Raw genomic sequence first — 72,089 nt, forward strand, 5'->3', positions numbered from 1 at the left:
GAAACATGGGTGGATGCGTTGTGATCAAACTGGGCCCTTCCCTTTCAAACCGAGAGTAACTGAAACCATAACCATAAAAACCATGAGCACAAATCTTAGTGAGTTCCCCAAAATTCCACATACCATACATACCATTGGGCCTATCCCTCACATTGGGCCTAGCCCATATATTAGGCCCATCCCACCAAATACACTCGCGCCATTAGATTTTGATGGAAATTCCATAAAGTTTCCAGCTTTATGGATCCTAGAGGTCCATTTGAAGTTATATGTTCCTGATCTTATGTTCCTTGGTGTTTTTGGCCTCATGCATAAGTTTGAGTTCACTTCATTCATGGCTTTGACCTATTTTAGGGGAGACATGGATGTCCATAAAACATTGACCATTATGATTCTTGTGAAGTATAAAAGTCTTCTGGAAAGTTTGATTGGGTAGCTTTAGGAATTAAGAGCTTAAAGGATGAACTCATATCTTAAGATGTCATTAACGACTTTCGGTTAGAAGTTTTGGCTTATTGGGATGAATTAAAGGATAAATTTGGAAAATTTATCCATTAAGACCTTAAGGTGAACTAGACCTGAGCTTTGGAGCTCTTGGAATAGTTAGAAAACAACTTAATGCGTTAAGTTGATCAAACTAAATTCCCACGACATGGCATCTTAGCCGCCACGATTTGGCGACTGGGAAAGAACTCGACTGTTTTGTCTTTGCACTACCATGACGTGGCCAATGGAAGGCCACGATGTGGCGATTTGCTGAGGTGATTTTTGGGTTGTTGGCTTTGAGGGTTGATGTTTGACCGTTGACTTGTTGACATGGGTTGACTTTTTGGTCAAGATTACTAGATTTAGTGTGTAGGCTAAGCTTAGACCTTGTATGTTTTGATAGGAGTGATGTAGTATATGTTGTGGAGCATTAAACAGTGGTTTAGCTGATCTCGTGAGTCAGGTGAGTATTCTCACTAAACTATAGAATGCTAGTTGTCTTTGTGACTCTTGCATGTATATGTTGGGCTAAGCATACTTATTGTATGTTGGTATAGGCCCATTTATTGTATTTGTGTTGGGCCCATTTATTTCATGTTGGGTTGGGTCTATTTATTATTTTTTTGGGCCCATTTATTATTAGCTTGGGCCTATTTGTTATATGTGGGGTCGAGACCATTTGCATGTTTGGGTTGGGATCATTTATTGCTTAGTGGTATTTTGGGGCACTCACAAAGCTTTGTGCTTATGGTTTGTCGTTCAAACATTTTTTCAAGTGTTTCCAAAGGGACGAGCCCAGTGTGACCACATTGCATCCCCCAGAGTTTATTCTAAATTGGATATTTTTTATTTTTACTCTGATGTTTTGAGAATACTATTACTTATATTATCCTTTGGAATAAATGAATGAATGATTTGATTGATTCAAAATGAAATTTTTACTTGGTATTTTTGGGACGTTACAAGTTGGTATCAGAGCCTCGGTTTGAGGGATTCGAGCACACTCTTGAGTGTGTATGAAATCAAACTGAGGGGTTGGTAATCTTTTTGAAAGAAAAACAAATCTAAATTTTTTTTTTACAAATAAGGAGGTGTGATGCGTGCAATCAGCCGAGCTCATGTAAGTTATTCCCAGAATACCCACACATGTTGATATGTTATATGTTATGGAATGTTTGCATGCTAGGATAAGGATAAGGATACATTCATGAATTGCATGATAAAATGGTCTGATTCATGATGCCTTCTAGCCTAGAAGGAATTGGAGGCTATGTCTTATTTGGAATCTACATTAGTGAAATTGATTGTTAAGTGTATGTTTAAAAATTGTATACGGTTAGGATCATATAGCCATAGAATGATTGATTTACCCTTATTTCTTATTCCTTGTCTGATTGTGAAATTAAGATAGAATCATTTATTCGAAAATCTATTTGTTCATGTATTTTATATAATTTGCATGCATAAGGCAACTGACAATGTTAGTGGAAGTTCCTAGCAATGTATCTGCAAGTGAGTTAAGGATATCCTTTGATTGTTTTGTGTCCTATAGAGTGTTACTACTTGAATGTTGCTTGTTTTGTGCTTTTTAGGATTCATGTTGTTGTGAATTAACTATTAAATGAATATGTTAAGTTACATGTTGTGAAGGTTAAATAACTCTATAATGATTGACTAGGCCCTATTGCACATCTCTCGTTTGAGTCTAACCGTTGTACGGTTGGGTATTTTATTCGAAAGGTTATTTAAGTGTTGTTTCATATAATGGTATTCATGAAGTAGTTAACATATATTAGTTGGATTTCTTCAACAGCTGATGGCATAGTGAGGCAGGGATCCTATGAGAGTCTAGAAAGTGATTTAGTGGGAATGGGGAGTTGTTTAGCGGGTTTTGGAAATACCAGGTTGAGAAGGTGACTTAAAGGATCCACGATGATTCTTAAGGAAAGTATGGATAGGTGTGGAAGGTAGTATTGGGCCTGTGCTATTGAAAGAACAAGATTCGTACTCAAATCAAGGAAAGTCACGTAGATTCTAGGAAGCCTGTAGGATGAGGAATTCTTGGGTATGTTATGATCTTTTGTGTGGTTGCTTTTCAGTATGGTGATGAGCACTCATGGAGGAGGTTTTGGTCCAGGTTCAAGCTCTAGTGCTAAGTCAATTCATAAGGGGATACATGAGTTTGTTATGTCTGAGAACACTCGTAGTATTTTGGATGTGACTCCTGTGATGTTTGGTACCCGCAACGAGGGAATCATGGATTTTCTAGATGAGCGGCTTGGGGCTTTCCATTCAGAGATTGCGACTAGTCATATCGGGGATTGAACGCTCTCTTTTTGGGAGTTCAAGGCTTGCAGAGCCCCATAATTCTTTGGGGAGAAGGACCCTATTTATAGTAGGCGATGGATTCTTGACATGGTGAGTGCCTAGCAGACTAGTTCCTACTATGAGGGATCAAAGGTGGGATGTGCATGCTACCTTCAGAGGGATCAAGCTAGTGATTAGATTTCTACTCAGGTTTCACAAACCTTACAAGAGGAATTGCCTAGAATTATTGGGCATATCACTGACAGGTAGGTCGCCAAGTTCGTGGAACAGATTTCAGTCGTTCAGGAAACTGATAGGATTGTCGAGGTAACTCAGGAACCGAAGCTTGGTTTGGAGACACAACTAAGATAGAGGAAGCAAATTGATGAACTAACTCTACTAACAACATCTAAGAAGCTTAATGTTTCCATGCCTAGTATTGGAGGCCAGGGGGACAACAACATTTCTGCTAAGGGTAGAGGAACCCACGAGCTTGTACGCTGCAAGTTCAAATGTGGCAGGTGTGGATGGAAGGGGCATGTTCACCAATATTTCACGCTCGAGGTAGAATTATGCCATCTTTGTCATCAGCCTGGTCACAGTAGGGAAAATTGCCCATGTTTGTCGATTGGGGTGGCTTATACCCTATTATTCACGATTTTTCAGGAGGTAGAGTCAAGACCTCAAGACCTCATGGGTATGTATTCCTTCATGTTTTTATTATTTTTTCCTATATTATTGTGCATGTATGACGCTATGTTTATTTTAGTTAATTCTCCACCTAATAATCAAACTTTCTTTATGATTTTCTAGTTGTCTTTATTGGGGGGTTTTCATATGCCATTTTGCATACCGAGAATCAGGATGAAGGGTATCTCGTTGAGCCAGTTGTAGGTGTTGACATGGCATGCAACAGTCATTGTTAGTATGACCCCTAGGTGGGAGTGAACTGAGTGTTCTACTTGAGATGATTAGTAGCCAGATTGGGTTGGATGGTTTCAGCACAATGTAAAAGGAAATTATAGTGTAAGTTCATTGGATTCTTGGAATTTGTGATGGTTTATATCTTTCATAGTTGAGACCTATAAGGGATTGGTCAGAACGCGATTGCAAGGTGAGTTGCTACTAGATTTATGCTTTCAAGGATGTGTGTGTAGTCCTCACATCAAAAGCTTCTAGGTAAAGATCTTGTTATATTCTATTTTCCATTCTAGGGCAACAAAAAGAGAGTTTAGAGTCGCTTGTTCTGCTCTAGTTGGATGTTACTTTAAGGGTTGGTTAGCTCGTTGAACTTATTACCATCGTCAATAGGGTAAGACTTGTTGTTGATTTATTAACTCAGGGCGTGGTTGATGCATGTTTGCATGAGTGTTGCCACGTAGCAAGTGGTTCGTTGCATTGGTGGTAAATACCCAGTCGGTGTTGGAATGGTGTCAAGATCAAGGTGTTTTGTAATCTTAACATTCAAGCGGATTAAATGGTCTCATGATATGTCATGAATCAGGAAGTGTATGACTCATAAGGGTGGGACCCAATTCATTCTGACATGGTTGGGGAGTTAGATTAAGTTTGGAGTAGGGAAGCTCAGTGATCAGCGACTTGGATCCATGTGGCAGATAGGCTAGGGTAGCCTTTATCAGTTAGACTCTTGGGTAAAGTCTTATTGTGTGACAGTGCTTGAGATTTTCAGCCTCAACAAATAGGTAAGGATTCTGCTTCCCAGTTTATTAGAAGGTCAATGTGGAATCAGGGGATATCATATAGGTCAAATATGCGAATTTTTAATTATCAAGATGTGATTTATGTATTTGTTTGGCACCAATGGTTAAGACTTGTGGTGTGAGTCGCCTTTGTGTTAAGGATCAAGGTTATTGGCATCAGTAAATGGTCAAGGTATTTGTTGTCTAGTTATCAATGTGATAATTCAGGTTTAGAGGGATTTTTTCGGTTGGGGTTATTATGGATGTGGTATAGCATGGTCGAACTTAGACATAGTATAGGCTTTTTAGTTTTCATACAGGGAAGTCCGACCTTCATTTGTTGGTCAAGGGTGGAGCATTAAGGTTCGTTCTTCATCAGGTTATGTAATATATGCTAATATTTGGGCTTTGATAGCAGTGTCGAAACGAGTTCGTTAATATGAGAGGACTTCTCAATCTTAATCGGAATTCAGGAAGTTCTAGCAGGGTTGTCTGGTGTGACACAGTAAGTTGTAAGGAATGATTTCGAGCAAAAAATCTAATTTAAGTGGCGGAGAGTTGTAATAACCATGTTCCAAATTAGTTTAGCTTACAATTTATCAGTTATCAAATATAGGGTTTTAGGAAAAATTCCATGCCACGACGTGGTGCAAGGATGCCTACGACGTGGCATGGATTAAACGAAAACACGTATTTTTGATGAGTTCCACTATGTGGCAGTAGGTTAGGCACGATGTGGCAACTGTGCTGGCCCAAGCCTGTAATTTTAGGGTTTCCTCCCATATTTAAGCAACATTTCCAGAGGATTAGGGCATTATCTTCATCCTCCAACCCTCTACCTCAAACCCTATCCTCCCTTAGAGATATTTGGTTCATTTTCCTATTCTTGGTGCCTTGAAGAAGAAAAAAGAAGAAGGTGTTTTGGTGCATTAACGTGGCAAGAAAACTTCATCATCACTATCTGAGCATGTTTTTGACCCTTGTGAGTATTCAAGTCTCAAGCTTTCTAGTTTGTGCTTTTAGATCTAGGGTTCTTGTACCTTTTCTTTATATTGTGAGAGTTTAAAGGAATGGATTCCCTAAAGTTGGCAACTTTATGGATCCTAGAGGTCCATTTGAAGTTATATGTTCCATATCATAAAATAGTAACAATGTCAGAGTACAATCCCAAGAATCTCATAATGCAGAAATCATATGTATGTGTGATGCACTGCTACCGTGTCGGCTCCTTCCCCTTCGATGAAGATGTACCTGAAAACAAAAATGAAAATTGTAAACACAAAACTTATGGCCCTTCTGATTATAATGGAAGCAAATCAGGTCTGATGTCTGAAAGGTGGGGGTAAGGGTAGTACAATCCTTGCCAAAGTGCCTTGTCTTGTCGTACTTATAGCAGCCCGATGACCCTAGTCTACAAACCCCCTCGTGTGTCTTGTTGCACTTCCCACAGCGGCTCTGGCCCTGATGGCCCTTCGACCTAAAGTCGAATCCCTTGGGTTTCTTCCCCGAAACCCGAGTCACTTGTCCAACCTCCAACTTCCTCTTCCAAATATGCTCTATATCAATCCCCTTCTCTCTTTTCTTGGCAATCATATCATCCAATGTTGTATAGGCCAAGTAGCTGACATATTTCCGAATGTCAGCTCTCAACATCTCGTGGTAGCGGGTCTTCCGCATCTCCTCATCCCCTGTGTACTTAGGCACCAATAAGGCCCTCTCCCTGAACTTGGCGGTAATCTCCACCACCGACTCGGTCGTCTGCCTTATATCCAAAAACTCTCTAGCCAATTACTGAAGCTCCACAGTCGGCGCAAACTCGGCCCTAAACCTGGCCATAAAATCTGACCAAGTCATAGCCTCAATGGTTGGGGCTCCTAGTGAATCACCGACTGACTCCCACCAATCTCTTGCTCTGTCTCTCAACAACCTGCAGAATACCGGACCTTCGACCCCTCCAGGCAGTAGTTCGTCAACTGTGCAGACTCAAAGTCTGTAATGCATCTCATGGCAACACTGGGGTCCTTCACCCCGTGGAAGTCTGGCGCACCATATCCCCTGAAGTCCTTTGAAGGAGAGTATGTGTGTCCCTTCCTGGCAATATTCCATGCCACTACTGAACGCCCTGAGGCGATCCTCCTTCAACTCGATAATCCCTCCCTTGATCGACCTGAAAATCATTGGGGTCGCCTCAAGGATGCCTCTCGTGATCTCAGACGCGATGAACTCGCGTAGTTCATCATCAATTGGCTCGAGATCTGCCCCCGAACCTGAAATTGATAATGTCCCATATCCTGAACCTCCTGCTCTGTGATGTGTCACCACCATTTTGAAATAAAACATATAATTGTCAGGGTCATACATACCTTGAGAGATCTCACACACTCTACAAGTTCCCTGTTCTATCTCGTCCCTCCTTGACTTGAGTACGGATCCTCTTCTGTCAGTATTACGGGCCCATACTACCTTCCACATCTATCCATACTTTCCTCAAGTATTGCTTCGACTTCACCAAGTCCCTCCTAATACTGTTTCACTCTGTGCTAATCTCATCCTAGGCTCACCCTAGGGTAACTCCTCCAACCCACTCTCTGCCATCAACTGCATAAGGAATCCCTGCTACCTTTACCTAACTAGATTGCGAATACCATTATATATTACTAAGACTAGATAATTCTTTGAAAGAGAGGTCCTACCCTACAACGATCGGACTCAAACAAGAGCTACAAAATAAGGCTAGACCTAACTTTCTGAAATTATTTAGTCCTCGAAATATATAACTTAACGCATTCGTTTACTAATTAGTTAAAGCTAACTAGAACTCCTAAAGCACAAAGCAAGCATTATTCGGGCATCGAGTAACCCAAACCAAGCATATCCTATCTAGGCTATCATATCACTAACTAGTCAGTACTATCATGCAGCTCAATAAGCACATACAACAGGCATATTTGGCATCTTCCTAGATCCTTAGCCCTAATCTAGCATGCAGTTCTCATACACATACAATAGGCATGAAAGGCATCCTTCCTAGATCCTTATCCCTAATCTAGCATGTAGTTCTCATAATCATATCATATCATAACGTAAAATGTATGGGTATATTGGGGAAAACTTACTTGAGCTCGTCCGGTTGCACGCATCACACACCTTGTTCTTTCTCAAAACTCTTAACTTTAACTTTTGGAAAAAATATTTTTGTGTGAAAATCTTTCAAGCCCTTGATTTGAGTTCAGACACTCTCGAAAGTGTGTCTGAATCCCTCAAACCAAGGCTCTGATACCAACTTGTAACATCCCAATTTTCAAGACCAAAAATTTCATTTTTGATATAACGATTCATAAAACAATTTATAGAAAAACATCATCAAATTATCTCATTTCATAAAAACCATAGATCACTAATCTCAACCATATCATAAAATAGTAACAATGTTAGAGTACAATCCTAAGAATCTCATAATGCGGAAATCATGTATGTGTGATGTGTGCTACTGTGTCGGCTCCTTCCCCTTCAATGAATAGGTACCTGAAAACAAAACTGAAAATTGTAAGCACAAAGCTTAGTGAGTTCCCCAATCATACCACATACCATAATATAAACATACTGTCAGGCATATTTGGGTGTCCGACCTACCCTGTTGAGCATACCGGGGTGCTGAATCTACCCCTGCTAGGCATACCGAGGTGCCCAACCTACCCCTATCAAACATACTGGGGTGTTCGACCTAACCCTACGGTTTATCTCAACCGGTTATGGTGACTATTTCACCCCTACTACTACCACATAAAAACATAACATAATCTTACTTTCAGGCATATCGAGGTGCCCGACCTACCCCTTGGCCCTATCGATCGGATATGGGGACTATTCCCCCTACTACCACTATCACATAACATCATATCATACTAGCATATAAAACATAACAGATAGTGGAAAACCAGACAATTATCACGAAGACAATCATCTACAATCACTCCTACTAGTGGGTCGGCATTGTGGCCTTAGAACCACTTCTACTGGAAGGTAAGTCACCTCTATACCGTGTTGGGATCAACTCCTTTCAAGCTCCTACATATAACAATCTTCCTTATTTATCCTTTCATACTCATAACCCTTTCAAGGGTCAACTCGGGTGAAAGTCTAAGTCAAGGTCAACACCCTGGTCAAAGTCAACATCTGGTTGACTCAACTCGCCGAGTTGGTCCACCAACTCGTCGAGTTCCATATTCCACAAAATTCTAGAATTTCGATCCTACTCATCGAGTCTTTCAAGAACTCGTCGAGTTCCTCCTACATAGTCAGGACCTTTTTTTCATGACTCGCCGAGTTCATCCTTGAGCTCGTCGAGTCCTACTTCATATAATTTGGGATATTTAGCCCTTGACTTGCTGATTTCTTCCTTGAATTCGTTGATTTCTTCTTCATCACAGTCGGGACATTTGCTTTCAACTCGCCTAGTTCATCCTTGAACTTGTCAAGTTCTTCGGATTTCGAGTCCATAATCATGTCCATCTTGCTCAGTCCTCTTCTAGACTCAACCAGATTGTTCATAAATAGAAAAGGTTGAGGAACTACAACCCAACTCGTCGAGCCCTATGAATGACTCGTCGAGTCCCCCAAAGTCCAAGTCTATCTAGTTGATTTCAGTCGGGCTTATTGTATCCAAATCATAGATCTGACCTCCCAGGATCAATATAACACGTAAAGTTACAAGCTTTACGTGCATGCATGGGCATTATGAAGCTAAAACACCAAAACTAAGCCATAAAGGAGTTCTAATGCATGGGATAGGGCCATAACTCAATAATGGTGGCAACTTTAAGCTTCCTGAGCTCAAATGTTCCTAAATCTAAATTCATCACTCTAACATGCACTCATATCCCAAAAGTGACTTAGAAATGGCCCAAAAATGAAAATATACAAGCCCTAAAGAAGATCTAGGTGATGGAACCCAAGCTCTGGATCCACTGTTTTCTTCTTGAATCTCCAAACCTTTCCTTCCATCCCCAAGCTTCAAATCACAAAAATGGCACAAAATAGCTCAAGAACACTCAAAAGTCGATTAGGGTTTTGTAAACAGGGTTTGGAGGTGATGGAGGTTGGAGTGGAGGCCATATAAGGTGTTTAAATAGGGTGCAAACCCTAAAATATTTAGGGTTTCATTCAGACAGATCTACTCATCGAGTCAGGGCTTCCGACTCGCCGATTAGACTCTTCCACCCGTGACCAAGATTCACCCTTACTCGATGAGTTTGGGGCCTCCAACTCGTCGACTCCCGGTATAAAAATGCATAATTCTTATTTAAAATATGTACTAGGAATCAGGCGTTACAACAGACATGCATGTCTGTAAAGCACTGACCTTTATGATGCTTATGGATTATAAAAGTCTTCTGGAAAGTTTGATTGGGTGGCTTTATGAATTAAGAGCTTAAAGGATGAGCTCATGTCTTAAGATGTCATTAGGGAATTAGGATTGGAAGTTTTTGCTTTTTTTGATGACTTAAAGGATAAAGTTGGAAACATTATCATTAAGACCTTGGGGTGTACCAGATCTGAGATTTGGAGCTCTTAGAATATTGGAAAACAGCTTAGTACATTAAGTTCCTGAAACCAAGTTTCCAAGACATAGCATCTTGGCCGCCACGATGTAGCGAATGGGGAGGAACTCGACCGTTTTTTCTTGGCACTATGTGACCAATAGAAGGCCACGACATGTCGATTCTTTGAGGTGATTTTTGGGCTGATGACTTTGAAGGTTGACCTTTGACCATTGACTTGTTAACCTGGGTTGACATTTTTGTCAAGATTTCTAGATTTAATGTGTAGACTATGGTTGGACTTTGTATGTTTTGATAAGAGTGTTATAGCATCTGTTGTGGGGCATTAAATTGTGGTTTAGATGATCTCATGAGTTAGTTGAGTCTTCTCACTATATTATAGGATGGTAGTTGCCTTTGTGACTCTTGCATGTATATGTTAGGCTAGGACCATTTATTGTATGTTGGGTTGGGCCCATTTATTATTGGGTCCAACCTATTTATTGTATATTAGGATGGGCCTATTTATTATTGGGATGGCCTATTTATTATATGTTGGCTTGGACCTATTTATTATTGGGTTGGGCCAAATTGTTATATATTGGACTAGGTCCACTTATTATATGTTGGATGGGCCCATTTACATGTTTGGACTGGGACCATTTATCGGTTTGTGGTTTAAACATTTTTTAAGTGTTTCTAAAGCGACGGGCCCGACATGATCGCACTGTATCCCCCAAAGTTTATTCTGCATTGAATATTTTTGACTTTTACTCTGATGTTTTGAGAATACTATCACTTTTATTATCTTTTAGAACAAATGAATGAATGGTTTGATAGATTAAAAAGGGAATTTTTTTACTTGGTATTTTTTGGATGTTGCACTAGAACGTGGTTTCAAAATTTGTACTGATTTAGGTGTTTCCTGTAACATCCCAAAAATCATGACAAAATTTTCATTTTTAAAACCATCTTAAAATCCATAATTAATACAAAACATAGTTTCCAAAACCATAAGTATAAATCAAAGTATCCCAGAATCATAAGTCAAATAAACATTCAGGATGATGTGCACAATCACGCCTTCGCCTTGCCACTGCCCTTTGATATACCTGAACCATAAAATCAAGTTGTAAGTCAAATCTTATCCCCCAAAGTACCACACAAAACAACTTTAATACAATACACCATGCAACCAGGCATACAACACTAGGTTGGATCGCCACCGAGCCTTCAGCTACTAGTTGGACCGCTCCCAAGCCTACAACATAAGTTAGACCACTCATTTGGGCCTACAATATCAACTGGACCACCCATGTATCTTAGCCGTCATCATAAAGCAGGACCGCTTCAACCCCACAACATAATAACATGTCGACATATACAACTATAACCAATAGCCAACAAGTGCAGGTAATCATACAGATATATTAGCCGAACATATCATCGGTAAATACAAGTAATCATATAGATCTACCAGTCTAACATATAACTAGCAAGTACAGGTAACCATACAGATCTACCAGTCTAACATATAACAAGTATAGCATCATCCTATATAGCATGATACATAACCTAGTGGATCGACATTGGTACCTATGACCCATGAGTACATTGAGGAAAACTCAGTTCACAGTCTAAACGATAACTGAACTAATCACTGCTCCAACCACTGGCGCTACAGGTCACCTATACAACATACAGGGACCAAGCCTCAATCTACTATTCAAAATACCCCAAATAACCTAAAGTCAAACTTGGTCACAGTCAATAGTCAAGGGTCAACCTTTAGCTGGTCGCCACGTTATATCCATCCTTGGCCACGTCATGGCAGTGAAACGACAAAACAGGCGACTCTTACCCAGTCGTGGCGACCTAAGGCCATACCGTGGGTACTAGATTCCTAAAAGCTTAATGGGTTTAGTCATTTTCTTCAATTCTAAGGGCTCCAAAGCTCAGATCAGATCCATTCTATAATCTAAATGGATAAAGTTTTTAACTTTATCCCTTAATACTCTCCAATAGATAAATATCTTAACTCCTAATTCCAAAAAAGAAAAAACACAACATGGCTTAATCAATAAGCACTTAATCTTGAAGGTCTCTTGTCTAACACTTCTAGAAGGGTTCCTAGCACCATTACAAACATAAAAATTTGTGCGTTTAGGCATGCATGTCCAATGCATGTCATGAACTCCTATTAGGTAAAAAAAAAGGGTTAATGATTAATATTCCATGAATGACACCAAAACTCATTCCTAGTTCAGATACAAAGCACCAAATACTCCAAATAGTCTGGAGATTCATAAAGTTGCAAACTTTATGAGATCTCACCACTCAAACTCATCAAGACATGAAGAAAAGGGGGAAAATCTAAATATCTAGCACCTTAGTAAGGAAAAGGTTGGGTCTTGGACACTCTCCAAGCTCCAGAAGATATGGTATAAGATGTATATGATGTTTGCAAGGTAGCCACCATACCAAAGGCTTCCTTCTCTCCAAAGATCACCAAAAATACCAAAATAAGTTCAAAATTGCAATGGAGGCTAAGGTTAGGCTTAATACGCTTGAGATGGTGATGTAGGTTGAATGATCACGAAACCCTAGACATAATGTCCTTTGAATAGGGCCTAAAGCCCAAGAATTATGGTTTTCTCCAAAAACACCTGCGACGCTGTGACACCTATGGCCATACCGTGGCGGGTCATTTAAATCCGCGATCAAGACAATATTGCCACGTCGTGGTGAAGCTCCACCACGCCGTGGACACCCAAAAAAATAGAAGTAGAACATTTATAAATTAACTTATACTTGGAACAGGTGTTACATTTCCCATCATCTCATCACAAGATATTGCAATCCAAGCTTTTGCGAGCACCGCTTCCTCATTTTCATTCCAATGTTTTTTTTCCCTTTTTCTTTAGGTTGCCTTCTTGATGAATGTGGTTGGGTTTTCGACACCCTTTCGACATCATTATTGTAGGGAGATTAGGGTTGGGAATGTGTTTGTTGGAAAAGTTACGTTTGAGGTTGTTGCAATTATGATTATTGGAATTGTTAGAATTGGTTTGGTGTTTGGTAAATGTTTGGTTATTGGAAGTAGTTTTGTTAGAATGACTGTTCGAAAAGGGGATGGTTACGGGATTGTGAGTTTGGCGGAAGTAGCATATTCATGAACCCTCTCGATGATGTTTCCAAAATTTAGGAATTGGCGAGGTGTTGTGTTAAGTGTGTTTGTGTCAGTGGGTGTGTATGGGTGTTTGAATTTGATCATTTTTGGTTTAGGTGTTGCAGTGTAGAGAAAAAGAATTGAAAGTATAGTGTATTGTAGAAGTGATTGGTATTTGTAGATTGAATATTTTTTTCCGAACAACACAAAAAAAGGCCATGAGACCGTTAAACCCCCCCCCCCCCCCCCCCCCCCCCGGTTAACCCTCTCTCTCTCCTTGATGTAGCAAGCTTCATGAGAGCTCACGACTTCATAAGGCGGAGGAGATGTTTATTCCTAGACTATGACTCATATCTTTCATTAAGAAGAATGTTCGAATGATATAAATTAGTTTGTTTAAATAAAAGAAAAAATTGATTGATGTTAATATCGGTTTAAAGATCATTTAAAAAATTGAACTTTTGATTGAAAAAAAAAACATATAGATTTTTTAAAGTTGGTAAAAAAATTAGTTGTTTTTTAGTTAGCTGTCACCGGGTTACTCTGCCGAGCTTGGCATGCCGAGGTCAAAACCCAATGTGTGTTGAGGTCAAAACGCGAAGTGTGATGTGCGATATTTTTTTGTTAGCCACTCGGTGCAGCCTTACCCTTTCCCTATTCATTTTTCGCTTTATTTTTGTTAATTCTAGTTCTTGACCCATGACAATCTTGATTCTCTAACGAATGAGTAGAAAATAAATAAACTTTCAAACTATTAACCAACAATAAATCACCAACTTATCACTTAATTATTGAGATTGTTCTGATTCAGTCCAGTATCCAAATGATCCGAACAAATTGAGCACTATGTTAGAGTTTGAGGAGAAGAAGTTATCCGCAGTGTCAGACTTATGTAGGGCATTTGAGGTTCCAGGCCACTGCTCGAATTCAGCCCATAGTGCTAAAATAAAAATTCTATTAGATGCACCGTTTAGTAGATGAATGAGACCGCGATTTGTGTCATAATTTGTCACAAGAACCAAAAGTCTGAAAATTTAAAATGGCAAAGGAGCCCACCCCATACCAAGTCCCCACCCTACCAGAAAAGGTCATGGAAGTCCACAAAGGTTGATGGCGAAGCCCTGTTCTAAAAAACTGGCTGCCACCACCACAAATCTCCATTCTTTCTCTGTCTACAATGTCAGATTTCTTCCATAGCCAATAGCACCCTTTACTTTTTCGTTTCACCCCTTGTTGGTTTTCCCCTGTAAAGCTTCTTTATGGAGTATAAAGCTTCTTTTACATACTGAACCCCTTCAAAGGACCCAGAACTTTGTTGCTTCTTCTGGAATGGTCGTAAAAGTCTTCTCGTTTTTTCGATGAAACTCTTAAGGATTTGATTGAATTTTCGTAATCTGTGTCTTATAAACTGGAGTTGAATTAGGGAGTACACATTTGTAGATTGTCGGCTTATGGATTTTCCCTCCGGATTTTGTTGCCTAAGGGTCTTCGATCGGTATGTTTTACTTAAATCACTGTTTAATTGATTGTATAAATTCAAAGTCTAAACTTGGAGTTTTCGAAGCGATTTTGTCTCGATGCCATTGACTTTTTCTGAATTAACGTTTATTTGAGCTGATTAAACTCAAAAACTGCTTGAATTCTGCTTCTCGCTTATTCCTTTGATGTGTGGAAATATCACTTAGGGATTTTGGCTTTTACAAATCTGGATTTGGTTGAGTATAGCAAACCAAGGAAGTGCTTAGCGATATGATTGTTATACATGTTCTAGAATTGCTGCTCATTGATTCTGACCTTTGCAATGAAATTAGGGTTCTTCGACTGATTGTATAGAGTTGTATTCATATATCTTACAGGAAACAGAACAGGAAAAAACAGTCAACGTGGAGAATATTCTCATTGAAGGAACTGCATTCTGCTACAAACAATTTTAATTATGATAACAAGCTCGGAGAAGGTGGATTTGGCAGCGTTTATTGGGGCCAACTTTGGGATGGATCTCAGGTAATTAATTAGTACACAATCTCTACAATCAATTCTTTCGTTCTCAGTAAATTAAATCAAACATCGTTCTTTCTGATCGATTAAGGTAAATCAGAAGCATATTCGATTTAGCTTCCCATTAATGGCTGTCACTGTGCATTTAAGTCGAATCATAGAAACAAACCCTAACATCAGTTGGGTGTATCCGCAGATTGCAGTGAAGAGATTGAAAGTTTATAGCAACAAAGCAGAGATGGAATTCGCTGTTGAGGTTGAGATTCTTGCACGCGTTAGACATAAGAATCTTCTAAGTTTACGTGGTTATTGTGCAGAAGGTCAAGAACGTTTGATTGTGTATGATTACATGCCTAATCTCAGTTTGCTCTCACATCTTCATGGACAACACTCTTCTGAATGCCTTCTTGATTGGAATCGACGAATGAATATTGCTCTTGGATCCGCAGAAGGAATCCTGTAAGCCTTTCCAACCCACTTTCTGTAAATTCTCCACAACACACTACCCCCACAAATTGGCCCTGTTTGGAAATCAGCTTATAAGCTAGCTTATTTTTGCCAAACAGGGCAATAATCAAACTTTTTCTTGAAAGAAAAAGTTTGATTAACTGTAATCTAACAATTACAGTATCGTGTATTGGTCATATCATACAGATATCTTCACCACCATGCGACCCCACACATAATCCACCGCGACATTAAAGCAAGCAACGTGTTGCTAGACGCGGATTTCAAAGCGCAAGTAGCCGATTTCGGATTTGCAAAACTAATCCCGGATGGAGCGACCCATGTAACCACACGGGTCAAAGGGACTCTCGGATACTTAGCACCGGAATACGCGATGCTAGGAAAGGCATCCGAAAGTTGTGATGTTTATAGTTTTGGAATTCTTTTACTTGAACTTGCTAGTGGGAAAAAACCGATTGAAAAAGTAAATGCAAGAAGAAGATCGATCACGGAGTGGGCTTTGCCATTGGCGTGTCAAAAAAAGTTTAGTGAGATTGCGGATGTGAAATTGAATGGGGATTATGTGGAAGATGAGATGAAAAGGGTGATTCTTGTTGGGCTTATTTGTGCGAGAAATCAAGCAGAAAAAAGGCCAACGATTCTTGAGGTTGTTGAGTTGTTGAAAGGGGAGGTGAAGGAGAAGGTTGTTGCTTTGGAGAATGATGAAATGTTTGTTGATTATAATGATGGGGTGTCTGTTGCTGATGATAGTAGTGAGTTTATTTCAGAGGAGAAAGAACAAAAACAAGAGATTGAGAAAGTGGGATTATAGATGTTGATCGTGTTGTTTGGTTTGTAAAAAGGGTTTGATTTTTATGTAATTTGCATGTGATGCTAGTGGATTGTGTTGTTTGGTTTTTCTTTTACTTTTTCCCTATTAGAGTCTGAATATTATTATGCTAGTATTTGTTAAATCAAGGTTCTTGATGCAGTTTATTTTTCATTCATTAAACGTCGAGTTCCCTAGATTTCTTTATAAAAGAATCTTTAAATTGTAAGTGTAGACTCCAAACATATATGAAGATAAATGAGTGGGGTGGTTTTGATTGAATTATTGTATTTGCTTAAAAAAAAAAAAAAAGGTGTTTAGTTGTTCTTTGTTTTGATCATTTTTTTCAAGTCTGAGAGGGATCCTAACCTTTATTTGGTTAAATCTTGAGTAAAAGCATAATGGGTCGAGGGCTGATTAGTAAAGCTTGACAGATAACCTATGGACAACTTGGAATTTAAAATATTTTCCTTTCTTTTTAATATCCATGAAAGGTATTAAATGTTAAATTATTGTTATTCTTATGTTTGGATTGAGAATAGTAGGTATAAAAGTCCAAACATCAATAATGGATCAAATACACCGAAAGAACGCCAATTTCAAATATGCAAAAGACCTTCATATATTAAAATAATAGTTTAATAAACTAAGCTTGGAGCAATCTATATTAAAATAATAGTTTAATGTATTATTTTATTATTTTACTAGTTTAACGTAGTTCTATCCATTTGATATAGGTGTATTGTTTTTTATTTTATTAGTTTGAATCATTAAGCAAAGCCAAAAGCTTCTCATTTATAAGTGAACTAGGGCTTGCAAATTCAAGAGTTGCAATGGGACCTGTGTTTGTTTACAAAATAAAGTCCAGCATATAAAAATAGAAGAATATTTTAAAAAAAGAATAACAACCAAGATGTGCAAACAAAAATTTATAAAAAGACCATTAAAACTCATAAAATTTAAACTGTAAAAAAAGCTATATAAAAATAAAAAAATATATAAAAATTGTAACAATAACTTTTGAAAAAGTTAAAAACAAAGTTAGTAAAAAATGGGAGAAGTATATAAAAAAATATGGAGGGAATTTGTGAAAAAAAATAAAAATTGGTCAAAAAGTGCAAAAAGAGAAAAAAGAAAAAGGATTGAATTTGTGAAGATTTTTAAAATTAGACTAAATATGAATATGAATATGAAGTTATAAATATATTAAATCAAAAAGCTAAAACAGAAAAATAGCACGGTGGTGGAATCGAAAACCCACCGCGGTTTTTGTCCATACACGAAACGAGCTTTTGCCAAGCCCTTATCTTATATTTTATGATTTATTTCATTTTAACTAATTTTATTATTATTATTATTATTATTATTATTATTATTATTATTATTATTATTATTATTATCATCATCACTGCATACATCAAAATTTCAAAATAAATAAAAATAATTGTCAATTTTGTTAGGTTAAATATAACTTAGACGCACCATTTAAAAAATATTTGTGCTATTGGTTTTGAAAAATAATAAGTGGATTATAAGTTCACAACTTCTTATATTTTTTTTGGTTCTTACACTAATTCATCATATATATATATATATATATATATATATATATATATATATATATATATATATATATATATATATATATATATATATATATATATATATATATATATATATATACTTTGTTTATTAAACATCTCCCAAGATGACTACATTATTTGGGAATTTCTCACTCTCCAACTTTAGGGGGAATATTGATACTTATAATGACATCTTAGCTTCCCACGCCATCTAATTTGTTAGTTAGATAGTTTATCTTGTAGGTTGGTCTTTGTTTTCTCTTATGATTTGTTTTCTTCTTCTTACATATATATAAACGATTGATGCCGTGACATTTTTCAATTGAATAATTACAAGATTCAACCATTTATTCTATCAGTTACTTCTTTGAATCTTTAATTCAATTCAAGTCAAGAAATGGATTGGAGAGAAAAAAAAAAATGGCAAGAAAGTTAACAAAGGGTATTTTTACAAAATAAAAATAAAAATAAATAAATAAAAAATGTGACATATATTGGATAATATCAGACATTTTGGATAGTTTCTCAAAATCCCCTTATAATTCTTACCTTTGTTGATTTATTGGAGGCTTGGAGCTTCTCTCTTTCGATACGTCACCAGCTGTGTAACGTGTTCCCACCTCCTGCTGCTCTTTTGCCGCTCCCAAAAACCGACTTCTTTTTCACTATTCCCAAACGTATACTCTTCAACCGAACAACAACACAAAATTCTCCACAGCATCTCTCCACTCGTAAGTCCGTTTTCCGATCGTTTAATGTTTGCTAGAGCATCGTAATTCTTGTCAAATAAGCTTTATGCTACTCGAATCACTTTTTTGGTGATGAACAGTTACAGATATCAGTAGTATCATCTTCCTCGTAGTTTATATTTACTTTTTTTCGGCGATTTATTATTTTGAACTCGGTAATCTGTTTAGGTTATAGGATGTTATATGTGCCTGCTACAATGATTATAATAATTAAGTTAATTATCGTTAACATAATTTTGCATTCACCTCAAAAGAAAATTAGCTCTTAAGGAATTTGATTGTTTTGGCCCCAGAAATTCAGGATTAAAATTAGCTCTAAGGAATTTGATTGCTTAGCTCATATGGTTTATTGGGTAGTACCTGTTTTCAGTGTTGTCAGAGGGTTAGGGTTTCTTTTCCTCTTTTTGATTTTGCTTTACTTTATTAAGTACATAGATTCTTCCAAGTGGGGTTGAACTTTTATTTTATGAGATTACTGCATAGACAGGGCATCATAGGGTTACTTTGTTTCACTGTTTTAGCAAAATGGTCTAATCATGTGCTGATTGACAGAAAGCCTAGATGAAATTATTCTTAATATCCATTTTTTGGTGTACACAGTTTCAAAGGTAAAATGGCTGAACAAGGAGGAACAGAGGCATCAGCACCTGCTTTTGATTATATGCTCTATGAAGGGGATCCTGATCATCTTCGAACAGTTGTAGCAACACCAAGTCAACCAAATCCTCGTATTGACTCTTCACTGTTGAAACTTAAGCACAGAATTGGACATGGACCTTTTGGTGATGTCTGGCTAGCCACCCACCATCAATCAGGACATGATTATGATGAGTATCATGAAGTTGCCATGAAGATGTTACATCCAATAAAAGAGGAAGACATGCCAAAGTTTCTTGTTAAGTTTGATGAGTTATTCCTCAAGATCCGTAAACTGCAAAGTGTTTGTTGGTTGCATGGTATCTCCATCATATCCCAAAAGGTGATTTGTTTTATCACTATACAGATGAAAATGAGGAGGGTATTAAAGTCTTTTGCACAGATATCGAGAGCAAGTTACTGTTAGACAGGACAAAAAGTTGCAAATTTTGTCCAGTCTCAGTCAAACACAATACAACCTGTTATGGTCTGTCATGTCCTAAGTAACAGGATATATCATGTATCATATTTTCTTGTTGCAATTTATACAACTAATTTACAAGATTGTTTTACTTCCAGGCCTTTCAACATATATGCATTGCCATGAAGTTTTATGAAGGATCAGTGGGTGATCGAATGGCAAAACTTAAAGGGGGGAAACTTCCATTGCATGATGTATTGAGGTTGTTTTTCTTATATTAAGCTCATAAAAGTAACAAAAATGATAATCAATTGTTAATCTTTTTTTTCAGGTATGGTGTGGGGTTAGCTAAAGGAATCCATGAAGTCCACTCATTAGGAATCTTGGTGTTAAATATCAAACCAACTAACCTTCTCCTTGATGAACATGATCAAGTTGTTCTTGGAGATTTTGGGATCCCATATCTTCTTCTTGGAGTCCAACTGCCTGACCCTGATGTTTCTTTTAGGCTTGGATCCCCTAACTACATGGCTCCAGAACAATGGGAGCCTGATGTCAGAGGTCCCATAAGTGTGGAGACTGATAGTTGGGGATTTGGATGCTGCATTTTGGAGATGTTGACTGGTGGTCAACCTTGGTTTGGTAAGTCTGTTAGCGAGATATATAATTCTGTTGTGTTGAAAAAAGAAAAACCACAGCTTCCAAGTGGTCTCCCTCCTGCTATTGAAAATGTTCTTAATGGATGTTTCGAGTATGATCTTCGTAACAGACCTCTTATTGGAGATATTCTTCAAGCATTCGAAAGGTTAGATTTTTGTTTTTTTAAATAACCGAGTCCTTCTGGGTAAAGTGGCTGAATTAGACTAAATGACCATTCTACCCTTACATCCCAGAAAAGAAACAAACAGACTTTATCCATACTGCCAATTTGTAAGAGATTAAAATTTAACTTGCAGCGCACGTGACACGGTGTCCAACGATGGAGAATGGATTGGTGTAGGAAACAAAGTGACACCGAATAGAACATCCGGAAGCTTCTACTCAACATGGTTTCTCACAAAAGATCTTCTACAAGTGGGCGATATTGTCCGATCACGAAAAACACCAAACAATTGCAAAAACATGGCGGTGGCTGAAGGAACAATCGTCGGTTTGGAAAAAGACACAGATCGAGACGGTTTTGTTCTTGTTCGTGTCCAAGGAATCCACAACCCGTTAAGAGTAAACATCACCACTCTAGAAAGAGTCACTTCCGGCTTAGCCTCCGGAGACTGGGTGCACTTATCAGACGAGAATCGGAATCGGAATCGGAATCACTCATCCATCGGAATTCTACATTCCATAGATCGTGACGGAAGTGTACGTGTCGGTTTTATCGGACACGAGACTCTATGGAAAGGAAACTGTGAGCAACTCCAAATGGCGGACCCGTATTCCGTGGGACAGTTTGTGAAAGTGAAAGGGAATGTGTTAAGTCCTCGGTTTCCGTGGTTACATAAACGGAATGGAATATGGGCGACAGGTAGGATTACTGAAATACTTGCCAACGGGTGTCTTGTTGTGAAGTTTCCGGGGAGGTTTGTTTTTAGAGGCGAAAACGACACGTTTTTGGCTGATCCGGGTGAAGTTGAGCATGTTTCTTTTGAAACATGCTCAACTTTGGGTGACAAGTTTGGACACGTGGAGGATTATCATTGGGCTGTGAGGCCGTTGACTATTGTGTTTGGTGTGCTTACGGCTTTGAAGGTTGGGTTTGTTGTGGGCCATAGTGTGGGTGGTAGATTGAAGAAAGGTGGTTCCAGGAAGACTCATGGTGGTGGTGGTGGTGGTGGTCAGGATGGGCAGAATAGTGGCGGCAAGTCGAAGTGGCTTCCGTCGCCTGTGGCGAATATGCTAGCTAGGGAAGGGAGTGCACCTCCTGTTGCAGCAAGATGATGGTAAAAAAAAACTATTTGAGATGTTCAAAATCACCATTGTTTTTAAAAAAAATTACTATAAAAAGGTAAGCAACTTGAATGTTTTGTTCATGAGGGACCTTTGGTGTGAACAAATAGTTTTAGTTGCTTGCCATATGATAGTACTTTTTTGAAACAATTATGTTTTGTACAAAACAAATAGTATGTTGCCATTTATGGAAAGTTGTTTATATTGTAAATATATGGATCCTGTTCTATTTCCAATCAAATGTATTCTTCTATTTCACCTAGACTATAACATCCTCTAAAAGTGGTATTCGGGCAAAACCAGATTAATATGACGAGGGATGCAACAATGCAACAAGTTACTGGAAATGAGTTAAAGTTATATCTCCTTGACTATTTGGCACGTATGACTTAACTTATTTTTTGAATTTATTTCAGTGGAGTATTTGGTAAGGCCATTAAGCTAGCTTAGAGCATATTTAGTCATTGACCTTATGCAGCTTATTTGTTGTGTTACATTATATTTCCACTAGTTTTATCAAACAAAATATTATCAATTGAAACTTCTTCAATCAGTTACCATTTTAATAACTTTTTTGAAACTACTATTTCTTCGTTTTTTAAGTATTTGTATTACTTATAAAATTAAAAAAATATGTAATATGATATTAAATAAAATCAATAAACTAAAATCAAAATAAATATTATTAGATTTAGAATCCATATAACAGTTTTAACCTCGTTGCACAACATAATATAAAAATTATAAAAATGACGATGAAAAAATATCATACAGCCTTTTATTAATTAAGTTTAGCAAAACCGGATGAATTGGACGTATGTAATATTGTATCCACTAAGCTTCTGTATTAGTTATATGCAAGGCTGTAAAAGTAGTTTGACAGTCATTAGTAGGTTGTAGGCCGACTAACGAGTAGAGTAGAGATTAGACGACGACCAGTTGGGTCTATAAATTGTAAATCAGTTAAATTACAAAATTTTTGACTAATATAGTAATATTATAAAAGGAAATCTACAGAAGTTAGGAAAAGTTTTAATAAAGTCTTAAAATTATTTTTTGAATAGAAAAGTACCGATTATTTAAGATTATGTCTAAATTAACGAAAAAAATCATTTTTTATATTTGAACAACAAATGACAGATTATATGACTTTCTCAAAATAACTAAACTTTTCTAAAAAGACTTCTTAAAATTTTTTCTAAAAGTTTAAGATTTTTCTATAGATCGCTATTAATAAAAAAAATTATGACTAATATTATAAAAATAAATTATTATCACTAACAAAACAATATACTCCCTCAACTTGGTTTTATTGAAATATAACTGCTTGAAGATGTTAAAAATTAATCGGTTTTGAAAACTTTACTAATTGTCTAGACATGAATTAATCGTCAGGTGTCGTCTAGTTGGTTGTTTAGTGTAGGGATCAGTTAGAAATTAATTGGGACTTTTAACAACATTGATTATATATATGACATGACAAATGTAAAAACATGTATGTCCTTGAAGGTTTAAAATGACCGAAACTAAGATGTTACATGAACTTTTAAAATCTTTACGAAAACATTCACATCTAACTAGTTTTATACTTGAATTCTTAAATTTGTTTTCATAATTGGTTACACAGACACTAAATATAAACACTAAATATAAGTTATCCTTATTTGTAATTGTCTTTCAAAATTAATAGAAGTGTGTTACCAAGTCTCAACTAAATTACAAAAACAACATATATCTTAAAGTCTTAAAGTCTGAAATGGGAAAATCTCCCTTCATGAAATCAAAATTTCTTCATAATCCTAATAATCATAAGATATGTAATAGTAAGGATGTAATTTGGTCAGGAACCTACTAAATCACTCGGAACTGGAAGAATCGAAAACCGAATATGACCAAAATTAGGGATCGAAAAACCGGACCGATTATATGAATATGAGATCAGTTCCGATTCAATTATTTTTAGTTTAAATAAAAAGAACCAAAGTGCTCCATCAAGGTTATTAGATCAAAACAATCATCTTACAACTGTTATTTTTATTGAGTTAATGGAAAGATTATACCATTGGTAATAATTAATGTTACACAAGATGACAAGAAAAAAAAAACGACACAAGCATTTAATGTGGTTAAGTCGGCGTGCCCTACATCTACAAATAGTAACAAAGAGCTCTTCTATATTACTTGAATGTTTCAAAAATGATTACATTGGAATCCTAACTACTAATATTTTTAATTGTAAAGCCTAGCAACTACTGGGCCAAACCCCTATACAAGTAACAGTTAAACATTAATAATGACTCTAAGCCTATTCCAAACACTTAGGTTGCGTTTAGTTATGAAAAAACAATTTTCATTTTCTGTTTTTCGTTTTCTCTTTTTAGTTTTCATTTTTTATTGGAAAATTTAAAAAACACGTTTAATTAAAACTTCTTCATTTTTTATTTTTAGTTTTAGAAAATTAGAAAACATGTTTAGATACATATTTTTTCTATCGGTTTTAATTTTTAGAAAAAGATAACGGTGGGCTCCAACTCAAGAAAGTCAAAAATAAATAAGCATTCCTCCTCTATTTTCTCTGATAGATAGAAATAAATAGCGCGATTCACATTTTTGTCATCGTCGTTCATAACAGAACAAAAAACTATGCTCGTTCTCATTGTTTCAAAATCGACTAATCTTCTTATCTATTTCCAAACTCTAAATCACTTATATCGATCACTCCTCTTGTTTCAAACTTTCAAAAATCTACATTCCTATTGTCTTTAAGGATCAATGAATTTCTACTTTGTCTAGTCACGGAAAATTGAGCTCCAACTCAAAAAAGTTAAGTAAGAAATTAATTTTCATTATGTTAATCTACTATGTAAATGTTATTCTTTCAATGTCTTATTATGTTATGTTAGTTTTTGAATGTTTTATGTTGATGTATAAAAGTATGTTTCTAATATGGATTTATCTTGTAAATGTTATTCAGGTAATACACGAACCGAACTAATTAATACCCGAACCGAACTGAATCCGTATTGATTAATTGGTTTGGTTTTCGGTTCATGCAATTACCTTTATTCGGTTTTCGGGTTATTCAAGTTTGGGTCGGTTCAGTACGGTTCCGGCTCGAATAAAATCCCTAATATAACAAGTATTTATTGTGATCAACATAAAATATATAACACTCGTCATCCACTCGTAATTACCAATCACACAAAAGCAATATCCAAGGTTATTAAATTACAAACAAATTAATATCCATGTGCATTAAAGAGCATGAAGCATCACTTGAACACCGTTCTTTGGAATAAGCATCAGAAGATGAACCGGCTCATGAACATAATTCGGAGATGGAGTAAAGCGAAAGCGCTGCAAGATCATTGCAAGCGCAACCTTGGCTGTATTGGTAGCGAAGTTGGAACCTACACAATTTCGAGGCCCAAAGCCAAAAGGCATGTATGCTGATGGGTTGTTCTTTGTAGCTTTGTTGATCCCTTCAGAAAACCTATCGGGCTTAAAGAGATGAGCGTCCTCTCCCCATATTTTACGATCATGGTGAAGTGCTAAAACAGGAACATGTAGAATTAAGTTGGAAGGAATCGTAAGACTTCCCAATTTAACTTCTCTTTTGTTCTTTCTGATAATAGCCAATCCAGGAGGATACAACCGTAGTGTCTCATTGATGATCATGCCAATCTGTATGACATGATATTTAGAAAAAAGTTACAACTTGTAACTTACAAGTGATCATTAGTTAATTATGAGGTTAATATATAAGCTAATTAAATTACCGTTTTCAGTTTTGCTATGCCTTCTGATCGCGGGTTGTCTCTTCCAAATAGCTCGAATACCTCCTGTCGTGCTCTTTCTTGCCATTCTTTGTGGACTGACAAAAGAAGAACAGCCCACGAGAGCACGAGCGATGTTGTTCCATCCCCAGATACATAAAACGTTTTACATTCGTCTATGATGTCTTGTGTTGAAAGCTGGTATCGTTCATCAGTATCGCGATTAGCCTTTACAAGTTGTCCAAGAAAATCAGTTCCCCAAGTGTCGGCATCTACAGCCATGATTTTCTCTCGCTCCTTTATAGTCTTGATAATTAGGTCTTGAATGTCTTTCTGAAGCTCATCCGACCTCAAATCATCGCTGCTTTTGAGGATTTTACTGCAAAACACCATGATTGGAACGTATTTCTTATGTTATGTATGAAAAGTTATTCATAAATGTTTACCCGAGGCCCGGAATAAGACGAGGATTGTAGTAGTTTCTTCCTGCTATTGTACTCATTTCCTTGAGCATTTCAAAAACTTCCTTTCCTTGTAAGTAACTGGTCCCGAATGCTGTCTTTGAAATCACTTCGGCTGTCAAGATCCTGAACTCGGCATTCACTTCAACCTCACTGCCGGCCATACTTTTCCACCTAAGTAGCAGCATCTCTACGCTTTCAACCATGGTTGGGATCATGTTCTACATATAGGCATGTTAGTTAATATGTAGAGTTGTATATTTTCTTTCCAAAAATCCAATGTTTTGAAAACTAGACAAGGTTTTACCGTTTTGTTCAAAAATGGTTTTTAGGCTTTAAAAAACTAGTAACAAGACTGGCAAGTTGCTTGTTTAATTGGTTAATCCGAACATTATAAGTAGTACCTTATAAGCGTCTAATAATTATAAAGACTTTTTATTATTAATATTTGGGTCTACGTTTTTTTTACAAATCCTTTATTTTATTTTTTTCTCACTTTACATCTTATACCTTTAAACTTTCAGCACTAAAAGCATGGTTTGCCAATTTTCGTTGCCTTGCCCATTTTTCCCCTTTAGACGTAACAAGACCATCCCCGAGTATTTTCTTATGAAATGATCCGAGATCAGGTCTTTCCAAAGAGACGCTTCTATTGCTGCCAATTTCTTTGATTATCTCCGGGTCGGTGATGACCAATTCGGGTTGAGGACCATACCAGTCAAGAAAATTTTTCCCTACGAAACAACAAACTCTGTTTAATGATTAAAAAAATTCAGTTCAAGTAAGTCCATGCATGAGTAAAAATGCATTAACTTAATGAATACTAACCGTATAACCGGAACCATATAACGAACTGAGGTTGTATTCTCGGGTATATATCATGTGATATACCAGTGAACAACGAAGTCTTTGCTTGATCTTTGATGTGGGCAATTTCTTTAGTGTTACCATGAACGAAGCGATATGGGGGTCCACTTATACCCTGGGAACTCATTACACGTTTTATGCGATTTGGAAGCCACCACATTTTGTGGAAGAACCTAAGGAGACTGTATAGGGTTACAGAGCTAAGGAAAACAAGAACCAGAGCTCCGACATTTGACCACATATCAACAACCTAGATTTTCAACTCTGTGTTCTGTTGTATAGGATCAGAGATATGAAGAACAACGTATATAAGAGTGTAAACAGTTGTACGGAAACCATTTTGTTATTCGTGATGGCGTGCATGGTGATGCACCATTAAATTGACCATGAAAGGAACTGATCAAATTATTAAGTAGCAGTTGGATAGCTGAATATTTTAAGTGTTTGATTGGTACTTAAGTATTACTACAACGACATGTTAAGTATTTGGTTAGTTTTCTCGTTTTTGTATTTTCTTTTGGTATTTATTCTAAAATTTATCACCAAAATACCAAAATGTGACTCAGAATATCACCAAGTATATTATATTATAAACTATAATATGTATCAGTTTTTATCGGACCTGATTCTTTCTTTTTGGTTTGCTTTAAACAAAATAGAATCCGTAATTTAACAAATTTGTTTTCATCAATGTAGGGATGAGAAGCAAGAAATGGAATCAATATTCTAACAGGTTTGTTTTCTTCTTAAGGTGGTTTAGAAAAATAAAAAATGGAGAGTAAACGGAAAGAGAAGGAAGTACAATATTTTCGATTTTTTTAATTTGTAACTGGATGTTTCTCTCTAGAAAAGGACATAAATTTATGCCCAAATCGTTCCATAACAATTTTGTTATGAATGTTGATACCTACAATGCGTTCTAATTATCATTTTGTTAACGTGAACTGAATGCATCACAATGTAAAGGTGTGTTACATCATTCGAGCTTCAAGTTACTATCAAGGAGAAATGGTGTTAGGATAGAGAGAAGATGTTTTCTCTCTCATTTGTGAAGGATTGTAGCCTCATTCACAGAAGCTCACACCACAACCATGCGAGTGGTGTTCCCCCTCCAAACTCACACATAAGTAGTTTCCAAGTAAGCATACGTCGTAGGAAATTTCACCCATTCCTTTTAGCCTAAGAAACAAAACAATAAATATCGATAGATAATAGATTGCTTTGATTACATAAAAGACAATTACATATGAATATATAAAGAATACTTAAACCCTAAAGAATTTGGAACTAAACTGTAATGACTTGCATCCCCTCATAATTTGATTGGAATGAAACGATTAAGGTGGAAAAAACAAATGAAGACGATGGCAATGACGATGGTAGAGCTCTAGTGATGGCATCTAACATCGATTGCTTGTCGTAGAAGAAGAGAGAATAAGTTGTTAGCCTATATATTATTAACTCATATGTTTATGGGCTTTTAATCTTTAGCCCATTAGGGTTTTGTTTTGTTAGTATTTTTTCTCCACTTTATTCTTTGTAGCCTTTATGTTGTGATTTCTCTATATCATAATCATATGGCAATGTTATCATGATATCAGAGCGGATGTTTGATAAGTTATTAGAAGACTTTGTAGCAGTCATATGTGGCGCAAATTGAAATTTTTTATGGTTACTATAGTTGTTACGTTTTCAATATGTTTGATGCTTCGTCGTTGCTAATAAAAATTCAAGATAAATATTCAAAATTTAAATTCTTGTTTGAATAATATTCAAAATTTAATTAATTTAATATTCAAATTATGATTCCTTATTTAACATTATTCAAAATTAATCTCTTATTTGGATATTCAGATTTAAATAATTTTAAATAATATTTTAATCAAGAGGTTTATCCTTAAAAAAATACCAATAATTCAAAAAACTGAGAAAATACGACTACGTGTAGCATAGAGAACAAATGCATCACATAATGATCTACTTCTAGAATTTCAACTTCGATTTTTACAATAGTGCAAATAACTAAATCTAAAGGATCTGGTATCGTTGTTAGGGATTTATTGCATCAAGTACACTATCTAAAGGTAACTGAATAATCAACAAATTTACCTAAGTGCACACGCATTATAAAATCTAGGTTTTACCAAAGTTCTAAATAACGTAAGGCGTGACTTGGTGACAATGTCAAGCCTCAAGTTTTTCCGAGCCTTGGCGAGTCACGGTGTTTGTAAGGCATGATTAAAGGCATCAATTTTCTATATAATTAATATTTTTATATGTATTTTTAACTATTGTTCATTTTTATATATATATATATGAGTTAAGGCATCGTTTTGGCAAAGCTTGGCGGCAGGTACAAGCCTTAAAGTCGTGATGCGCCATGGCGAGCTTTTTAGAACCTTGAGTTTTACTAGTTATAGCAATATACTTTTGAATTGAATAAGGAAAAGGATAAAACGCTTACTTCATGATCCTTAGATCATGTAATAGACATCTCTTGCAATGGATGAAGAGCCCAACATAAAACTCCTTTAATGTAGTCAGGCCCACAACACTAAAAGGAAAAAGGATGAAACCCTAAGCTAAGGTTTATATGAAATTCAACTAACCCTATGAGAGGGGTTAGAATTTCAATTATGGAGAGAGGATAGGAGAGGTGGAAAATTTTATAAGAAAAAATCAGCTTCTAAGGTTGACCCTTAACAGTCTATTTATAGGTAGTTATTTGAATTCTAAAAGGATTAAAACTCTTAAGTTTAATCATTATCTTATTCAGAAATGCCTTATCCCTATCCACGGGATATTAAAATTGTCCCATATAACTCTTCCAGAGCTTCTGGAATATTGATATTAATCTCTTGGATTAATTAATATCCAAGCTCTTTAATTAATTAAAACATTTTAATTAATTACCAAATTAATTTAGTAATTACTTAATAAAGTAATAACTTATTTTCTCCATTTCCTTTTAGCTATCTGTGTTATGAGACCAACCCAAAATGATCTCATTATTATTTAGAAATATTATCAACTAGTTAATGACCTTAGACACCATTTCCAACATTTAATATAATAAAATAGAAAAGTATTTTTTATATGTCAACATAACATATTCAAATAGTAAAACAACATAATTACACATTGAAAAAGTAGTAGTAGATTAACATAATGATGTTTACTTAAGAATCTTTACTTGGAGCTCAGTTATCCATGACCTAGAAAAGTGGGAATCTTTGTTACTTGAATAATTCCATAGTGATGAAGACTTGTCGGAAAAGCACTAAAGGGAGGGGGTGATGTATGGAAACGATAATGGAGGATTGAGAAGGGATCGACATTTGAGGCTACAAATGTCAACAATGAAGGGATGACTCATGGAAGTTTTTTTTTTTTGTTTTTTTTTTTGTGTGTTGTGTTGTTTGATCGCAGATGGCACACGTGAATGTGTGTACATTTTTTTTCAATTGGAGTACTAGAAAGTGCTTCTTCAATCGTCGGTTTCGATTTTTAGAACCGATTAAACCCAAAAAGGCAGAACTAGAGCAAAATACCCGATAAATGAATAAGCCTAATGTACAAAATTGGGAACCGAACTAATAGGTTTTCAGTCCTAATTTAGATCCAGTTTCACTTCAACTATTCGATCTAAACGCTCATTCCTATGTAATAGTGTCTTATTCACAAATCTTTAATCTCTGCTCTCATGAACCTTGCATATTTGCCTCTTGGATTTTCATGATAAAAGTGCCCAAAGCACCAAATATTCTTATTTTCAGTCCATGATTCACATAATAAAGTGTTTGAATTTACATTTAACTTCTACCTAATTTCCCAAACAATAATAACATCTCATTACGTAATAAATTTCGTGATGTTAAATGTTATATTGCATGTGTCATGCTTTTATGAATATAATTAATGACGACATATGATGGCGAGAAAAGAATGAGAGTGTTTGTACCTAAAACATGGTCTTGACCCATATGTCATAATCCATTCACTATTCTTGGTAATTGATTCGTTCATATCAAGTTGTACATGTCATTGTCTAATCTTCCTATATATGATTGTCTCATTCATATCTAGATTGTTCGATTTAGCCTAATCGGGGGTTGCACCCTTAGTTTTCAAGATTTTATTATGTTATGGTTGGATCAAATTTGAAACATCCCCATAATTCCTTTTTTATACATATAACGTTATTATAAATCGATGGTTATTTACACTAGAAAATAAATAATTATACATCTCATTCAAGTCGGTAGGGTTATTTTATCATGTTCTAACCAAACTATAATGAAGGTAAACCAAATCTGACAACTATATCCACTCGATCCAAAACCAAACAAAAGCCAAAGTTTTCTATATACATTGAAAATAAAATATAAAAAACTAATAGCCTATAAGTTCAAAGCACACTTAAATGGAAAATATTAAGAAATTCATATTTAAACACTGAGATAAAAATTAAGAAAGGGGAAATTCATCAAATGACCACAAAAGGAGGTGTGGTTGAAGAAAATGACCAAGAAAATGCAACTTTCATAAAATGACGATGATTTCCGCATAGAGGGTCTTTGCGGAAATGGTAAAACCTCGATAAATTAACAACTTTCATAAAATGACCACGTTCAGTTTTGAGGAATCGGAAAAGCTTTGAGGAAGTGATGTCGCAGGGTATATTTGTAAAAACAAAATTAACAAAATTGAAAAGGGTGCTGCGGATTCGAAGAGGGTGGGTTGCAAATAAATTGTCTTAGAAACATACTATTATAGTTTAATGTGTTATATTGAATAAATGTTATGTGCGAAATGGTAAAACCTCGATAAATTAACAAGAAAACACTTACCAAAATCATTTTTAGGCCATGGTTATGCAAAGAACAATTTCTCAGATGCATGTGTTTAAAGAACAGATCCATAGAAGATGGTTACTTTGCGGATTCTCATTGCCCTCTATGGAAATGTCAGACGTTATTTAGTGCATTCAGCTACCATTTTCGTAGATCATTCACCATTTATGCAGTGCATTCATCATTTTCGCAAAGACGTGCTCTGTGGAACCATACCATCTTACGTGTTTTTTTGTCTTTTTTCCCATGTGTCCAATTCCTCAGAGCTGAACGAGTTCCGCAGAGACCTTCTTTGTGAAAATCATGATCATTTTATAAAAGTTGCATTTTCTTAATCATTTCCTTCAACCACACCTCCTTTTGTGGTCATTTGATGAATTTTCCCATTAAGAAATCTATACACACTTTAGTGCTTCAATAATTTCAAACTTTTTGTAATAAAGTAAAAAACCCAAAATATAGGGACCCAACATGTGATTTCGTCAAAAGTACAATTTTAAAAGCTTTCACCATGTACTCATATACCACCCCCTTCCCCCTCCACAAAGAAACCAAAAAATTATTTCCATCATCTCATCTCCTCCCTCACAAGTCACAAGCACCCAAAACCCTAACCCTAATTAACTCAAATTTTGTTTTGTACGTATGAGCAGACGTTTCTGAAAGGCCGCTTATCGGATCGAATCGATTTCTAGTTTTCCGGACCAGCAGAACGGTGTTTGTTTGAATTCAATTGATTTTGACAAACAATGTCTGCGATTGTGTGTGGGAAGAGATCTTTCTTTGAAGAACTACCAACGTCGCCGAATTCTGCATCTCCTCCCGCTTCCAAGAAACTTCGCTGTTATACCTCGACTTCTCCGGTTCGCTTTTCACCGTTCACTAACTCGCCGCCGTCACCATCACTCGTAGATAAGCTCCGATCGTTTTTCCCTAGTATGGATAAGAAGGTATGCTTGTTTCATCTCTCTAAATCACATGTGTATCTGCGTAGTTGTGCGTTTCTAATTTCTCAGGTCTGAATATAATTGTTTGCTTATATGTATGGCTTGATGCAATTCAAATGATTTGCTATAAGCTAATAGAAAGATCGATTGAAATGTTAAAGTTAATATGGATCAAGCAAATTTATCGTAGAATCAAAATCAAATGATGGTAGTATGTGGATGCGTGTGGTCTGGTGATTAATTAGATTTAAGATATAAGTATACACACTATCTAATGCATCTGCAATGTCAATCATTTGGTGCATGTGCCATGTGTATCATCTGTTGCTATAACTTTACAGTTCTGATTCTGCAACTGATGCCTATATAAGAATTTGCTATTTACCTACAATTGACAAACATTTCTCTTTTGTTAACTGTTCTAATACACATACATATTGGACACACAAATTGTGTCTATATACAAATGTAAAGGGATTCAATCACTGAACTGTAAGTTGTAAGTCCATTTATATTTATACACATGGTTACTGATAATTAGGTTTGGGCTTAAAACAATACAATAGTTTGATGTAGATTTTTCAATCTAAAACATAGATTTGTTATAAAATAGATTTTCCCATTTACAAAATGCTCTCTCTCTCTCTCTCTCTCTCTCTCTATATATATATATATATATATATATATATATATATATATATATATATATATATATATATATATATATATATATATATATATAATCTAGTTGTAGATCTATAGTATCATTTGTTCATGGTGGTATTTGAGATGCATAGATGATGGTTATAATGTTTAATCAAATCCACTTTGCTTAAATTGATGGTAGAACATCAACATACACGAACACCAAAATAAGGTTTTTTGCGATTGCATCACTAAATACACTTTGTAATATCTGTGAATTGTCATGTCTAGTGTTGTTCAAACTTCAAATCACATTAATTTTATTCTATGTTATGGTGTATAAATCTCATTTGAAAAGAATCAACTTTATTTTCAGCTGCTGGAGAAAGCACTAGAAAGAAGTGGAAATGATTTAGATTCTGCCATCAAGAGTCTCAATGAACTCTGTCTTGGATATGTGGATGGGATCTCAGGTTTACCCATTCAATCAAATGCAATAACTGAAAAAGGTAATTCTTTTCATTTCCATTGCCAAATAACTAGAGTTTTGGATGCTCAAACTTTCATGAGCTTTCTTTTTTGTTTTATTTAATAAACAAGATTCATTTGTTAATTAAAAGTTAAAACCACAGGTTCTTCTACTGAAAGTGAAGGTGTTGCTTCTTTGGAGAACAATTCATCACCTAACAATAACAACATCCCTAAAAGTGGTGCAGAATGGGTTGAGTTGTTTGTGACAGAAATGACAAGTGCTATAAGCATTGATGATGCTAGGCTTCGTGCTATGAGAGTACTTGAGACTCTGGAGAAATCCATAAGCGAACGTGTTGCTGGTGAAGCAGCAGATACCCTTCACAAGGCAAGCCTTTTTCTCCCTTCCCAAAGAAAATGAGAGGGTAATTCTGTAATTTTGGTTTGCAAGTGTCTTATTTGGGTGTGTTTATGTTTCAGGAGAATTTGGTGTTCAAGGAGCAGATTGAAGTTCTTTTGAGGGATAATGCAATACTGAAACGTGCTGTAGCCATTCAGCATGAACGCCAGAAAGAGTATGATGAGAGGAGCCAAGAAGTGCAGCAGTTGAAGCAGTTGTTGACCCAATATCAACAGCAAATCAGGACACTTGAGGTTACAATTTTGCACTTTTCTATTGCTTGAATATCTTTAATTATTTTTTTAGAAAATAAGAAAATAATAGTTTAATTGATGGATGTTGTTGTAGGTGAATAACTATGCTTTGACAATGCATTTGAGGCAAGCTCAGGGAAGCAATTCGATTCCTGGACGATTTCATCCTGATATCTTTTAATAAATAAAGAGTTTAAGTTGTTTTAAGAGATTATAAATATTGTTTGTTTGTCTGTCTGTCTGTCTAAAAGATGAACATTTACCTGATAATATCAGGCAAATGTCTACAAAAAAATATGAATCATGTTTGGTGGTTGGTTAATTTAAATTAAAGGGTAAGACCACAGTTTAATATTCAGAATGTCACTTTGTTTCTTTTTCATTTTGCTTTGTGTTTTAATTTAAAGTAACAAAAGCTTTCTTTCGTAAATTATTTTGGATTAGATTAAATACAGGACAGACCCTTGATTTGAATCCCAAAATGAGCTGAGTTCATATTTTAATGGGTTTTTTTTTTTTTTTTTTTTTTTTTTTTTTTTTAATATTGGAAAGCCTTCTGTATGTTTAAATTTTGTTGACAAGTATAATAGTAGTTGTGTGTGTGTGTGTGTTTTTTGTTACATAATAATGTTGCTGGTTTATTGAAAAATTAGAAAACCAAGGTTTTTTCTATAAGAAAATGTTGAAAATGTCTAGAAGATCTTGCTTGCTTGAATCCTCAAGGTACGATACATAAAAAAAAAAAAAGGTTTATTATCTTCAAGCAATAAATTCTAATGTTAGAGCGTGATTAAATGAAGTGTATAAACAGTCTAGATGACATTACCAACACATTATCTTGCTTCATGTTGCATAATAATTTGTAGGGTTTAATTTACTATTGATTTGTAGAAGATTCATTCTCATTCTCACTTTTTTTTAATAGTCAAATTACATAAATGGTCTTTATGGTTTCCTAAGATAACTCTTTTTGTTGATGAAAATGGTCTTTATGGTTTTAATTTTTTGAGTAGTTGGTCCTGACTAGAACGAAAACCAATTGATCAAAAACGAAATCGAAAACCAATAAAACCACAACCGAACTCAAATCATTGGTTTTGGGTTTGGATTTTAAAATATTGATTTGGGTTTGGGTTCGGGTTCGGTTTTCACACTATCCACCAACCAGCTAAAATTGAACCGCCCTAATGGTTTAAAAACTGAGCATGAATTGACCCACACCGATGAAATACATATTATCAGATATTTAATATTTTTTTATTAAATGTTATATATTTTATTAAATATGTAAATATAAAAATAAATATAAAGCACTACCCCTTCACCTTCTAACTTAGTTAGAACAGTGTTCCTCTGGCTCTCACCTTCCTAACCTCTCCAATCCTCTCTTTAACACTTGAATTTGAAATATGGTTTGAGTGATTTATGTATGCAACTTACTGTGAAGCTGAAATATGATATGTATTGTACTAAACTTTGTTTAACTTGTGAAGATGAAATTTGTTATTTTTGCTTAATCTGATTCTGTCGAGGTTATTTATATTTGTAATTATCAATTGGAATCATCTCCATGCTACATGCTTATATTTGATTCCACAGATTTGTATTGTACTGAAATCTGCTATAGGCTTCTATGTTCTCTTAATCTAAAATTTGTTTAATATTCGTGTGTCCTGAATTGGAATCATCTCCTTGCTACCTGCTACTACCTTCTTACCATATGTTAAGTGCAAAAGATTATGTTTCAAAATGTATGTCAATATCCCTCAGATAATTTAAGTTTGTTAATCTAAGGTTGTTTAATATGAGTTTGTTGAAACTAGTTTTCTCTATGTAGAGGGACGAAGAAGATGAATGTGAAGTAAGTAGACTAATTTAGATTCATTTGTTGTTGATGTTGATGAAGAACTTGAAAAAAAAGGTGGTGGTCTCAAGGGATCATGGGTATGAAACCATTTTGAAAAAGTGACTTGCATGGACCAACTAAAATGACCATATTGTCCACAGATGATGTGTGCAAAATCGAAAAAGAATGGTACGAGTGCAATGGCAAATCACTTAAAATAATTTGTAAAAAATTGTTTAGTTATAAAGCTACAAAGCAAGATTCGAAAACACAATATCTATTGAGTTTTAAAAAGTCAGGAGAATAGGGGGTTAGTTTTTTAGAAGTTCATGACTTCATTCCTTTAGACATGAAAAGTATAGAAAATCTATAGTTTGTATGTGTAAAAAAGACAAAAACCAAACTTAGTGGTTTGGATTGGGTTTTACCTCACAACCAATCCAAACCGATCCATGTTCATTTATAGTCACGAGTCCCAACCCATATAAAACAGAATCTTATAACCTTTTATTTTTAATTTTTTTTTAACTAGGTTTAAGTTTTAACAAAAAGAAAATAATATGTTTTAACTATTAACCATTAAATATGTATTCTTACAAACTTTCAGTATCGTCAGTTGCTCCCATCCCCAAATCCTTCCCCTTCGTACCCCCTCCATCTTGCAGACTTTGTTTGTCGTCACTGGTAGACGCATCAACACCACCATGGCCATCTCCTTCTTTTGTTGCCCCTTCCTTCTTCCCCTTCTTGGTCTTTGAACATTTTCAGAAACTAATCAAATTTGCGCTTCATCTCCATCAAACCGTTATAAATCTCACATCCAAAACACGTATCACAAAATCCTTTGGATTTTTCGAAGACACTCATCGACATGATGAAGCTCAAGATTCTGGTTTCTGAATTTAAGTTCTTATGCTTAGATGATTTATGTATGACGAAATCAAGAATAAGAATAGAGAAAATTCATCAAATAACCAAAAGGAGGGGAGTGTTTGAAGCAAATGCTAAGAACAACACAATTTTATAAAATGACCACAACTTCCACAGAGAGGGGTTTTGCTGAAGTCCTTATGTTTGAGGAACAAGAAAACTCTCTGAGGAAATGATCGACGTAGCGGGGGGGGGGGGGGGGGGGGGGAAGTATAGATATATATAATTTTAATTCTGCAGAGGGTGTATTGTTCCACAGAGAAGTTATTTGCGGATCTGTTCTTCAGATGAGTATCTTTGATGAATTGAGGGTGCATTGTTCCATAGAGATGTCATTTGCGGATCTGTTCTTCAGATGAGTATCTTTGATGAATTGTTCTTCGCTAAAACTTGACCTAATAACGATTTTGGTATTTGTTTTCTTTTAAATCTAACGATGTATCAACATTTAGCACATATCATTAATTCAAAATAACAATTCAAACTATAAAACTATGTTTCTAAAAATAGACTTAGAATTTAGCGAAGAAATAAGTCATGTTTTAGCAAAGAACAATTCCTCAGAGGTACTCCTCTGAAAAACAAATCTGCAGAGGGCATCTCTGTGGAACAATGCACCATCTGTAGAATTAGATTTTTTTTTTTTTTCTTCGCCGTGTTATTTTCTCAGAGTTTTCTTGTTACTCAGAACATAAGGACTTTGTAGATCCCCTCTTTACGGAACTCATAGTCATTTTATAAATTGTATTTTTCTTTGTCATTTACTTCAAAGACTCTCTTCCTTTTGGTTATTTGATGAATTTTCTTATATGAATATCGACTTAAAATCTATAAGTCATTAGAGAACTTAAGCACAAGGCTATATGACTTGCCCACAATTAAGTAGCCCAATTAATTTTGGGTTTTCTATAGTCAAAATCCACAAGTCACTAGAGAACTTAAGCTGTGTCTAGTAAAAGTAATATTGTCATTTTATTGTAGGCTAACAATAATATTTTAAATAGTTCTACTAGTATTACCGATGTAGAGTGCAAAGTTTAAAACAAGGTCCTAATAAAAAACAAAACATAAAAACGAAACCAGCAAATTATTGAACCAATCACAGCAATGATTTTTTTTTTTTTTTTTTAAACATTTATGTTTGCCAAACTTTTCTAGTCTACAGTAGGCGCATAAACATTTACATTTTACACCCATGGAAACGTGAGATTATTCCTTGAACCACATCTTCTATTGTAAATTCCGACCCACCCTTTTCGATTTTTCTGCAAATTAACCGAAATTCTGATTTACACGCCTCCTGATCTTCAACAATCATCATACTTTACCACTTACAAATGAGGAACGCAATGCAAATCATCGAACACTTGGTGTACTTCTTCTAAGTTTCACACAATCAACAACTTCAACAATGGCGGCATCTTTCTCTCTAATCCCTTCATCTTCTCTCAACTTCATTCGAGACCCTTTGCCATCTCCTTCACCCTCCGCGTCATCCTCTTCGTCTTTCTTCGGTGGTGGGACACTCTCGTTCACCCGTAGCAGCAACAACAGGAGTTTCGTCTCTTTCTCGTCGCCTTCGCAATTCAACAGGAAGAAGTACGGCAAGCGCGGTGGAGGATTTTGTGTATTCGCGGCGGCGGATTATTACTCTACGCTTGGAGTTCCCAAGTCTGCCACGGGTAAAGACATTAAAGCCGCTTATCGAAAGTTAGCTCGCCAGGTATTAGGGTTCCCTGTTGTTGTTAGGGCTATTGCTTTCTTGGTATATTGATATGATATTCGCATTGTTTTCATGTGCTCTCTTTGAGCAAATTGAAATCCAAGCTATAGAGATCTTGTTAGGTACTTCTTCGTTGTAATCAAGTGATTGATTCTTAAATTCTTAAATTCTTAAATCTCCATTTAGAGTAAAATTGAACTTTATGTACCACAAAACCAATGGATTTTAGTTTTAGATTGTAAGTCTATATCGAATTTGGTTACAGAAAGCAAAATTTAGTACAAGAGGGAGTGAATTCTTTATCCAAGAGCTGAATAGGAGGGTGTTTGGATGTGCTTTTGAACTAAAGTGACAATTAATTAGCTTTGATTGCAGTAGGTGAGAATTTGTTTACAGAAACCTAAGTTGCAATAACCTGTTTGAAGTGTTTGGAGGAGTGATTATGATTCCAGCTTTCTGATTATTTAGATGTATTTTAATACAATTTTGAAGTAGGTAAGAAGTAAGAAGTAAGAAGTTGCTGATATTGCCTGAAAGATTGATCATGGAAACTTCCTTTACTTTACTTACTTCTGATATAATATATTCTTTTATTTTTTTAGTATCATCCAGATGTCAACAAGCAACCAGGAGCTACCGAAAAGTTTAAAGAGATCAGTGCTGCGTATGAGGTATGTATAGTAGGATAGCTGGAAACCTTTCAGAAACTTATTTATAAATAAAATATTATTTTTATTATTATAATTGCAATAAAAAGCAAGACATTGACACTGTCAGGTTCTATCAGACGACAAGAAACGAGCCATGTATGACCGATACGGTGAAGACGGACTTAAAAGCACAGTTGGGGGAGGACAAGCTGGCGCTTACGCTGTACTAACTACTCTTAACTCATATTCTTTTTGTCCGTTTTTGTTTATTATTTTTATTTACATTTTAATTTTTGTTATAGACAAATCCGTTTGATCTGTTTGAGACATTCTTTGGGACTAGTATGGGTGGTTTTGCTGGTGGCGACACAACCGGATTTGGAGGACGCCGTGCCACTACTGTCATTAAAGGTGAAGATATACGGTGAGTTAGTCATTTAAGTTGACACGTGTCATCATCATACTCACACTAATGCCACTTGGACTTGTATAAGTTTAAAAGAACCTTTTTTTTTTTTTTTTTTGTTCCAGATACGACATGATGTTAGAATTTTCAGCAGCCATTTTTGGAACGGAAAAGGAATTTGAGCTGTCTCATCTTGAAACATGTGACGTGTGCACTGGAACCGGAGCAAAAGTTGGATCAAAGATGAGGATATGCTCCACGTGTGGCGGCAGAGGTCAAGTCATGAGAACCGAACAAACACCTTTTGGTATGTTCTCACAGGTAAAATCACACTTGAAGATCTTGTAATTATTATTCTTAATTGCTTGTTTATAGTTTGGAACTGTATTGTTTTTTTTTTTTTTTTGGTTCCATTTTGTAGGTTTCTGTATGTCCAAATTGTAATGGGAAGGGTGAAATGATATCGGAGTATTGCCGGAAATGCTCGGGTGAAGGGAGGATACGTGTGAAGAAAGATATCAAAGTCAAGATTCCACCTGGAGTCAGCAAGGGTAGTATCCTTAGAGTTGCTGGAGAAGGTGATGCTGGTCCAAAAGGGTATATATATTGACTTTTCAGTGGTATAATTATATTTATAAATAATAAGTAAAAGTAGCATTTAGCTGTATTTTGTTTTGATTTGAGCAGGGGTCCTCCTGGAGATCTGTATGTTTACCTTGGTGTTGAAGAAATCCCGGAGATCCAAAGAGATGGGATTAATCTAATGTCATCCATCTCCATTTCGTATCTTGATGCCATACTTGGAACTGTTGCGAAGGTAGTAAATCAGTAATTTGGTGAATTTTGATTCCGATTGATTATTTAAGGAAGTAATAGAGATATATAAAATGACGAAAAAGGACATGTGTAACAGGTGAAGACGGTTGAGGGGATGACTGAACTTCAGATCCCACCTGGTACTCAGCCTGGTGATACTCTTGTTTTGGCAAAGAAAGGTGCTCCTAAACTCAACAGACCTTCCATACGTGGTGATCATTTGTTCACCATTAAAGTCAGTATACCTAGACGTATCAGGTATCTGACTTCAACTCCTCAAATCTTTATCAAATTCGTTTTTATTTTTATTTTTATACAACTAATAATAATAATCACTTTCTAGTGGACAAGAACGTGAGCTTCTTGAAGAACTTGCTTCTCTGAAAAACCCCACCTCCACCCGTCCCCGTTCTCGCTCTCAACAACCTGGTAAATTCTCGTTTCATCTCAACTTTCTCCTTTTTTTTTTTTTTTTTTTTTTGAATTATCAGTTTTGTTTCTGGTTCAGCTAAAGTCACAGAAACTCAAGCGGATCCTGTGGCTGAGGAAAGTGACAGCTCAGCTGATGAAGATGACCCATTGAAGAAGATAACATCCTTTGCCGGGTATTTATTTATTTTTTTGTAGTTATAGTGTAAGATGCATACCAACACTTGTTTGTGTTGCAGGTCTGTTGTAAAAGGAGCTTTGAATTGGTTCAAGGAGAACTTCTAGAAGCAGAGCATGTATTAATTAATTAATTAATACTCTCTTCCATCTAACGTAGTGGCCAAAGATTAAAAGAATATCCTCATCAAATGCTGCTTGCTCAAGAAATCGAAATATACTACGTCAAACAATTCTTCAATTTTTTAGAAATCATATCTCAAAGTTCATCAAATTTCAATATTGGTGGAAACTTGATGATTCATTTCATGTATCTAAAACATTAATAATATTGCTTGTAAGAATTTTGTTCAAACGGCCGATAGTGAGTTTACCAGTGGTAGTAACCCGGTGGTTTTGATATATTTGATTTCAAATTTCGATACTACTTGCACTATTATATTAATATTACAATGAAATGCAAGTGCTTGTTGGTTGGAAGAAGAAAATGTTTTATTGTTGTTCAACACGACTGGCTATAATTAAAATCAAAACAGCTACTATAACAGGAGTAGATATCATAATGAGAGCTTGAGTGATGTTTGGCTGAGTGATCTGTGGCACCAAGATGCTGCCGTACTTGATGGCAGCTGCACCTGCCAAGGATCCACCTCCGAGCTTCAACAAGAAGTTTACATCTTCCTGCTCATTAACAAAGCAAGATTAGGAGACGTGGTGGAACTGAAGATATCATTTAAAGTTCAAACCAACAGCAAAAAACCTAAACAGTATAACTTGGTTGATTATATGAGATTTCAAACGCCATTATCATCTGTCATGTATGAATGAAATAGCACATGAAGAAGAGATATCCATCAGAAACAGATTGAAGATCAATTGATCAAACACTAGAAATTGACCGATTATATGAGATTTTGAGCCCCAATCATGTTCCATTATCCTTTATCGTAAATGGATGAACCAAATAGCACATAAAGAGGATAAATCAAACAGTTCTCGTAAATTCAGGCAACTGAAGCCAGAATCTCGAGGTACCAGCTGTTTGTTGAATAACAGTTTTGATGGAGACAGATTAAACAACTTTTTGATTAAATCCTGACCTGAGACGTGAAGGAGAGATCAGGATCATCGGCATTTGAATTTGCTTCTTCATTTGGGGAATTGGAAGCAACAACGATACAGCACCTACCACCAGAATAAGGCGACGACGCCGTCGTTACCCGAGGCTCGAAGCCGAAGGACTGTCTCCTGATATGTAGTATTGCATTCTTCACACCATTCGCTCGCTGATGCCCTACAGATATCGCCAACGACTGTTTCCGGGGAGATTGAATTGCTGCCGCCACCGCTGCCGCCATGTCGAGAGAGACGTTTATCCTTTTGCCGCGACCTGTTATGTTATCTGGTATTTGATTGGCGCACAACACGAAAAAACAAAAACAAAATACATCAAATTCAAATTGAAATTTATTTTTAAAACAAATATAAAGTGATTTTAGTTATCCTTTTTTACAGTATTTGTTTATAATTTTCTTTTATTTATTATTATTATTATTATTATTATTATTATTATTATTATAATTCGTATACGACATAATAGTCATTTTGAATGATAAGTTTTAGTTCTTCAATAAAATAAAATAAAATATGACCCAAAATTTTTATAATCCTTACAAGAGTAGGAACATATTATTTGCTCATAGTCTTTTACACTAGTATATTATATGCACTTATACTTAGAGCACCGTAACTTGTTATCTTAAAACGATGTACATATCTATTCTAAAAACAGACACTTTACTTTCTCGTTTTTCCATTTGCAAATCAATGGATCAACTAAAGCAAATTCACCTCCAAACCATCGTAACAGGTGTTAGCCTAGACCCTCTTGTATGTTCCATGATTATCATCTTTTGTTGCAACCATCATTTGGGCGATATCAATTACGCACGCCAAGTGTTCGACAAAACTCCCCAACCAAAAGTTTTCCTTTGGAATACCATGATCAAGGGATACTCTCGCACTACCCAAACCCAACATGCCATCTCCATGTATATACAGATGTTAAGAACGAACGTGAAGCCCGATGATTACACATTTCCATTTCTGCTAAAAGGATTTACACCATCCATCAGTTCAAAAATCGGAAAGGCAATACATAGTCATGTATATAAATTGAGGTTTGATTCTAATCCAGCTGTCCAAACATCGCTAATACACATGTACTCTTTATATGGAAACATGGATGACACTAGACGGGTTTTTGACACAAGTTTAAAAAACGATCCCATAGCTTGGAATATCATGATCACTAGCTACAACAGAAGCAAACTATTCAACGAATCAAAAAATCTTTTTGACAAAATGGAGAAAACACAAGTCAAACCCACTCTCATCACTCTCGTTTCAATCCTATCAGCTTGCTCAAAACTAAAAGACATTAATGGAACCAAACACATTCATCAATACATCAAGAACAACAAAATCGATCCAAATGTGAAATTAAATAACACATTACTCGATGCGTATGCCACCTGTCACGAAATGGACACCGCACTTGAAGTTTTCACAAACATGAAAACAAGAGATGTGATTTCATGGACAGTGATTTTATCGGGGTTTCTCAACATCGGGAAATTCGATTTCGCTCGCGATTTTTTCGATCGGATCCCAGTAAAAGATTCGATTTCATGGACTACAATGATTAACGGGTATGTAAGTCAAAACAGGTTCAAGGAAAGTTTAATGCTTTTCAAGAAAATGCAAGATGAAAAAATCGAACCCGATGAGTTCACCATGGTTAGTGCTCTCACAGCGTGTGCGAACATGGGTGCACTCGAGTTAGGTGAGTGGGTGAAGGTTTGCATCGACAAGAACCACAATCTTAAAATAAAAAACGATGTTTTTGTGGGGAATGCACTTATAGACATGTACTTTAAGTGTGCAGAAGTTGGTAAAGCAGTGGATGTTTTCAAAAAAATGGTGAAGAAAGACAAGTTTACTTGGACTAATATGATTGTTGGATATGGTATGAATGGATTTGGAAATGAAGCGATAAACATGTTTAATGCGATGATGAAAGAATCGATAAAACCAGATGGGGTTTGTTACCTTGGTGTTCTTTGTGCTTGTATGCATAGTGGTAAGGTAGATGAAGGGAGAAAGTTGTTTGATGACATGAGAATTCACCATGGAATTGAGCCAGAGGTGGAGCATTACGGGTGTATGGTTGATCTTTTGGGTAGATCTGGGCTTTTGAGTGAAGCTTATGAGTTTATAAACGCAATGCCAATTAGACCGAATTCGGTAGTTTGGCGTGCACTTCTTGGAGCTTGTGGGATTTATAAAGATGTGGATTTGGGTGAAATAGTTGCTAGAAAACTTGTTGAATTAGAGCCGGATAATGGTGCAGGGTATGTATTGTTGTGTAATATATATGGAGCTTGTAATAGGTGGGAAGATTTACGTGAAGTAAGAAATCTAATGATGAATAAAAGGGTCACGAAAACCCCGGGTTGTAGTTGTATAGAGGTTTATGGAAGCATTCATGAATTTGTAGTATGTGATAGATCTCATTTTCGATGTGATGAGATATACTCGATGTTGGAGAGGATAACACAAGATTTGAAAGTTTCTGGGTATACACCGAAGAGTAATGGGAAGTTTCTTGATTTCGGAGAGTGGGGGTAACAAATGTTGTAACTAAAATTAAGCCTCACATCTCCCACGTTAAGCTTTAGATGATCAAACTGTTCAACTTTATTACCAAAACTAAATGCTGTTAAAATATTGAAAAATATATATCGTTTAAAATTGTTATATTATTGGTATTAAATTTATCCTAAATTTTTTTTACAGTAAGTTCATATATAAAAATCTCATTTATTATAATTAATAAGTTAAAGAAGACTTTTGAAGAACCACTTATTATTATTAAAATGTTATAAATATATTAAAATATAGATTTATTTATATATTTATTTTTGAATTTATATAGGTTAATGAAGCAATTAAAATCATTACTAAATAAAATTTGAAAAGTTGTAGTGGTTTTTAATAAATCATGTATTTAATAATTATAAATTATTTAGAGCTTATAAATCCTTGACTCATTTTAATGTTTCTATGCATATATAATTGTATAGGTTACTTTTTCATTTTTTTCTTTTTAAGTTGTAATAATAATAATAAAAAGATAATCTAATATAACCTCCCTAATAAATCAAAATCTTTTTGCCGCATATCATTTTCTCATTAATTTGAACACATGATATTTTCTAAAATCTTTGAATTTTTTATTTTCCACTTATTATTTTATTGCATTTTTCATTTTATTAAATTAAATTTCACATTTAATATGTACGGTAATATATATATATATATATATATATATATATATATATATATATATATATATATATATATATATATATATATATATATATATGTATTAGAAATGTTTTATATATATAATGTACTAGGTGTAACACCCGTATGTTATACGAGTTTGATAAAACAAAAAATTATATATGAAAGTTTAAATAAAATTTTATTTAAATTTGAAATTTTAGATTTGAAATTTAAAATTTAAAATTTGAATTTAAAAGGAAACATATTAAATACTATATGAATACTAATATTGTAACTTATTGGTTATTTTCAATTAAGAAAACTATTAATTAAAATGTAAATATGATGTGTTAATTAAGAAAATATAAAAAAAATGAGAAAATGACAAATGGAAAAAAGAATTATTAAAAAATACCAAAAAATGATATTTGTCCAAGTTAATGAGAGAGTGACATGTGTCAAAATTATTTTCATTTATCAGAGAGGATTCAATGTATTAAAGCTTAATTAATTTTAATAATTTAAATTTTTTTCATTTTTGTTATAAATTCAAACTTTTCAAATTGTTAAAATTTCATTTTTATTTTAAAAAAAAAAAGAACTCATGTAATACTTGGATGTCACACCTAATTTTAAATAAATAAGTTAAAAATACACTGTTCCAAATTGATTTTTTTTTTTTTGCTAGCAAAATAAACTTTATCTCAATTTCCAACAATGTTTAGTTAACATGATAGTTAATTTGTTTAATTTACCATTTTTAAAATCTAGAACAATATAAAAATATACATATGAGTATAAAATCTATTGAACTACTTATTAATTAATAATTACAAATCATAGAATAAGTATGAAGTAACTTAACAGTTTATATTAATTTAGAGTAGTTAAAAACAATTAAATTAATATGATAAAAATATATGATTTATCTTTAACCAAATTAGTTTGGACTCCAATTATTTACAGGTTGTAAATATATGGATATACTTTTGAGTAAATTACACGAATGGTCCCTATGCTTTGGAGTAATTTGCACGCTTGGTCCCTAATTTATTTTTTTAACTCGTAAGATCCCTATTGTTTGTTTTTGTTACGCGGTTGATCCCTACTGTTTGTTTTTGTTATACGTTTGGTCCCTATCTTACATAAAAATATTATTATTTAAATAAGAAAAAATGATAGGGTATCTAAGGTAAGGTTAGGGTGTGTTTATTTAAATAAATTTTAAAAAATCAATGGAAAAATAGTCTTTTTAGGTAAGACAGGACCAAACGCGTAACAAAAACAAACATTACGACCTTCCGAGTTAAAAAAATAAGTTAGGAACCAAATACGCAAATTACCCTAAACCATAGGGACCATTGGTGTAATTTACTCTATACTTTTTGATATTTTATATCTACATTTAACTTGTCCATTTACTAATTGTTTTCATTCTTATTTTTTAACTTGTAATGAAAAACATGATATAACATATCTTTGAATAAAGAAGTGGAAAATTTAATATCTAAATTTCAGTTTTTTGGTAGTAAACATGTTTTATCTTGATTTCCAATAAATTTGATTAATATGACATTTACTATAATATTTTTTAATTTTATAACAACATAAAGTTGTTTTAATTATATGACAATAATAAAAATTATTAATTATAGTATTAGTTAGAAATAGAAAAATAATGATAGTTTTAAGTTAGTCGTATACTAAGTAATTGAAAAGTTTTATATTAATTTAACATAATTAGAAAAAAAAAAACTAAAACTCAAATTAATATTATAAAAGATAAATGATTTATCTTAAACTATTATATATATATATATATATATATATATATATATATATATATATATATATATATATATATATATATATATATATATATATATATATATATATATATTGGAAATGAGAGTAACATCTAAAAAATCACGATAAATTTTTTTATTTTTCAATTAATGTAAAATCATTGTTTCAAATCAAAACCCAAGTAAATAACCAAGTATCAAATACACGTATCCTAAAATCAAAGTGTCACAAAATCTCCAAAACATATCACCGAAGAATGTGTATGATCATGTATTCGTCTTTCCCCGATCATCAGTAGTACCTAAAACATAACACTTAAACTGTAAGTCAAAGCTTAGTGAGTACCCCCCCCCCCCCACCCCCAACACACACACACACAAAATACTCCACATAACAGAACATATGCAAACATGCATGCTGGATCCACAACCATCAGACTAGATTACCCTCGGGTCCATAACATTAAAGCCTCAACCTATATTGCACTATGTTGATATATGAAACAAATAAATCATATAACAACACATATTTCACACAGATTCACATATCACTACAACATAACAACATCCTACATACTAGGATAGATAACCTCGTGGGTAGACATTGGTGTCTTCGGCCTACAAGTAAAGTGAGGAAAACTTACCTTACAGTCTAAAATGTAACTGAACAGATTGCTGCTCCAAATACTAACTCTACAGGTCACCTATACAACACACATGGACCTAATCTCAAACTACTGCTCAAATTACCCAAAATGCCCCTAAGTCAAACTTGGTCAAAGTCAAGGTCAAAAAGTCAAAGGTCTCACCTAAGCTGAGTACGCCTTGTGTACTCCCCTCTATGCCCAACGTTGAGTGTGCATTCTAGACTACAGACTGCAAAAAAGGTACGCTGCGTGTACCTCCAGGTATGTTGGGCGTACCAATACTGAATCTACATCTCATCATTAAGTCCTTATTGCGGTAAGCCAAAGCACCAAACTTCTGATCTAGGTAAAAAGGGACATCTCAATGGATAAAGTCTCTGAATTTATCCATTTGCATGCATACAAGAGGGTATAAACTCAAATCCTTAGTCCAAAAGTCATCCAAGGATCCAAAACTTTTTCATGGTTTAATTAGAGTGTCCAAGCTCTCACTTTTATGAATTCATGAGCTCAAAACTATAGAAAACTACATTTCAAGGACCTGGAGTAGCTCATACTCCATTAGACCAAAACTATGGGACCAAAAAGGTACACAAACTCTAGATTAGCAAGATCTAAGCAAATAACTCATCAAGTTCCAAGCTTTATACCTTCTAGAGGTTGCTTGCAAGGTGAAAATTCTAGATCTACAATTTCTTGAAGCTTCCAAGATGATCCCACCACCTTCTTCTTTCTTTAAGGACACAAAGACACTCTCAAACTCTAAAAAGGCTCACATAATGGATTAGGGTTAGCAAGGGATGATTTGGGAGATGGTGGCTGATGAAGGAAAGGGTTTTGAGGGGATACTGATGTTTAAATAGGGCTCAAACCCTAAAAATTAGGGCTTGCTCCCTTGCCACGTATGCCTAGCGTACTTACATAAACACACATTCCTTTTGAACAAGCTACGTCATGCGTACGCCCCAAGTACGCATGACGTAATGACCAATATTGCAACTAATTTACATTTTGGGTTGGAAATGAAAGTTTACTTGATATTTGGGCGTTACAATTCTCCCCCCACTTGAACTAGACTTTGTCCTCGAAGTCCGTTGCTGTGAATAACTCGGGGTAGTGTTCTCGCATCTCTGCCTCAGGTTCCCAAGTTCATTCGACACCCCTCGAATGCTGCCACTGAACCCTGACCAATAGAACCACTTTGTTGCACAATCCCTTCATCTTCATATCCAAAATTGCAACCGACCTCTCAACATAGTTCAGAAGATCATTAACCTGAATATCATCCAAAGGAACCACTACTGAATCATCAACTACACACTTCTATAGTTGAGAAACATGGAAAGTGATGTGAATATGTTTGATCTCCTTAGGCAGGTACAATCGATAGGCCACCCTGCCTATCCTGAAAACTACTCGATACGACCCGATGAATCGAGGACCAATTTTGCCCCTCTTCCTGAAGCGTATTACACCCTTCCAGGGTGATACCTTCAGTAAAACCATATCGCCGACCTGGAACTCCAACTCAGATCGATATCTGTCAGCATATCTCTTCTGCCGACTCTGAGTTGTATGTAACCTCTGCCTGATTTGCTGACTAAGTTATGTCGTCTGAAGGAACACCTTGAACTTTCTGATAACCCTGTGACCGACCTCTCCCCAACAGAATGGGGTACGACATATCTGATGGGTTTTATGCATAAGAACAATCCTATGTGCTCATACAAAACCTAATGCTTGGATCTAGGTTTCTCTATTGTACATGCATTGAATCCAAGACTTGCAAACCCTAATCTAGCATACATAGTTTGAAAATTAACTTAATACATTAGATCTAGATATTTACCTCTTCAAAAGGTGGCTTAGATCTTTTTCTCTTCTTCTCTTGAGCTTAGAGTCACAACTGTAACTCCTCTAATGGATCACAAACACCACAAGCAAGAAGGCAACTTTGAGATAGGAGGGAGGATTCAGCCCTAGGGTTTCCCTTGGAATCAAATAGTCGAAAATTGGAGCCTTGGGGTCATATTTATAGTGCTAGCTTCTAGGGTTTCAGTCTAAACCCTAATGGATAACTTACCCACCAAGCAGCCCAAGGAACCTTCTGGAATAAGACCCTTGGATGAAAATATGATGATCCTTCATCATAATTTCGTTCCCCCTTAGTCCATTCGGTTCCCTTAGCCCAAAACTCAACTATCATACATTTGACAGTTTATGCCCCTTTATTTAATTAATCGATTTTAGTCACCAAATTAATTCCTAATTAATTTATGACCAATACTAATTAAATAAACATGATTTTTCTTTTAATATATTATTCTTATAATATATTAATAAACCATAATATCCTTTCTCTCTCCTCAAATTACCTTGTCAAGTTGCTTCGGTGAAGGCAATCCAAAAGGACCATGCACAACCGGGTCAAGTACATACCAAATATAGTTATGGACTTAGACACTAATCCAACAATATCCTCCCATAAAGAAGCTCAAATAGAATCACATCAATAATAAAGTGATAGATGTTGTTGTAAGAAAAATCTGCAAGAGGAAGGTAGGAGTTCTGTAACACCGTAAATTTTCAAACAAAATTCTCATTTGAAAATCACATAATTCTCATTAACGCATTTCACAAAAACCCTGAAGTATCAAATTATCAAAAATATATATATCCATAATTTTTGAATAAAAATCCAGAATCCTCAAAACATAACTCCATCTCGTGTGTACAATCAAATCGGCTCCTTCCCGCGATCCTAAGAATTACCTGAAACAGATATCACATAACACAGGAAGCACACAGCTTAGTGAGTTCACCAAAATACAACACATAACTCATTAGCCTCTCATGGCTATATCTCGAATAAGGCCCTCCGGTTAATGTGTTTCAGTGGAACCCTCCGATCCCACAACTCGGGTGGACCCTCCGGTCCTAACTCAGTAAAGCTCCGAATAATACAAAAAATAAATCACAAATACATAATACACGATATTACAATACTCAATATAACATACAAGACCCTCCGGTCACACAAAATTACCACTCAAGGTAAGTATAGTGAAAAGACTCACCTCGAATGATGAACAATTCCTATAAATACTGATGCTGCACACCGGCCTCTAACGCTGAGCCAAAACACACAATTAAGCCAATTAAGATCTAGGAGCAAACCTTCACTCATTAGGTCTAAAGATAGTCCATTACCTGGCCCATAAATAACCCAAGCCCATTGGACCCACCAATGCCCAATACTAAATATGATCTCCCAAGGCCCAACTCTTAAACTTAAGTCCAAATGGCTTGCTCACACAAAGGCCGAAGAAATATACATATATTTCTCTGATCAAAATCTCTAGTACCACAAGCCCAAAATCCAGTCCCAACTCTTAAGGCCCAATATGAAATTTAGCCCAAAAAGCCCACAACGAGATTACACGGGGTGTACCTCCCTTGGTACGCTTAGCGTACTCACGAATCCTGATCGGGGACACTTGATCAGCACACGGGGCGTACTAGAATTACGCGAGGCATACATCTAATCTTGCTTTTCCCAGTCTCTTGGTCTTAACTCGTTAACACCATAGCTATACTCTCAGATCTGGACTCCATAAAGGCTCATACTCCATAAAGTTCGTGACTTTAAGCCTTTGCATGCCTGATAAAGTCCCAAACCCAAATACACTCACTCTTTACTTCCAAAATTGCTCATATCTCGTGCATGGGGTGGTTTTAACATCCAAGACCTCATTTTTATGAATCCTCTCCACTAGAAACACTTAAAGGGATAGATATAAGGCTCTGGAGTTCAACATCTCATAAAGATTCAAGCTTTGGGACCAAAAACCCTAAAATGGACCATAATATGCTCAACTAAAAAAGGTTGAGAAAGCTTAGAGCTTTATACCTTCAAATGATGCTCTAACCACAGAAAAGGTGAGATCCAAAGCATGGACTCCAAATCTATTCTCTTCAATGCTCCATCTTCACTCCAATGATACCACAAGAACATTTAGAAGCTCACAAATGGACACTCAAGCTAAAGGAACAAAAAATTAGGGTTTTGAGAGGGTTGAGGTCTTGAAATGGTGGCAAAAAATGAGGCCATCATGTTCTTTAAATAAGGACACACCCTTCAATTAGGGTTTTCACCATGAGCCTAGTACGCCCAATGTACCCTCTCGTACGCCCAACGTACTAGGTGGCTCCGCATCTAAATCATGCACATGAGTATGCTGAGCGTACATACGTATACGCCCCGCATACTCAGATGCCACATTTTCTCAAATAAGGGACCAAACTTGCCAAAGCTTCAAAATATATAGCTTCTTCGTTCTGAGCCCATTTCCAACGAATCCCCACATCCACGGGAAGATGGCGAGAAGCCATAAGCTTCTAGTAACTCGTCGCATCCGTAAGGCTTTTCTTATGCCCAGGTTGCAGCCCATGAACCCTAACTCACAATCGTTCCGAAATAGGATGTTACAATTCTCCCCCACTTAAACTTGATTTTGCCCTCGAAGTCACTCCTTATCATTACTCAGATCCAATCAACTAGCCCGAGAAGCACAACCGAGTATTCGGAACATAAACGATCTCCCTAAGACAACCGAAACTAATAACATCCCTTCAACTGGAAGAAGAACGAACCCTTCTCCATTGTAGAACCAACTCTACCTCTCCATAACTTGGAATATGAAATTGTATTTCTGATCGGTTTTAAGCACTACATCATTCCTATGGTGTACATGCAAACCTTGAAGCTTTGGATCTAGTTTTTCTAATGAACATGCAATAATTATCCAAATCCATAAACCCTAAATCTGGCATACAATAATGGAATTAACATATGAATTAGGGTTTGGATCTTACCTTGATTGTTATGTAGCAATAACAATCTCATTTCCTCCCTGTAATTGGATTCTGAAAGCTTAGTGTCACAAGTGTCACACCTTTAATGGCTCACAAACACAAAGAGCAAGAGGATGACTTTGGAGAAGAGAAGGAGGTACCAAAAAACGTCCAAGAACCTTAAGGAATGCTTAGCTACGTTTTTAGGTGCCCTAGAGGTATGATTTCTCCTTTAATATATTATTCATATAATATATTAATAAATCATAATTATTCTCTTTCTCCATAAATCATCCTATCAAGTTGCTTTGGTGAAGGCAACCCAAAAGGATCATGCTCGCAATCGAGTCAAGTACATACCAAAATAGTTATGGCGTAGACACTAATCCAACAATTACTCCCCGACTGACCGCCCATGCGGTATATCCCCATGTTATTTACTCATCGAATAACAACCTCGATAAAACTCCTCCAACTCTGATTACTTTGTTGCGACTGATGGAACAAGTTGTTGACCATAATTAGCTGCTTGACACTCATGCCCGACATACTAGTCGACTTCAACCGAACCCAAAGAAATGGGGGTCATCTCGCACCAATGACTAACCTCCAATACTGCTATCAGAACCCATCTGAAGAGTGAACCTCAATAATATGTCCTCAACACTAAATTAAGACCTGTCGATCCACATGAAACCGAAAGCTACACTAGGTCCGACCTCCCGTTAGACAGAATCATTTCACTGTCGACCCCTGGATGATTCAACTTCGGCCCCAAAATCAATGTCCATGCCTGACCTAACTATCCACTAATATCCGAAAACATAACTCCCGCTACCTCTCGATGCTTAACACCAAATCTGAATACAAGATCAACTCCCTACCCAACAGTTGAATCTCCAAGACTACCCTAGCCCATTCGGCAATATGACTTCACAGTAGTCCTATCCAACCGAGCTGACTTATCCAATCACACTGAACTCCACAATCATGCAGTTCGCTTTACCCCGAGCGATTACTACAACCGATTTGAAATCGCACCCCACACATGACCTCGGTCGCCTACCACTTGTTACCTCATGCACATCATGGTCCTCCTCAAACCAATGAACATGTTCACCCAAGTCTAAAACATCAAATGGGAAACACATCCCTCTCAGAATGAAATCCACCCAAAATCCAAACCTCCTCGTCCTCCACACAGATAGAGCCAAAATCATCCACTAGAGTCTGGTCCGACATAGAATTGGAACCACTCGTCCCAACCTAGTACTCAACTCATGACCCATGTTCCACGAATATACACATGCATTACACCTCGATCCTTCTGATTTGCGACAAACCCTCTCTAACTCAAAACACAATGGTTTCTGACCATTGCTGAGGCCCTAATCTTGCCCCTAGTTTGGCCACCAAGTTCCCATAGACTCATTTGGCAAGGCTACCTAAGCCTAAGAGCCCCTCCGTGTCACACCTTGACTAGTAAGGCTACAGCTCCCCACAGTTATACAACACTCTCTCACTGACTAACAAGTGCTAAGTCTCCCCGTAGTCCTATGCCACTCTCTTATTTACCTCACGAATGCTACGGCTCCCCACAGTCTTACGATACTATCCCCCCCTCTCTCTCTCTCTCTCTCTCTGACCCACGAATGCTACGACTCCCCGTAGTCTTACGATACTCTCTCTCTAATTCACATATGCTACGACTCTCCGCAGTCACACGATACTCTCTTTGAATCATGTATGCTACGACTCTCCGCAGTCATACGATACTCTCTCTCTCTCTCTGACTCATGTATGCTACGACTCTCCGTAGTCCTACGATACTCTCTCTTGTACGGACTCGTGAATGCTACGGCTCCCCGTAGTATTACGATACTCTCTCGTACTAACATTGTGAATGCTACGAATGCCCATAATATTATGACACCCTCTCTTACTCTCCATAGGCTCTCTTCATGGTCTCCCCTGACAGTCCTAAGTGATTACTCCCACCTGGATCCGTTCACTCTCTTATCACCCCATAATCTCATCCTCAAGTCGTCACCACACTAACTTCACTATCGAATACTCCACGGTCCAACATAGTTAGGTGCACACACCTACCCAGATTATGCATCACTACTCTTGACTTAAGTTCTCATAGATAGAGCACCTTCCTCAATATAGTCACAATCTTGAACAATTATCGATTGGAAACCATTAGCTGATGATCTTACATTTGGAAATACAGTCGCTTGAAATACCATATGACACACCTTCCTTAGAATCCTCCCAACGTGACTACCTCTAGTCATCTCGAAATACCATATGACACACCGTTAGATATCCCAACTGTCCCGAATTAGTCACGACTCTCAATTTGGAAACAATGCAATATCATACACTTCGTCTCTAATTCCCCAACCAACATTCCATTGTGAAAATTATCATAGGAGCAAGAGGCCTTACTCTCACAATCGATACACAACATCGACAACGAGGATCGCCGCCCCGATATACTCCTCTTGATTACCTGGAACTGCTGCAAACATGTGCCTTACTATACTCATCTAAGGCATATCCTTGTCCCCATCCATCTCATTCCCATCTGGTGACTCTCTCATGATATATGAATACCTCGTAGCAGACATACCACACATACTCTGGTGAAAATATCTCAACTAAATGCTACCCCACAAGGTTTACCTCCAAACTCTGAAACCGGAAACTCGTTATCTCCTTCGCTCCACACTGGAAATGAAAATAGTGTAATTCTCATCACAGAAAGTGACATCCCAACCATCGACGTATCACTCAACCCACACCACAATCCTCCACAATGTAACATCTCCACTTTTCCTCAAGTCCTGCGACTCCAACTGGCAGCTCACTAGTCAAACTCCTCGGGATCTAAACGCAATTTTCCTCATAAGGTACACTCCATCGAAGCTTAACAGACTTGGCCCTCTGTCCCCACAGTTTACCATATCCATTCTCAGTCTAAATACCCATCGTCAGATAACTAGTAAAGATGGAAACACACTCTGTTACGAATCATGGTACCCGAACCATGTTATCTCCCTTCAACCTGCTATTTAGAACCTCTATAATTCTCCCTATTTCGAGTATGGATCCTTTTGTTTTAGTAGTACGGACCCTTACTACCTTCCACATCTACACATACTTTCCACACAGATCATCCCAGATTTATTAAGTAGCTGCTCAACTTTCTCAATCACCAATCCCATTACACATGTTCTCTCTCTAGTGAATACTCTCCTATATCAGAATACTCATGTAACTAAAGTCACTCCCTAGGCTCTTCCTAGGTTCTCACACTTCTCTGTCATCAGCTGCTGATGAACTCCTCATGATGCCAGCCATCTACCTCCTGAATATCGTCATATTCACTTAGTAGTTGTCTCCCATCATCAAGAGTTCCGTAAAGCACAAAGCAAGCAACATTCGGACATCAAATCATCTCCACCAACACATAAAACCACTCTAGCATAAAACTCCACTCATTATATCCGCAACTCTATAAGGCATTACTGAACTCAGGCAATCCTACCTCTCGTGGGTATCTCACTACTCTCTCAATAGATTCCTCAAATGCACATCTATGTTTCTCTCTTATATTACTCCTCCACTTAAAACTCTCTATAAAGATTCCTGATAGGCACTCCTACTCAGCACATACATAGATCAAATAGCAGATAATATCAATCAATAGCATCCCTTAGGCTAAGGCATCATGAATCAGACAAATCTAGCACTAATTTTTGCAATACCTAGCGTATCCTCTAGCATGCAACTCTAATATCTCATAATGTAAACAGTTAATGGTACTTTGGGAAATCACCACTCGGGCTTTGGCTGATTGTACACACTGTGCTCCATCTCGTTTTCTCTTTAAACTCTTACCCATTTTAGAAAAAGTCATTTCTCTTTAGAAAATTTTTCTCAAATCCTCAGTTTGAGTCCAGACATACCCGAGAGTACATCTGAATACCTCAAACCAAGGCTCTGATTCTAACTTGTAACACCATAAAATTTCAAACAAAAATTTCATTTTAAAATCACATAATTCTCATTAACACATTTCACAAAACCCCAAAGTATTCAATTATCAAAAATGCATATCCATAATTGTTAATTAAAAATCCAGGATCCTCACAACATAACTCCATCTTGTGTATACAATCAAGCTGACGCCTTCCCGTGATCCTGAGAAGTGCCTGAAACACATATCACATAACACGGTAAGCACAAAGCTTAGTGAGTTCCCTAAAATACCACACATAACTTGTTAGCCTCTCATGGCTATATCTCGAATAAGACCCTTTGGTTAATGTGTCTCAGTGGAACCCTCCGGTCCCACAGCTCGGGTGGACCCTCCGGTCCTAACTCAGTAAAGCTCCGAATAATACACAACATAAATCACGAAGACATAATGCAAGATATCACAATACTTAATATAACATACAAGACCCTCTGGTCACACAAAATTACCAATCAAGGTAAGTATAGTGAGAAGACTCACCTCGGATGATGAACAGCTCCTATAAATGCTGCTGCTACACACTGGTCTCTAACACTAACCCAAAACCCACAATTAACCCAATTAAGATCTAAGACCAAACCTTTACTAATTAGGTATAAAGATAGTCTGTGACAACCCAGAATTTTTTATCAGATAAAGTCAATTCAATCAACCAAAAGTCAGACTAAATTCTATTGCCTTTTAATCTTGTTAAGGGTCATTCTAAATGATTTCTAATCCTAGTACACTTATGGAATAGAAGTTGAAAAGTTTTAGCTTAGTATTGGAGGGATGAAATCGAGCCAGAAAACCCAACACATGGGGTTTACAGCCGTAAACTCTATGTACGACCGTAAACACCCTCCTAGCCGTGAAATCCTTCCATAAGGATGATATCCCTTCATTTTTCATCATTTGTCACAATTTCAAGTCAAGAACTTCCATTCTCTCTCAAATATCATCAAGAATTACTCCATTTCTCGTCCAAATCATAAGTGATTATTCCTTCTATTCCTTGATATCCCTATTGATCTTGTACAACCCGATGATTTCATCCATGGGTTCACCATTTTTGCATAGATCTTCAAAATCATCATCTTTCACCAAGAACACACACTTGTTCTTGGTGGCCATGAACTCCCAAGGGATCTCAAAATTGTAATTATTTCATCATATACTTTGTTATTCTTGAAAGGCCACTAGATCATAACCTTGAAACATCATCAAACTCATGAACATCAAGAGTGTACAGTCGTACACTCTATTTATGGTCGTATACCCTTGTTTCGTTCATAACCCAAGGCCTTAAACACTTTCTAGGTACTTATTATCCATAAGAACTCTTGAACCCTTGAATCCCTAAGAATCAAGAACCAAAAATGCATCCATTTTGGAGAGTTTATGGTCGTACATACTTGGTGTGGCAGTAAACTCAAGTGTGGCCGTGAACACACTTCCTTTGGTCGTACACTCCCCTTTGATCAATCACATGTGATTTCAACACTTCATTTCAAGTGTTTCCTAGTCTCTAAGGGTGTTTCCTTGCATATTAGTTGTTTAAAACACCAATTACATGACTATATATATATATATATATATATATATATATATGTGCCATTATATGTCATTTAGGACTCATTTTTGTCTCGGGAATTCATTCGTGGAACTTCTCATCCTTACACGAATCTGTAATTGAATCACCCACATAAGGTGAGTTCATACCCCTATAATCAATCCTTTAAATGTTTTTAAATGCTTTTAAGGAGGGGGGGATACAAGTTGAACACAATGTTAATTGTGTAAACGTTATTTGTGATAACCATCATATTCAAGGGATTCTTATATGTTATAAGTGATCAAAACCATTTCAAAAACTCTTTTTAAGTTATGCCACTTTATTGTTTACACCATTTTTAAAGTACAATCATAACTAAGTAGATAAAGGGGTCTTTTATTCAAGTCAGTAACAGTTCAAACAATAATACTAGTAAACTATAATAGGTATAGTTTAGGGGTTCAATACAGACTATAATGAGAAACAGAGAGAACATACTATAAAGAGAAATAGGGAGGAACATACTACACACTAGAATAGAAGGATCATACTATAACAAGAACATGATAACAATAACATGAAACCACTACTTCACGACTTAGCAATATACTTGTTAGGTCGCGTTTTGTAACCAGTCTCCTAGAGGGAGTGCGTGAATTTGTGTATAGATCTATACGAGATTGACCGTCCTACACCTTGATACCAGCTATAGTGGGACCTGTAGGTCTACGGGTGACAAATGTCATACCATTTTGATGTCTTTGGAACATCGTGTCTTATACTAGTCAATTAAGCATGGTTACAATTGTATCACGTTTTAACCTTAATTAACAAACTGGTGTTAAGGTAGTTAGTGATTCCGTAATTACTTATACAATATTACTGAATACTTACATTTTTCCATTACATTCATACTGTGATCTTCTCACATAAAAAGTAATGCAAACTATTAAAGATAGCCTTAACTTGGGAAAACTTACAAAAGACAAACAGTACAGTCGAGTCTTAGTACATCCATTTATAAAGGGGCCTATGATTCTAACTTTATGATTCCTCGGTAGATACATCAGGGATATATATATTAATCGAGTCCGGAAGACAGTAGGATCACTACTAGAAAAATAGCCTTTTACGACGCGCAAATTACGACACTCATTAATATATGTTACGCAAACGAGAGTGACATTAAAAAAGTGTCATCTCTTCAGAAAATTTAAGGATTTAGGTCACGCATTATTGCGTGCCTTTAAATTAGTGTCAAAAGAAAAAAAATTAAAAACACGGAGGGCGCTGTACCTTAAATGCGCGCCCTCTATATGTGTCGCTTTATAATTTTAATGAACGCGCGTTCCTTAGTTACAAGCGGGAAAAGAAAAGCCAAAAAATTAGAAAAGCCCGTTACCCTCCCTGCCCTAAGCATTTTTCACACATCTTTCCTTCTCCTCACACTGTTGTGCAACTTCTCAATCAAAGATCGAAGGTTACGATTTCATCTCCATCTCTCGAATTCATCATCTCAATCAAGAAAAAGGGCTTTTGATTTCCATTCATCTACTTCATCGTTGCTGTAATTTCATCTTCTTCATCTCTCTGCTGTTATTGAGAATACTCGCCAACAGTGTGAGGAGAAAAAACGCAAACAATGAGCACCACCTCTCGAATTCATCTCCATCTCGAATTCATCATCTCTATCCCTCCCTGCCCTAAGCATCAGGCTGTTTTCTAGTAGTGAAATTAGAAAACAGTGTGAGGAGAAAAAGGGATTCTTCATCTCCATCTCTCGAATTCATCATCTCAATCTCGAATTCATCATCTCTATCCCTCTGCTTCTTCCCCTCTTAATCCAGATCTTGGTTCATGGAACTAATTTGCAAAATCCTGCCTAATTTTCTTACAGGTGGTGCTCAATCCATAAAATATTCGCATCATCACGAAGCAAAAACGCAAAATCTTCTTCATTCTCTCTCCTCTATCCCTTCCATAGCCGCTTAATATTTCCTTTTTCATTGTTTCAGCATATCGATGGTCTGAAATCCAACTTCATGTCAACTATTATCATTGCGTCTTCATCCGGTTATCAGGTAAAATATCCACATTTGAGATTTTATTCACAGTTTATTTGTTATTTAATGTCTGAGCTGTGGTTGAATGGTCTTGAACCTTGAAGCGGGTAGGGTTTTGGTCTATTGTCAAGGGTTTTCTGATATGGTACTCTCCTGTAAATATATAGTGACAATAGATATTTCTTTTGTCTAATTTTTTCATTGATATGTGGTATTGCAGGTTATATCACTGGACAACATGGTTGATAGGCTTTCTGATGTTAAGCTTCAGCCAACTAAGGTACTGACTGCTATATGTGGCCTGATTATGTTTCTCCAATTTCCAGGTCAAATTTTAGTGTAAAATTGGTGGTGTTATTTAAGGATAAGGTCGTTAAAGCCAATGAGGTTTTAGCTGCTGGTCATCAACCACGCCCTATCATGGAAACCATCATTGTAACCCTTTTGTATCTTGCCTTGCATCGTGAGAAAATTGAGTTGGAGGTATTTAAATCCTTTTAAATTTTATTGAACGTCATTTCTTGTGAAAAATATTCACCACATGTTCTTTTTTCTTATCTGACTGATTTAATTTTTAGTGAGGCACTACAAAGGCAAATTTGTGTAGAAGATGTGTAATAGTTATCAAGTTTTTGGACTGAGTTTTCTTTGGTGGGGATATGTATGCTTCTGTTGACCTTTTAAATTTCATGCAAGCTGTTTTTATGATCTGTGTTATTGCTGCTATCGATTCCTCCCAGAGGTACTATTCTTCTACTTATTTGCCGACCAACCAAATCCTTTATACTTATTGCAATCACTTTACTGCAGGGAGCTGGTTGCTGCTGTGAGGATGCTACTTCCCCAAAGCTGAAATCAGGAAAAACTCCACATCCTTGACCTTCCATGCTGGTCCCACTTCCGCTTCGTGGGGCCAGAATGCCAAGATGGCTCTGCAACACGTGTTGCTGCTGCTGTATCATTGTAAAGGGTGGTTGCTGAGGGAACACTGTGTGTGATTGAGTCAACATATGGGAATTTCCTTCGACCAAACTGAGCTCAAAGAAGTCAATGTAAACATTCAACAAACTGGTCAACCACAGAAGAAGCAAAAACGTCGCTGTAAGACCTCCTAAGACACAAGGTGAATCTACATCATTACATCTGACTGATGACGTGGCGCTTTTCAAGAAATTAGAACGCAGGGGAAGACCACCTAAAGTGCAGGCAGGGGAGTTGACCAATGCAAAAAAGTCAAAGCTTGTGGTGGGCAAGAAAAACAACAACCAGTTGAAGGGTAAAAATGTCAAAAAGGGTCCCAAAAGTTTCCAAAACAGAATACCAGTTGCCCTTCATCATCCTGATGAGGTACATATCCATTTCTATGAATATTCCCAATTTTGTTTTATCGAGTAAATTAAATGTTTGGTCTCTGAATATGGCTTATTTTTTCAATTTGGTCCCAAAAGTTTTCTCTTGCAGTTTTGGTCATCCTTTGAGGTTCTTATAACTTTTTTGATCCCTGTTCCAAGTAATACCTGATTGTTTTCAACTTTGGCCCCAAAAATATAGTCATTTTCTTGAAATAGATACCAAAAACTTCAAATAAGACCAAAATTGCAAAAATCAGGGGACCAAAAATATAATTAACTGTTGTTTGTTTTGTTATTAAATGAATTTCAGGGGGATTTGGGGTATATATACCTTGATTTAAATTGTAGACAGGGGAAGTATCCTGGTTGTGCTCATTTTGCCATAAGAGGAGGGCGTACAGTTTCCAAAACAGAATACCAGTTGCCAGTAAGTTGTTATTACAGTATATTTTGTTTTGTTCATCAAGGGCAAATTGCAGGAATTATTATTGTATTCCATTACCAAGAATAGAAAAAAAGTGATGAAATGTTTTTGTTGATTATTATTGTGAAGGTGATTGTCGTTGTTTGCAACTTCTCAAAGCCCCATAATTCATCAATCGTGAGACTTAACCACTCTGATGTGGATACCCTTTTCCATGAATTTGATCATGCTCTTCATTCCTTGCTTTCACGAACAGTAAGTGTTGCACCATTTTTTAAAGACTTGATTAAATTAATCAATCTTTGGTACTATTTTTATTGTATTATGAATTGGTTGATCAAAAACTGTATAGTGATAGATTGAAAAGCTTGTTTATCCATTTCAAAATTTCACCAAAATTGACATGAAATTCTATAACTCTCGAGATATTAATTGTGGTACATAGGGAAATTCTTGATTTTATAAAATGTGTGTTGTCTCATCAGGCACTTGTTGTGTTGGTTCATGATATGGGTCCAACCGGGAGCTTATAAGTGATGCCATTAACAGCACTTTGCAATTCAAGGTAACTATCATATCTGTTGTGTTGTTGGTTCATTATGTACATCATTCAACCCCAGAACGTATTTCAAGTTATTCATTAATTGGTTATATTGAACTTTGGATTCTTGGAAAAATGTATGTTACTACATGTCTATTAAATTTTAATATTTTATAACATAGATTGATGATGCTTGAAGCCTTTCTGAATACTAATGTGTTGACGATGAAAATAGGTATCAAGCAGAAACAGAAACATAACAATAAGAAGTAGAAAGAAGAAGGTGTTCATTAATAACAATGTAGTATTAGGTTATATAGTTAGGAAAACCTCTTTCCATGGAACGATTATTTGTATGACATTAAATTGATGCAATGGATTCTATTTTTTGTATATTATATTTTAATTTCTATTATGAAACATTAAATACAAATTTAATTTGAAAATAAGTAAATCTATAAATAATATTTTTTTTAAAACATTTAAATTTACGATACGCAAAAATGTGTGTCATCTTCATTTATGACATGGCCTTTGTTGACAGGGGCTTTCTTGATACGCAATGCGTGTCATTAACGTGCGCGTCGTAAGGTTACGACACGCGAATGCGTGTCATCTTCCTTTATGACAGGGCCTTCCTTGATATGCAATGCGTGTCGTAACCGCGCGTCGTAAATGCGCGTCATAAATGCGCATCGTCTCTCTTTATGACAGGGCCTTCCTTGACACGCATTTGCGCGTCGTCTGAGCGTTTTACGACGCACAATGAGCGTCGTAAAAGGCCTTTTTTCTAGTAGTGGATGTGTGCTTTCCGCTTTACTTCCTGTTCCTTGTTTGGTTGTGGGCTTAGAGCAGATGCACCCAGACTACTATCTATTCAATCTTATCTATCTATATATATATATATATATATATATACACACACACACACACACACCTCACACACACACATTGCGTATACACCCAGTTTTCATAAGGAGTACCAGGTATGGGTCTAGTCATAGTATACAAATTCAATACACCGTTTTCTAGTACGAAAACATACTTTTCAGATTGAACATGTAGCAGACTAAAGTAGAAAATTATCAGTAAAAGGGTTTAATCCATTTTATTAAAACAATATAACTTAAAGGACATTTAGTGGTTAATTGTATAATACCTTAGTTTATACATCAAGGTTACATATGATTAATATGTGATAGACTGTTGGATGTGTACTCTCCGCCTTACTTCCTGTTCCTTGTTTGGTTGTGGGCTTAGGGTAGATTCACACAATTAACTATCCATTCGATATTAGATTATATATAGCTAGTATAAACTAAGTGATTATAGAAGGAACTATTGTGGTTACCATTTTTACTAAAGGAAATAAGGGTTTTTCTTAAAGAATGTTTTATCAAATAAAGGAACTATTACATTTAACTCTGTGAGTACCAAATGAATTCATCAGGGTTATGTACAGTAAAGATCTAACAAAGAATGGGATGTGTGACTTCCGCCTCACTCCCTATTCCTTGTTTGGTTGTGGGCTTAGGGTAGATTCACACAATCGATTATCTGTTTAGTACTCATAGAAAGGATTGTAGAGTCATTTTACTTATCATTTACCATATCAGAAAATATAGGATTTTATGGTGGAACAGGCGAACTTTTCTAAAAAGAACTTACAACATATTTTACATCACTAAAATACTTATGAACTCACCAGCTTAAATGTTGATCCTCTCTTTCAAAATAACTTGTATTCTCAGGAAACTAGTAGACACATACGCGCGCTGTGAATCAGAAGATGAAGTATAGTAGCTTCATGTCTTGTTTTGTTATTTACTTTTGGATTCAATCTTTTGCAAATCACTCCTTTGTAAACACTTTAATATTAATACAATGGTTTTCGGTTACTATGATTGCTATGATACATGTGTTGTGATACTAAACATGATGTCCTCCACCCCTGAACGTTTTCACCGTTCTGGTTTGGGGGTGTGACATAGTCCACTACCTGGTCCATAAATACCCCAAGCCTATTGGTCCCACCAAGGCCCAATAATAAATGGGATCTCCCAAGGCCTAACTCTTAAACATAAGTCCAAATGGCAAGCCCAACATAAAGGCCCAAGATATATAGATATATTTCTCTGATTAAAATCTCCATTACAACAAGCCCAAAATCCAGGCCCAACTCTTAAGGCCCAATATGAGATTTAGCCCAAAAAGCCCACAACGAGATTATGTGGGGTGTATCTCCCTTGGTATGCTTAGCATACACATGAATCCTGATCGGGGACACTTGATCAGTACACGGGGCGTACTAGGATTACGTGGGGCGTACGTCCAATCTTGCTTTTCCCACTCTCTTGGTCTTAACCCGTTAAGACCATAGCTATACTCTCAGACCCGGACTCCCTAAAGGCTTATACTCCATAAAGTTCGTGACTTTAAGACTTTTCATGGCTGATAAAGTCCCAAACCCAAATACACTCACTCTTTACTCCCAAAAATGCTCATATCTCATGCATGGGGTGGTTGTAACGTCCATGACCTCATTTTTATGAATCCTCTCCACTAGAAATACTTAAAGGGATAGATACAAGGCTCTAGAGTTCAACAACTCATAATGCTTCAAGATTGGGGACAAAAAATCCTAAAATGGACGATAATATTCTCAAATCAAAAAGGATGAGAAAGGTTTGAGCTTTATACCTTCAAATGATGCTCTAACCACTGAAAAGGTCAGATCCAAATCCTGGAGTCCAACTCTATTATCTTTAATGCTCCTTCTTCACTCCAAGGATACCACAAGAATACTTAGAATTTCACAAATGGACACTCAAGCTAAATGAACGGAAATTTGGGTTTTAATAGGGTTGAGGTATGGAAATGGTGGCTATAAATGAGGCCATCATGCTCCTTAAATAGGGACACACCACTCAATTAGGGTTTTCACCATGAGCCTAGTATGCCCAACGTACCCTCTGGTACGCCCAAGTCCTAGGTGGCTTTGCGTCCACGCACATGAGTACACTGAGCGTACACATGCGTACGCCCCGTATACTCAGCTGCCACCTTTTCTCAAATAAGGGACCAAAATTGCCAAAGCTTCAAACTATCATAGCTTCTTTCTTATGAGCCCATTTTCAATGAATAACCACATCCATGGGAAGAGGGCAAGAAGCCATACGCTTCTAGTAACTCGTCGCAGCCTCAAGGCGTTTCTCATGCCCAAGTTGCAGCCCACGAACCCTTAATCACAGTCGATCCGAAATAGGATGTTACAAGTTCTAGCTCCACCAAAATCTATAAAACATGCCCTCAACATATCCTCGAGCGTCTGGATAGTTCGCCTACTCCGTCCATCAATGTGTAGATGATAAGCAGTGCTAAAGTGCAATCTCATGCATGTACACATCGGCCAACTTCTCGGCCGAGGAGCTCTCCTAAATATCTAGAAAATAGGCACTCTTGGTCAGACGGTCCATAATAACCCATATTACATCGAATCCCTTAGCAATCGGAGGTAGCTTGGTGATGAAATACATAGTGATCTAATCCCATTTCCACATGGGAACCTCCAAAGGCTATAGCTTACCGTGTGGCCTCTGGTGCTCGGCCTTGACCATACGACAGGTCAAGCACCTCTCAACATACTAGACGATCTCCCTTTTCGTGCATGGCCATTGGTAACTGAGTCTCAAATTCCGGTACATCTTTGTGGCTCCATGGTGTATCGAAAAGTTGGACTTATGTGCCTCCTCTATGTAACATCCTGATTACCAGGTACGAGATTTATTATTCAAAAGACAAGTTTCCCTTGGAACTTGTCGAGTTGGTGGCCTAAACTCAACGTGTTGAAGGATTTTGGATCGTGCATCTTATTGTACCAACTCGACGAGTTGGTGAGGAAAACTCGACGAGTTGGCAGCTGAATGAGAAACCTTAATTTTTAGGGTGTTGCACCCTATTTAAAGGTCTTTTACCCTTTGGATGGCCTCCTTACCAGTCCCCTCTATCCATAAACCCTAGTTTCGTGCATCCTCTCCCATATTTGAGTGTGAGTGACCTTGAAGATTGATTTCTTGGCGTTCTTTCGAAGGAGATTGAAGTTTGAGGTGGCTTGATTAGAAGGAAGGCTTTAGATCAAAAACCTCCTCTTTTGTTGCAGTCATTTTGAGGTATAAAATCGACACCTTGCTTCCTTACTTCTTAGACCTCTTCCTTGGATAGATTATCAGGATTTGTGGGTCATTTATGGATGGTTCATAAGGTTGAGCTTTTCATGGATTGTCACCTTAGATCTACACATTTTGTGGCCTCTTTTGGCTTAAAGTTGAAAACTTTATTAGGTTCAAGGCCTCATGCATGCATTAAGTTCTCTATTAAGCCTTGTATGATTTCTAGAGCTTATTTTGGCATGCATGAATGTTAAGTTCGAAACTTTACATGGTATTCCAGCCCCATAGAACAAGATTTGTATCTTGAAGCATTAAATTCGATGAAAAAGGGAAGAATGTGTTCAGACTGGGAAAACTCAGCGAGTTGTCCTACAAACTCGGCGAGTTGGCTAGGGTTTTCCCGATCTTTTGTGTACTATGGGAACTCGACGATTCTGTGGGTGCACTCGACGAGTTGGGTCAACATGGACTGTTGATCTTGACCGTTGACTTTGACTTTGACCATGGTTGACCAAGTTTGACTGTTGAGGGCATTTTGGGTAATTCAAAGTTTTGATAGAAATGGCCACATGGTGATTGTAGGCATTTGCGCCCGAAACTAAGACATGGAGTTGGATCTTATCAGTTCAACACTACTTGTGATGTGAGTTTTTCTCACTGTACTTACGGGTCGAAGGCACCAACGTCGACCCTTTTGCGTCCGGAACTAAGATTTGGAGTTGGATCTTATCAGTTCAACACTACTTGTGATGTGAGTTTTTCTCACTGTACTTGCGGGTCGAAGGCACCAACGTCGACCCTTGGATTGATATCCTGTTGTGCATGTTATGCTATAGCGATCTGGTAGATCAGTATCCTGATAGTTAGGATGATGCTATGCTTTGTGATCTGTAAGATCCATTTATTTGTTTGCTACCTTGTTGATAGTATGGTTGTATGTATTATATGCACATGATTGGTTGGCGAATGAGGCTTCACTGCTTTGTGCGTAAGCCAAAAGGCCGGGGCATTCCAACTTGATGGTTGAGGGCCTAGGGTATTCCATCCCGAGTATGATTGGACCCATATTATGTTGGCATTCCAACCCGATGGTTAATTGGACCCATAGTATGTTGGCATTCCAACACGATAGTTAAGGGGCCTAGGGTATTCCAACCTAATGGTTGATTGGTCCTATTGTATGTTGCTATTATATTTGTGCTATTTGTTATGTATTGGTATTTTGGGGGGAACTCACTAAGCTTTGGACTTACAGTTTTGGATTATGTTTAAGGTACCTCAGAGGATCGCGGGAAGGCGAAGGCGTGATCGTGCACCTCCTCATATTTTGTTCCTACAATAGTAGGATTTCTCTGATGTGAAACTTATTTTGAAAATAATGATGGTTGTGGTTTTATTTAAAAGTTTAAATTTTTTGAATGTTACACTCCAATACAATCTGTTTGACTCCATCAAAGTATGACACCCAAACCCGACCACACCGAGTCAACAACCTGCGACTATCAGTAGAAAACCTATAAATATCACCCCTGATTCTTTCTTGACTTCTTGAATCCTTTGGCATGAGCCTCCCTAATCAAGTCTAGGCGGCGAGTCGATAGAAATCCTCATACACAAGCTCCAAAAAGAAGAACTAGACGACTTGCTGCTCAAAGCATCAATGAGTACATTCTCTTTCGCTGAGTGATAAAGAATCTCGCACTTATAATCCTTGACCACATCAAGCCATCTACATTGTCTCATATTCAGATTTAGCTGATCCATTAGATATCTCAGACTCTTGTGATCTGTGTGGATGGTACACATGACCCCATAGAGATAATGCCGCCAAATCTTGAGGGGAACACCATCGCCCCCAAATCCAGATCATGCGTCAGATACCAAACCTCACGTGGCTTCAGCTGCCTAAAAGCATACATAATAACCTTCCTTCGCTGCACACGTACTTCCCCCAAACTAGTGATAAAATCATCACAATAGAATAAAACTTCCCATACCCTCCAGGAGGGTCAACACCAGGTCCTCACATAATTTCTGTCTCAATGTCTCAAACGCAACCTACTGGTCAGGCCCCCAATGAAAATACACCCCATTCCTCGTCAAACGAGTGAGTGGTATAGCAATCTTAGAGAAATCCTGAATAAACCTATGATAATACCCTGCTAGACCAAGAAAACTCTTGATCTCAGAAGGAGACTTTGGGACCTCCAACTGCATGACCACCTTAATCTTGGCCGGGTCGAATAAGATCTCATTTTGGTCTATGAGGTGGCCCAACAACTGGACCTCCCGTAACCAAAATTCACACTTTGAGAACTTGGCATAAAGCCTCTCCCTCTTCAGCACTCCCAATAGCTCTCGAAGGTGCTTCTCATGCTACTCCCTGGTCTTCGAATAGACCAGGATATCATCGATAAAAACAAAAACCGAACAATCGAGCATCAACCTGCATATCCTATTCATCAAATCCATAAATGTCTCGGGCGTATTGTGTTGGGTTTTTATTCAAAAAATCCGGTTTCACAACCGGTAAATATGACAATGGAAGCTTTAAAAAATGTTGAATAAAATTAAAACTATTTTACCCACCAAGGATCATTTTGTAATAGTTAGAAAGATTAAAACAACCATAAAAGGGAAAGCATAACAACATTTGAAGACTTTGATCCTCATAGGAGGTTGGAAGTTGATGAAGTGTGGCATGAAACTCTAAAACAAGAGTTCTCTAGAAGTATCCACCAAGCAAGAGTAGAACCATCAAAATATGATAGTATACACTTGTGATTTGTTGTTCATAAGCCTTTGAAATATATACCAAATATATGTTCTAAGGTGAAGCAACAAAGGGACTTTGTCTAACATCAAAATTCTAGAGAATGGAGGAGAAGGAGAGCTTATGAAGCTCGAAATTTGGTAGCTCCGTAGAGAGAAATGTATTCTCGGATTTTGGCTCCAAAGAAGAACCTAATGAGGCTTACAAGAACTATAATCTAACCTTCCATGCACTCCCTTATATAATGGACAAAAAGAAAGAAGATACCATAAAGCAAAAGCATGAGACATGTTTCTTACAAGCATGGTAGAATTGATTAAACAATTCAAAAAAAGACCATGCTTGGTCTCCTCTCACTTTCTTGAAAAAGGCTAGGCACAAAAGAAGACAAAAGTTGTATCATGGCTAGTTTATATATACATACATGTTATATATATATATATATATATATATATATATATATATATATATATATATGTATATATATATATAACCAATCATATATAAATATCTTATTTTATATAAAACTACCTTTTATATAAATTATAACTAGCTTATTAAGATATAAATATGAATATATAAATATCTTATTATATATAAAACTACCTTTTATATAAATTGAACTGGTTTATTAAAATATATAAATATAACTTATAAATAATCATACTTTATGATATATTTCATAAGTTGTTATTTCTCCGATAAATATTATTTCCACAAATAATAAGTTCCCAATTAGTAAAATATTATTTCCATGAAATAATAATTTTCCAGTTAAATACAAGTGTTGATATAGTTATTAATAATTAAATTATACTAATAAATAATCAATTGATGGTAACTTGCTATATGTTGTGACCTTATAGGGTCATATATTATTAGCAATATCATTCTACTGTGACTCTTGAGCATACAAGATCATTTAATCTCCCACTTGCACAAGACTCATCATAGATTGATATAGATGGTGGTGAACGTGTAGCAACATTTCATTGCCCCCAATAACACATGACGAAGAATTCAATTCATCAACATCCAATTCCCAAAAGCTCCAAGCTTCAATTGATGTATTAAGGTAAGTTTATCAATTATCCCTTTGTTATAGACATTCTGTTGAACATAAGCTTTGGATCGCAATCAATCTCATTTATAATTCAACTTTGGGTAACGTGCGTTAGATGTCTAACTCTCAACATATAATAGGAACAAATCTCATCTTGACTAGATAAGCCTTATGCATAGTTCATACCATACCCGAAAATGACTTTTATAACTACCCGGTTAAGGAACAACATTTGGTCATATCAAAGCATAGTACTCCCTACACTTAAGTGCCACTATATATCTTAGATGTTAAGGATACAAAGATAGTACCTTTTAATCAAGTGTCACTCACGACTATGATCTATGAGTTTATCTTGATGCAGGCCTGTTCAATACTAGTTCTCTGATAAGTACCTGTGAAACTTGGTTACAACCATTTGCCTATTTTAATCTAGTAAGAGTCAAACAATCAATTTCATATTATTCTTACTTCTTAATTGTTCCCAAAATCATGACCGACTATGAACCTTTAGAATAATAAGATTATTCATGGATTAAACATGTTAATATATAACACAACAAGTATTAATGTAACGATCATATCCCAATTGATGTGATTTGTAATCGAGTTTAAAGATCAGTTTATGTAAGAATTAAAGAAAAAGAATCACGATGAACAAGAGAGTAAATATAATCTTTGATCAGCTCATATTATGCTTTCTGATTTACAGAGTATAACAGAATTCTCTGTAAAGTGTGTGAATAGTTCCCCTTTCTCACATTGTACAGACTCCTATTTATAGGCGTACAAAAGCATAATAAACTACTAAGGACTAGACATTAAAGCTTAGATAAAATGCCTTAGTAATTATAATGTTACATTCGAAGACACAACTTACGAAGACTAACAATCCTTCGTAACAAAAACAATACTTCGACATATTACAATACAAACCCTAAAAATCTCCCCCTTTGGAATAAAGGTCGAAGTCTTCATGAAGTAAGTAGTTGTATAGCATACATCA

General features: G+C 36.1%; 7 protein-coding genes across 7 annotated transcripts; 5 read left to right on the forward strand and 2 right to left on the reverse strand.

Moving 5' to 3' along the window:
* The first annotated feature begins 14,262 nt into the window (after positions 1-14,262).
* Positions 14,263-16,650, forward strand: LOC145046193 (PTI1-like tyrosine-protein kinase At3g15890). Its single transcript, XM_078994493.1, has 4 exons — positions 14,263-14,697; positions 15,059-15,206; positions 15,397-15,659; positions 15,855-16,650. Exons 1-4 carry the CDS (start codon positions 14,654-14,656, stop codon positions 16,477-16,479), a joined length of 1,080 nt encoding a protein of 359 aa, XP_078850619.1. The 5' UTR covers positions 14,263-14,653; the 3' UTR covers positions 16,480-16,650.
* A 1,947-nt stretch (positions 16,651-18,597) lies between these two features.
* LOC145046195 (protein KINASE OF THE OUTER CHLOROPLAST MEMBRANE 1-like) lies at positions 18,598-22,156 on the forward strand. The gene is made up of 5 exons (XM_078994495.1): positions 18,598-18,790; positions 19,409-19,787; positions 20,024-20,127; positions 20,197-20,670; positions 20,822-22,156. The coding sequence occupies exons 2-5, from the start codon at positions 19,422-19,424 to the stop codon at positions 21,798-21,800; spliced, it is 1,923 nt and encodes a 640-aa protein (XP_078850621.1). The 5' UTR covers positions 18,598-18,790; positions 19,409-19,421; the 3' UTR covers positions 21,801-22,156.
* A 2,787-nt stretch (positions 22,157-24,943) lies between these two features.
* Positions 24,944-27,204, reverse strand: LOC145047040 (cytochrome P450 CYP749A22-like). Its single transcript, XM_078995286.1, has 5 exons — positions 26,875-27,204; positions 26,557-26,780; positions 26,032-26,267; positions 25,589-25,964; positions 24,944-25,493 (listed from the first exon to the last, which is right to left on the reverse strand). Exons 1-5 carry the CDS (start codon positions 27,152-27,154, stop codon positions 25,065-25,067), a joined length of 1,545 nt encoding a protein of 514 aa, XP_078851412.1. The 5' UTR covers positions 27,155-27,204; the 3' UTR covers positions 24,944-25,064.
* Positions 27,205-32,283: 5,079 nt separating this feature from the next.
* LOC145046197 (uncharacterized) lies at positions 32,284-34,837 on the forward strand. Its single transcript, XM_078994496.1, has 5 exons — positions 32,284-32,716; positions 33,735-33,867; positions 33,991-34,217; positions 34,310-34,483; positions 34,578-34,837. The coding sequence occupies exons 1-5, from the start codon at positions 32,516-32,518 to the stop codon at positions 34,662-34,664; spliced, it is 822 nt and encodes a 273-aa protein (XP_078850622.1). The 5' UTR covers positions 32,284-32,515; the 3' UTR covers positions 34,665-34,837.
* Positions 34,838-38,448: 3,611 nt separating this feature from the next.
* LOC145046199 (Molecular chaperone Hsp40/DnaJ family protein) lies at positions 38,449-41,862 on the forward strand. Its single transcript, XM_078994498.1, has 11 exons — positions 38,449-38,982; positions 39,585-39,653; positions 39,760-39,855; positions 39,935-40,056; positions 40,164-40,359; positions 40,460-40,635; positions 40,726-40,855; positions 40,952-41,112; positions 41,198-41,283; positions 41,363-41,459; positions 41,523-41,862. The coding sequence occupies exons 1-11, from the start codon at positions 38,671-38,673 to the stop codon at positions 41,566-41,568; spliced, it is 1,491 nt and encodes a 496-aa protein (XP_078850624.1). The 5' UTR covers positions 38,449-38,670; the 3' UTR covers positions 41,569-41,862.
* Positions 41,863-41,864: 2 nt separating this feature from the next.
* LOC145046200 (homoserine O-acetyltransferase) lies at positions 41,865-42,899 on the reverse strand. The gene is made up of 2 exons (XM_078994500.1): positions 42,561-42,899; positions 41,865-42,141 (listed from the first exon to the last, which is right to left on the reverse strand). Exons 1-2 carry the CDS (start codon positions 42,816-42,818, stop codon positions 41,953-41,955), a joined length of 447 nt encoding a protein of 148 aa, XP_078850626.1. The 5' UTR covers positions 42,819-42,899; the 3' UTR covers positions 41,865-41,952.
* A 252-nt stretch (positions 42,900-43,151) lies between these two features.
* On the forward strand, positions 43,152-45,237 carry LOC145046201 (Pentatricopeptide repeat (PPR) superfamily protein). Its single transcript, XM_078994501.1, has one exon. It carries the CDS (start codon positions 43,228-43,230, stop codon positions 45,148-45,150), a length of 1,923 nt encoding a protein of 640 aa, XP_078850627.1. The 5' UTR covers positions 43,152-43,227; the 3' UTR covers positions 45,151-45,237.
* Positions 45,238-72,089: the final 26,852 nt, after the last annotated feature.

Source organism: Lactuca saligna, chromosome 5, assembly GCF_052625555.1.
Source record: "Lactuca saligna cultivar CGN05327 chromosome 5, ASM5262555v1, whole genome shotgun sequence".
Lineage (NCBI taxonomy): Eukaryota > Viridiplantae > Streptophyta > Magnoliopsida > Asterales > Asteraceae > Lactuca > Lactuca saligna.

Coding starts and splice junctions, on each gene's coding strand:
- LOC145046193 (XM_078994493.1), top strand. CDS start 14,654: ATGGATTTTCCCTCCGGATTTTGTTGCCTAAGGGTCTTCGATCG. Junction 14,698..15,058: donor TGCCTAAGGGTCTTCGATCG/GTATGTTTTACT, acceptor TATATCTTACAG/GAAACAGAACAGGAAAAAAC. Junction 15,207..15,396: donor AACTTTGGGATGGATCTCAG/GTAATTAATTAG, acceptor GTGTATCCGCAG/ATTGCAGTGAAGAGATTGAA.
- LOC145046195 (XM_078994495.1), top strand. CDS start 19,422: ATGGCTGAACAAGGAGGAACAGAGGCATCAGCACCTGCTTTTGATTAT. Junction 19,788..20,023: donor TCTCCATCATATCCCAAAAG/GTGATTTGTTTT, acceptor TTTTACTTCCAG/GCCTTTCAACATATATGCAT. Junction 20,128..20,196: donor CCATTGCATGATGTATTGAG/GTTGTTTTTCTT, acceptor CTTTTTTTTCAG/GTATGGTGTGGGGTTAGCTA.
- LOC145047040 (XM_078995286.1), bottom strand. CDS start 27,154: ATGTGGTCAAATGTCGGAGCTCTGGTTCTTGTTTTCCTTAGCTCTGTA. Junction 26,268..26,556: donor TTAGTGCTGAAAGTTTAAAG/GTATAAGATGTA, acceptor GCCTATATGTAG/AACATGATCCCAACCATGGT. Junction 25,494..25,588: donor GCATAGCAAAACTGAAAACG/GTAATTTAATTA, acceptor CATGTCATACAG/ATTGGCATGATCATCAATGA.
- LOC145046197 (XM_078994496.1), top strand. CDS start 32,516: ATGTCTGCGATTGTGTGTGGGAAGAGATCTTTCTTTGAAGAACTACCA. Junction 34,218..34,309: donor CAGCAGATACCCTTCACAAG/GCAAGCCTTTTT, acceptor TTTATGTTTCAG/GAGAATTTGGTGTTCAAGGA. Junction 34,484..34,577: donor AGCAAATCAGGACACTTGAG/GTTACAATTTTG, acceptor ATGTTGTTGTAG/GTGAATAACTATGCTTTGAC.
- LOC145046199 (XM_078994498.1), top strand. CDS start 38,671: ATGGCGGCATCTTTCTCTCTAATCCCTTCATCTTCTCTCAACTTCATT. Junction 41,113..41,197: donor AGTATACCTAGACGTATCAG/GTATCTGACTTC, acceptor ATCACTTTCTAG/TGGACAAGAACGTGAGCTTC. Junction 41,460..41,522: donor AAGATAACATCCTTTGCCGG/GTATTTATTTAT, acceptor TTTGTGTTGCAG/GTCTGTTGTAAAAGGAGCTT.
- LOC145046200 (XM_078994500.1), bottom strand. CDS start 42,818: ATGGCGGCAGCGGTGGCGGCAGCAATTCAATCTCCCCGGAAACAGTCG. Junction 42,142..42,560: donor ATCTCTCCTTCACGTCTCAG/GTCAGGATTTAA, acceptor GTTAATGAGCAG/GAAGATGTAAACTTCTTGTT.
- LOC145046201 (XM_078994501.1), top strand. CDS start 43,228: ATGTACATATCTATTCTAAAAACAGACACTTTACTTTCTCGTTTTTCC.